General features: G+C 35.5%; 1 long non-coding RNA gene and 1 pseudogene across 1 annotated transcript; both read left to right on the forward strand.

Annotated features, from left to right (window-relative positions):
- The first annotated feature begins 8,422 nt into the window (after nucleotides 1-8,422).
- On the forward strand, nucleotides 8,423-10,052 carry LOC107853137. The gene is made up of 2 exons (XR_001669678.2): nucleotides 8,423-8,580; nucleotides 9,791-10,052. It is a non-coding gene; the product is annotated as an uncharacterized LOC107853137 (long non-coding RNA).
- Nucleotides 10,053-23,580: 13,528 nt separating this feature from the next.
- LOC107853121 lies at nucleotides 23,581-53,853 on the forward strand (annotated as a pseudogene).
- The last annotated feature ends 18,236 nt before the right edge of the window (nucleotides 53,854-72,089 follow it).

Here is a 72,089-nt window from a genome sequence, read left to right on the forward strand (position 1 = left end):
ACATCACAGTACACAACAAAGCCCTATGCTCCCTTAGGTAGAGTCAAAACTAGTGCGGTAGTCGACTAGTCTTTCAATTTCTCCAAACTATTCTCATAAGAGTAGGACCACAAATCTTTACCTTTTTTAGTCAATCTAGTAAGTGGAGCAGCTATGGAGGAAAAAATCTTTACAAATCTTCTATAATACCCTGCCAAACCTAAGAAGCTCCGGATATCGGTTGGAGTCGTGGGTTTGGGCTATTTTCTCACTACCTCAACCTTTTGGTGGTCAACTTTAATTCCCTCTCTAGAAAAAATGTGCCCGAATAAAGCAATAGCAAAGCCAAAATTCACATTTGGAAAACTTTGCATACAACTCATGATCTCTGAGGGTCTGAAGGATGATTCAAAGGTAATTTGCATGATCTTCCTCATTCTTAGAGTAAATCAAGATGTCATCGATAAAACCTATGACAAACAGATCTAAAAACTAATGAAACACCCTATTCATTCGGTCCATAAAAGTTACAGGGGCATTAGTCAGTCCGAAGGACATCACTAAGAACTCGTAGTGACCATATCGGGTTCAAAAAGCTATTTTGGGAACATCAGCCTCTCTAACCTTCAACTAATGGTACCACGAGCGAATGTCTATTTTGGTAAAATATTTGGCACCTTCGATTGGGTTAAAGAGATCATCGATACTGGGAAGAAGGTATTTATTCTTAACTATGACTTTGTTCAGCTAATGGTAATCTATACACATATGGAGGGAGTCATCCTTCTTACGCACGAAGAGTATTGAAGCACCCCAAGGACAGACGCTAGGGTGGATAATGGCAGTTTTAAGGTCTTTTAGCTATTTTTTCAACTTTTTTAATTTTGCAGGAGCCATTCTATATGGAAGTGTAACACCTCGCATTTTCGAGCTAGAATGTAAACCGTCATTCCTATGCGTCAATGTTCCAAAATCCTTCCTATTGATTGAGTTTTGATGAGCATCTAAGATTTGTTTAGATTTTCGTTCCAGAAAACCACCATGAATTCCTTCGCGTCGTGGAAGGTATCGTGATGACCTACTCAATGCATCATGGTAAGCCTTAAAAACAGAATTTCTTTTGCAACTTTTAAGTCTGAGGGTAGTCTCATCTTTTCCTTACAATTCCTAATCGTATAAATTGGTGATTAAAAACCATTGTTAGGGAAGAGTATGCCCATATTTACATAAATTTCTCAAGAATAAAAACCCTAACCTATCTCCCAAAGATCAAGAACTCATCCCTAAGTTCAAGAATTCCATAAAATGGATGAAGATCTTGGCTCCATCTATCAAGATCCGGGTTTCATCTATCAAGATCCGAGTTCCATCTTTCAAATTTTATAATCTAAGGTATGTGGGACTACTCTAAAAACATGGGGCATAATTTTAAATGTTTTATCAAGATTAAAGATCTGCAATTATGATTTATAATGAAGTATTCAATATGATTTTCCAAAAGTATGCATCATGGGACTGTTTTGGTGAAAACAATGGTTGTCTTGAATCACTTTTCATGGAAATTGAATTATAACTATATGTATGTATGATTTCATGTATTTTTTCAAGATTGATTGAGAGCATGAGTACGAATTCCGTCTCTTGTTGTGAACTCAAGTTTACATTTTTCTTTGTGAATGATTTAAAGTGCATGCCTTAAGATTTGAAAGTGATTCTTTGATAATATATGTGTGGAGATAAATTATACTGTGTGGGAATACCTTTGGATATGAATTGAGGTCACAAAAATCCCCTAACTCAAAGACGAGTTGAAAATAATTCCATTGAGTACGTTTTAGTGGATACTTCAACTTGGGTCAACTTTCGTCGAGCATAACTCCTGTTATATAATTAAATTGGTGGCCTTCTATATATCAAATGAAATGTCTTTGAGTCCTCTTTCAAAAGCAATTGATTTTGTTGAAATCTAAAATCGGAGTAAAAAGTAATACTCAATTTACTTCAGCATGTCAGTTGTCAAACCGAGGGACTGCTGCAGCATTTTTGATTCCCTAAGGGGTATTTAGCTATTTTTTGTCATTCCAAACTTCTTCCACACGATTTAAATCACCAAAAACACTCTATAATCCATTTATTTTATCAGTTTTAATCTCTCAATTTCTCTCCTCTCTCAAGAGTAAAATGGTGAAAAGGCTTTCATTCAAGATGAAGAATCAATCTCGTAAGTCCAAGATTTCCAAAGAACAAATCAAGATTCGAGTTCTACTCTTCAAACCTTGTAATGTAAGGTATGTGGGGTTTTTTCTAAATCTACATGGTCATGTTATATTCTTATTAATCATGTTAAAGGTCTAGAAATTATGAATTTACATAAAGGGGGTTTTGGATTTATAATTAGATTCATGCTTTTAAAGTTTTTGATGATATTAATTTGGTCTTGAGGACTTTCCCTCAAATCTGATTTATAACCATGTTTAAGTAGATATATGTATGAGTTTGATAAGTTTGAATAAAGAATTGAGAGCATGAACTATTTGAAATCCCTCTCTTATTTACAAGTCTCTTAACTTTGTAAGATATGATGTGTTCGAAATGTGATATTGAAAATATAATTAAATATAAAAGCCTTGACTTTGTTTATAACTTGATTATGATTTTTGAATTGCAGAGAGAGGGTTTTACATGTTGCCAAGTGCTGAATATGTATATATATATGTGTGTGTGTGTGTGTTTGTCGAAATGATTGAAAAGAATGATCTTTGGGTAATTTGATAAATGTTTTGGAAGAATGAATCTTCCGAAATTGTTTGAAGTATAGTGGTCTAATCTTTGAAATAGAAAATTGTAAAGGATATTTTATGGCTCAGAATTATGACTTACAAGTCTTGGTATAATGATACCAAATCAGATAAAGTCATGATAAAACTCAGAACAGGATACAGATTTCATTTTAGATTTCAGATTTTGAATTCAGAAAGATACATATCTAGTATGGGTTAAAAATTGGGAATTAAGAGAGTTAGGTGGTTACCCGAAGAAGGCACGAGTCATATGATTCATTGCTCAAAACTGTGTTTTGTCAATACGGGTATATTATTATACGCTAGCCTAGTGTCGTGGGGAGTATCAGATTCAGATACTTTAACCCTTACGGCAAACTTGGGTTGGGGGCTTGGCCGTCGAGTTAATGGCGGATCCCATATTGCCCGTGGGAAACTTTCAGATATGTAGGGTGTACCACTTACCTCAGAAGTAAAAAAATAAAGAATGGTTTTACATCTACATATTTGTATTGAATTATTATTTTAAGTTGCCCATGTGTTTTAAATTATTTCTTGATTAACATTTTCATGAAATTCTCTCACCTATGTTGTATATTAAAGTACATTATTTTGGATTGCTCTACATTCCAGTACATCTATATTGAACCCCACTCCATCTTAGGATCTGAGGCACAGTTTCGGGGTCCAGTTCAGTAATAGGTTTGAGTGCGTCAGAAGTTGCAATTGGTGAGCTTTCCTTTCTTTGGAAGGCCTATATTAGAATTTGTTATTGTTATTTCATTTTGATCCATGGCCCGACTGGGGGCTTATCCCAGATTTCAAACAAATATCATTTTCAGTTGTTAGAGATTTCACAGACTGATGTTAGACGTTGTTTAGAGGTTTCTGTTTTCCATTTTAGATTGTTTGATTGAATTATGATATCGACCATGATTCCATTTTGTTTTGTATTTTCATAGTTCCTCTTTGTAAATGAATGATGTATATGATCGCAAGTTAGAAAGGCTCTCGGGCCTTCATGGTTTGAGATCCCCGTCATGGCCAGGGCCCCGATTTGGGTCGTCACAAACTAGGTATCAGAGCACGGTTCATGGTCCCAGGGTGTTTGTGAAATCGCAGCGATTAGAGTCTTGTTTATGGGTGTGTAGCGCGCCACACTGATAAGAAGAAGGCTATAAGGCATTTAGGAATGTCTCTCTTTCTTCATGTTCTAGTTTGTGTTATGGAGTCAGAATGTTCCTTTTTCATACTCTAATTCGTGCTATGGTGTCGCCCATACGAAAGAAAAGTTATCCTAATTCTTTCCTTACTCTGGTATTCCCAGATAATGCTATCTAATTTACTAGCAGAAACTTCAGAACTCACATAAAGGGCTTGAGATGAGCTCCCTAGTATGTCATAAGTCCCTCAATTTTAAAGTTATGTCCTCATTCTTATGAGATGTTCAGTTAAGACAAAGTAAGATGTGTATTCTTAAGTCATTGAATATTGTGTGTTAAGTTTCTATCTCTTGTAATCTTGTTATCATTGTGTTATTGAAGCTAAAAGTCTAGTGAAGCCGTGTGGGGCTCTTTCAATTCACTAGCATAGTTGTTTTGTTATTCATCTCATTTTCCTGTTCAAAATACAAAATCAAAGTCTAGTGAAGCCGTGTGAGGCCTATTTCGATTCACTAGCAATGTGTTGTTCATCTTGTTGTTCTTGTGTTGGTTGGAAACTAAGCGTTTAGAGGTGTAGTGACAAGAAAAGTGGTAAGGGAAATTTATTGAGTATATATAGCTGAATCGTTTTGCATATGATTAAGTTAGTAATGAAGTGATATATCCTTGTGTGTTAAGTTAGTAGAAGGTATAGAAGGAGTTATTGGTTAAGGTAAATTGTTTTTTTTGTTTGAAGTATGAAAGGAGTTGTTGATTGTGTTTGTTGTGATAGAAAAGTATAGGTTATTGGTGAAATTACTTAGTGGATGAATGTTATCAATTTAGGCTTCCTTGAGGTTGCAAGAGGGAGTTTATTTGAAACTTATAGAGCTATGAAAGAAGTTTAGGTGTATAGATAGGTAAATACTAATAATGTGTAGAAGGAGGATGCGTTAATAGATTGTAAATAACATAGGCTAAATGATTATGATCGATTATTGTTGTTATGAGATTCTTGTGGGCTAGTGTTTCTCGATGTCTTATTCTACAGCTTCCTAGTGAGAATTGTATGTAAGGTGGGTTATTATATAAGATTAAGGTTGACCATGTCTATTATATGACTTTACCTCCTTGACCCTCTTTTCTTTAGTGGTTACAAACCAATACTTCATGTGAAAAGGTATGAAGTAGATCTTAAGCTAATATAGTGGTATCATGGAGGGGATTGTGATTGTAGGTAGTAGTTAAATGAAATGATTATTTGGAGTTGATTTCTCAATTTGATGGACTGGTATATTATGTTGCGTGCTTTACTTTATTTGTGGCAGATGTTTGATGCTAGATTATAGGCTTGAATTGTAGATGTAGAATATGATGGTAAGAATAGTATCTTATGATTAATGATGTATGTTTTATGGGAATGAATTAGTAGGCTTGATGTGATTTGTGAAAGAGCCCAGATTAATACTTGATAAAAAGTTTAAGTGGTAATTGTAAGGTATATGTATATATGAGGACTAGTGTTAAAATGATGATTTTTGGGTGAGTCATTAAGTGGCTAAGGGCTTAAGTATATAAGCATAAGTTGCACCCCCCCACGGTAGTATGGCATTACTCATTAGGTAAGTTTTTATCATATGAGTTATACGATTAATAGCCTAATGTTAGAAAGTTAGCAGTGGAGAGTGGATTTTTATGTGATATGGAGTGAGGTTGTATATGCTCTTGGGATTGCGAGTTGTGAGTTGATGATGATAGAGGATGGTGTAAAGCAATTCCCTCAGAGTATACTTAAAAAGGGAAAGTGTAGCATTTATGTGTATAAATATTTTGCGTACCTAGCTTGTATTCTTGAAAATTCTGGTATGGAGAAGTTTGGGGAGTTATGGTATAGCGTTATTTAGAGTTGAATTAAGAAAATATGAGTGGGCAATATGCGCCTTTGGTATAGTTTTACAAAGTTTGTTAATTTGTAAGTTATGTGATTGGAGGTGTAATGCTAGTATTCTAAGGAGTTGAAGAAGAGGTGTTGAGTGATTCGAAGCATAGACACCCATGTCAACAATGATGTTAGTCATGAGTTATAATTTTGGAGTCATAGGAAGTCATGATTAGTATCCCTGAGGGGGACATGCCCGAGAGAGGATTTAGTGTCTTTATACTAAAAAAATGAATGAGAAGAGTTGTATTCATGTATATGTAGATATCCCTTGGTGATAGGACGTGTGAATGTGTACACTCATGGGAGTGGGGGGTTGTAGAGTGATGGATATAGCGAAAGTTAAGAGTAACATTTACCGAAAACCAAGGCTTTCGGGATATAGATCATTAGGGAGAGTTAGAGTTTAAGTACATGGTGATGTCTCTTTTATTTTGAGAGTTGTGACTCTAAGGGGGAGATGGTGAGTTAAGGTAGTTTTCCAAATTTTCTCATTATGGCAAGTTAATGAAGACTCATGATGAACCTACGCCTATTCAAGAATATTCCTCCTACTTCAGTTTAGGAGTTCATTCTACCCAGGTCTTATGAATTCAAGTCCTGCCAATGTCTAAGGTTTGAATTCTTTATGTATGTCATGCCTTAACCCGACGTCCAAACAAGAAGCAATAATGTTCTTCAAGGACCCAATATGTATCCAAGCCATATGTTATGTTCCTCGTGATCCAAACCTATGTCTCACAACGTGCTTGGTCATAAGGAAATATGTTTCAGTATTGCACTGAATCATTTTATGTTGGAATTAGACAAAGCGGTAAAGTTGTGCGAACTTATTACTATTTCAGATCTGAAAATGAGAAGCAATAGCTTCAAGTATTCACCTTTGTCTCAATCATTGACTTTATGAATTCGAACCTTAAGTTATACAAATCATGAGATTTTCGCACCCATGTTTCTCACCATAGTCTATCCTAAGATCATCTTGTGTTGTGATTGTGCTGAACTACTCTATGCTTACGATTCTGACACCTGATATCTGAAGCACCCTATCTCTCTTCTATTGTATCTTTACTTCATGTCCCTCCTTGAGTTGTATTATAAGTATAAGCTATGAATTAATAAGTGTTACTTCCATTCATGACGTTTATGCTCGGGTCCCTCAATGACCCTCCGTATGGTAGTATGATGGTGGTTGTGCAAGTGTGGTGATGTGTTATGTAGAGGAGTAGATGTTCTTCAAAAAAATTGGTGTGAATTTTCGAGGTAAGGTTATAGGTGAAAGGGGAAAAGAAGGAGACAGACTTTTGTTATGTGGAAAAAGTCAGGAAGGAGATATATGGCAAAAATTTTTGTGAATGTGATTGAATTTGCTGATCTTAGTGGGGGAAAATCCATGAAGTGGGTGTAGTAATGATAGGCTTGAATATAGAGATTGATGAAAACTCAACCCATGTACTATGCGGTTAGTATTCCTTAAATTAAAACCCGAGGGTGTTTGACGATAGTGATAAGGTAAGGTAACATTCTTAATGGGATGTAACGTACAAGGTCCTATAGCTTAAGTTAGCACCTTTTAACTCCGAGTTAGGCTTCAATATAGCAGTACTAAGTAGTGGGACTCAAATTCTTGTGGCTAGAAGTGTGGTTGGGGATTTGTAAGTTGAAAAGTGTGAAGTATGTAATTTATTGTTTAGGGAATAGACAAATACTGCCTAAAAGTTTAAGTATTTTCATTGTATCTTGTAAGATGGAGAATGTTCATATTCTTATGCCCCACGAGAATCTTATCTCATGTATGGTACCAATCTTAATCATGGTCTATGATCATCAAATAAACCCCTACCATGTGTGGTGCTGATGATGATTCATAGAACTCATGTGCAAGATCATCCCAATGTAAAGTCTCATTGCCTCATGTTTCGTGCTTTAACGTTTCGCTAGTGGTTATCATGAAGCTTATTTGATTCCTTTGCATATTTTATCGAGGAAAAATGTTCAACGTGAGACTGCGTTCTTTATTCTACACTTTTAGAGCTTCAAAAGGTCCCCACCCATCATTCGGGGACGAATGATCCCAAGGGGGGAGATAATGTAACACCCCGCATTTTTTTCGGGCTAGAAATTGAAGCGTCGTTCCTACGGTTATTGACCCAAACTAGATGATTCTTTGTTAATATATGTGTGGTGATAAATCCTACAGTGTGGGAATACCTTTGGATACGAATTTAGGTCACAAAAATCCCCTAACTCAAAGACGAGTTGAAAACAATTCCATCGAGTACGTTTTAATGGACACTTCAACTTGGATCAACTTTCGTCGATAATAAATTATGTTATATAATGAATTGGGTGGCCTTATATATATCAAATGAAAGGTCTTTGAGTACTCTTTCCAACGCAATTTATTTCGTCGAAATCCAACATGGGAGTAAAAAGTTATAGCCAATTTACTTCAGCATGTCAGTCTGTCAAACTGAGGGACTGCTGCGGCGTTTTTGATTTCCTTAGGGGTATTTTGGTATTTTTCGTCATTCCAAACTTCTTCCACACGATTTAAATCACCCAAAACACTCTATAATACATTTCTTTTATCAGTTTTAATCTCTCAATTCCTCTCCTCTCTCAAGAGTAAAATGGAGACTAGACTTTCTTTCAAGATCAAGAATCAATCTCTTACGTCCAAGATTTCCAAAGAACAAATCTAGATTCGAGTTCTACTCTTCAAACCTTGTAATCTAAGGTACGTGGAATTTTCGTAAATCTACATGGGTATGGTATATTCTTATTAATCATGTTAAAGGTTTAGAAATTATGAATTTACAAAAAGGGGGTTTTGAATTTATAATTAGATTCATGCTTTTAAGGTTTTTGATTATATTAATTTGGTCTTGAGGCCTTTTCCCCAAATCTGATTTATAACTATGTTTAAGTAGATATATGTATGATTTTGATGAGTTTGAAATATGAATTGAGAGCATGAACTATTGGAAATCCCTATCTTATTTACAAGTCTCTTAACTTCGTAAGATATGATGTGTTCAAAATGTGATATTGGAAATAGATTTCAATATAAAAGCCTTGACTTTGTTTATGACTTGATTATCATTTTTGAATTGAAGAGAGAGGGTTTTACATGTTGGTAAGTGCTGAATATATATATATATATATATATATATATACACGTATGAAAACAAATTTCATAGGTTGTTGAAACTCATGACCACCACATGTTTGTTGAAATGATTGAAAAGAATGACCTTTACATAATTTGATAAATGTTTTGGAAGAATGAATCTTTTGGAATTGTTTGAAGTATAATGGTCTAACTTTTGTATTTTGAAAGAGAAAACTGTAAAGGATATTTTATGGCTTAGAATTATGACTTGCAAGTCTTGGCATGACGATACCAAATAGATAAAGTCATGATAAAACTCAGAACAGGATACAAATTTCATTTTAGATTTCAGATTTTGAATTCAAAAAGATGCATGTATAGAATGAGTTAAAAACTGGGCACAAAGAGAGTTAGGTGATTACCCGAAGATGGCACGAGTCATATGATTCATTTCCTGATATCGTATTTTGCCGATACGGGTACATTATTATACACTGGCCTAGTGCCCTGGGGCGTATCAGATTCAGATACTTTAATATTTGTGGCAAACTTGGGTTGGGGGCTTGGCCGCCGAGTTAATGGCGGATCTCCTATTGCTCATGGGAAACTTTCAGATATGTAGGGTATACCACTTACCACAAAAGTAAGAAAATAAAGAATGGTTTTACATCTACATATTTGCATTGAATGATTATTTTAAGTTGCCCATGTGTTTTAAATTATTTCTTGCTTAACATTTTAATGAAATGCTCTCACCTATGTTGTATATAAAAGTACATTATTTTGGATTGATCTGCATACCATTACATCTGTATTGACCCCCCCTCCATTTCAGGATCTGAGGCACAGTCTCGTGGTCTAGTTCATCAATAGGTTTGAGTGCGTCAGAAGTTGCAATTGGTGAGCCTCCCTTACTTCGGAAGGCCTTTATTAGAACTTATTATTGTTATTTCATTTTGATTCATGGCCCGACTAGGGGCTTATCCCAGATTTCAGACAAATGTCATTTTCAGTTGTTAGAGATTTCGCAGACTGATGTTAGACGTTGTTTAGAGGTTTATGTTTTCCATTCCATATTGTTCGATTGAATTATGATATCGACCATGATTCCATTTTGTTTTGTATTTTCGCAGTTCCTTTTTGTAAATGAATGGTGTATATGATTGCAAGTTAGAAGGGCTCTCAGGCCTTCATGGTTTGGGATCCTCGTCACGGCCAGGGCCCTGGTTTGGATCGTGACAGTTCCTTATCTAGAGTTTGGCGAACCTTTTGTAGGATGTGAAATCATTATATGTTTTTATATAATTGAGTATTTTTCTTTACATCTATTTGCTTAACTTAACTACACATTGATTGTAGTTAATTGATGGATGGCCAACGATTGACCGTAGAGTGATTTTGAATTGTTTTTTAGACTTTTGGAAAGTCTTTTTCAAATATAATTTTGTACCCCAATTTTTAAAAACTATCAAAATCACCTATATCATTGGATGAAGCATATAACAAAACCTCATTCTTATCAACATTATTGAGATTTAAAAGTACCAAGCTTGATGCAATCTAAGTGAATAGATTAATAGGTTAGCTAGGGTTAATTCAAGAGAATAACACTAGGAAATTACTACACTTATTGGTAGAGCGATATCACTTAACCTTTTTTGGGCGAGCTATTGACGTGATTAATATACAATAAATACCCCCCACCCCCCACCCCCACCCCAAAAAAAAAAATTAGGTAGCGTTTCACCATGTTTCATCGTGAAAATAGAAAAAATTAGTTTTTATTTTCGAAGTTAACAATGATATTTGAAAACTAAAGTTGTTCTTGGCAATGAAATAAAATTGAGGTTTTTGAATTTTTATGGATAATTTGGAGTGAAAAAGTGACAACTTATGTTGTTTTTGAAATTTTAAAAATTTTCGAAAAAGTAAAAACAATTTTTTTTTAATTTTATGATCAAACATGTTTTCTAGTGTTCAATTCTAGGAAAACGTGAAACTTATGTAGTAGAATACTCCTTATTAATACAATTTGATTGAAATATAGAAAGTCAAATTTTTTTGGGTTAATTATTCTCTACTGAAGTATAATAGCAAAGTTGAACAAAGCAAGAACGAAAAAAACTACTCTTTTTCACTCTAACAAAAACAATGGTATCTCAAAAACTACCGACCAGTTCCCTACCGCCCATCGGAAAGAAGAGACCATCATCATACATCATCATATCGTCCAATGATCGTCCTTCCACAACTTTTCACTTATTTTGTTTTGGTTTTTGTTAAGTGTTTTGTGAGTGAATTGATTTTGATTGATGTGAATTGATCTTTAAAGTATATGGTCTAAAGTATTAAAGGTACACTCAAATTTCCACTTTATTCATTCATTTTTTTCTTTTTTTCTTTGTTTAAGAGTTCAATTAGTAAATTGATTCTTTTTTATTGGTGTGAATTGAATTTTTTGGGTAGATAACTATGCGGCATCGGCAAAAAAAATTGGTGCCGCCATCAGAGAAGCCGAAGAAGTTATGCTCGATTGATCAACCAGAATTTGGCCAGAGACGTCTCAATAAAAGTACTCAAACTTCAATAAAATTCCTAAATATATTCACATAAATATAAAAATAGTAATAGCATAATAATTTCGAGTTATTTTTTTTCTTCTATATTTTTAAAAGATACATAACCTTTAAATTCACATATTAATATGATTTTAATAAAAGTAAGGAGTAGTTCTAGCTAATAAGATATTAGTGTTTTGCTTGGAATACATAAACTTGAATCTTGGTGTTAAAACTTTATTTATTAATATGAAGTGTGAGTTGTTTAATTCAAAGTTCTAAAATATTTATGGCAAAAATTAGAAACCTTTTTCTTTCTTTTTTTAGATAATCTTTTTAAACACATTTCAGAATTTTCATTATTATTTCAATGGAAGTTGAAATCATAAAATTACTATTAAAATTTTTGAAGCCTCAAAATCTTGGGGTCCTAAAGTAAATACTTTATTAGCCTTACCCTTGATCCACCCCTGAATTTGAGGGCAGGGCTGATGATGGAAAATTTGATGATGCAGCTAATGGAAAAGTTGTCACACCTGTCACAGAAGGCAAGCGTCAAAAGTAGCCGTCTAAACTAGTCGGATATGAAACATATATCATGGAATTATAAGAGGAACATCCTCATGTAAACAACATGGAATAAAATTTGAATCTATTTGTGGAGATTTCGTAATTATTCTAAAACTGAAAAGTTTGACACAATTAACTAATTATCTTTTTTTTTTTGAAAACTGAAAGCATGTAGGTGAAAATGGGACAAATAGTTAGTATAGTCTTTCATGGGCTACTAAAATAACCATTTGGAATAGGCTAAGCTGTTACAAATTAGTAGGAAAAATGTTTAACAATCTCTGATACATACATTTGATTAATTAAGAACTGATCATTTCAACATGCATAGACACTATATGAATAGGGGCTTATTAAGTACATTCTAACTTTCAGCACTTTGTGAACCATCTATTACAGGAATCCCGTGAAATTTCGTGAGGTGCACAAAACTTGATCCAGACATCACGATCTTAAAAAAAAGAATATTCTATATTAACATTGCTAAGTTGTTTGTCTTCTATGGAATGTTATTTATAACAGTTTTATGTGTATAGAAAATGCATTAGATGAACACTATCAAACTAAAGTGATTGTGGCTTGATTTGAAGCAAAAGAGGGAAGAAGGATTGCCGGACTAGTCTAAGGACCTCGGACCTCATGAAGTGAGATAGACAGAAGAGCGAGAAAAAAAGAGCAACTTTAGAGCTGATCAGGCTCGTCTGCAATCCCCACAAAGCGTGAGCTTAGACAAGTCAGAAAAAATTGACCTTGTGAATTTTGAATTCCCACACATCTTAGGTCATAAAAACACGCTAGAAAACATGTTGAGGAGGTGGGCAACAAAAAATGCCAAAGATTCTTTGGGAGGCAAGAACACGGGGAGAGGTGGAAGCGAAGAGATATTCGACTTAGTGCTTCACTTTCTCCTTTCATTTACTTGTTGTTATGGAATTCTATGCTATGCATGTTCTTAAACAATATTATGAGTAGCTTGGTTCCTTATCTAGAGATTGACGGGCCTTTTGTAGGATGCCAATTCTTCTTATGTTTTTATATAATTTACTCATTCTGTTTATTTCTATTTGTTCAACTACACAATGATACTTGCTAGTTAATTGGCTAGCCGCCGACTAACAAAGCTATCATATTTTGTTGTTCTCGAGAGCGACTCTGAGATTAGGTGTTAGTTGAACAATGTCACTTCGAAGCATTGAACTATTAGAAATGGTTTATCTATGCGATCCGTTAAAAGTTTGGCTCATTTATGTCATTCCCGTTACTAAACAGGCTCATTTCTGCCATTATTTTTTAACGGTGTATAGTAAAATAACCTTTGCTATGTGGTTCACATCACCAAATTAGACCAAGTAAAAGTATTACTCATTTTAAAAAAAGACTCATTTCAAATAACATAACCATATTCCATATTATTCTATCCTATATCAATAAAATTCAATAACCGATTTTTTTTTTAACAAAAAAGAAAGTTTGAAAATGCAATGAAATTGTTCATAAAAAAATTGCAAATACTGCTTTGTTGTGGGTGGGTGGGTTGGTGGGGTGGGGGTTGATTTCGATGAAACTGAAAACTGTAAGTATTGTGATTGTTTTGCATATTGCTCATATCATTGATGAATTATTGTTCAATATATCAGAAGTGTATATTGTGTAATTGAAGGGATGTGCATGGCCTAATGCCTTCTATAGAGCCTGCATGTTGAGGTTTAGTCAACATGAGTTTGTTTCTATGAACCACTTGGCTTATGCCAAAGATACATTGTTCAAGGGTTGAACTTTGTTTTTGGGGATGATTTACTTTCACTTGTTATGTTTATTTATTTATCTTGCCTTCTTTTTTGTTTTGAATGGCAGAATCTTCAACCCATTAATCGCTTTGTTGTGAAAAAGAAAAAAATAACTTATTCATCAATGATAATGAACAATATGTAAAACAGTAGCAATACTTGCAGTTTTCAATTTCATCCCTCCAGTATCTGCTGTTTTTTTTTTTTATAAACAATTTTCATTGGATTTTCAAATTTTTTTATTTTTTGATTATTGGATTTGATTGATTGATATCGGATAGATTAAAATCAAATATGGTTATGCTATTTAAATTTTTAAATGAGTAATATCTTCAGTGTGTCTAGTTTGGTGATGTGGACCTCTAATAAGAGTCCATATAGAAAAGGTGGTTTTACAAAACCACTGTTACAAAATAATGACATATATGGGCCTGTTTTGTAACGGTAATGGCATAAACGAGACCAAAATTTTAACGGATGACATAGATGAACCATTTCTAATAGTTCAGTGACATATTTGAGCTTTTTCCCTTAGTAGTTTAATGATTGGGATTTAAAAGTGCAGGTTTTTTGTTTTTCATTTCGCATCCGGTGTCCAGTACCCGCATTGGAGTCCAACTAATCTGGATTCGCGCCCGGTAGGGCCCCATTCGGGGGGTAGCGCTCCCAATAGAGTTTTCTCCATGTCCAAGGTCGAACCCTCGACCTCTAGTTAAGGGTGGAGCATCCCCATCCGCTGCACCACAACCCCTGTTGGTAAAAGTGGAGGTTAAGGATAACGAAGCTTTAATTTGATGCAATCTAAGTGAATAGATTAATTGGTTTTGCTAGGGTAATAAGTTCGAATGAATAACACTAGAAAATTACTAAACATATTGGTCCAGAGATTTCTGTGGTAAAAAAAGATTCATGATCGGTAGAGATTATATAACATCGTGAGAATGAATCCGGCAAATAAAGAAATCATAACTTTAGGCTTCTTAATCATGATATCAACCCATTTTCTAGTTAGTTTGATTTACTGGTTATACAGTTTAAAACAAAAATCTTAATCATGAAAATCAAATAATTGTTCCAACTTATTTTCTTTGCGATACTGAAGAACGAATCTTAGTTCACTGTAGAATTTGACTCCGGTCTTAAAAACCAAATTATATTTACAACAATCACTTAACCTTTTTAGGACAAGCTTTCGGCTTGATTAATAAACAATAAATAACCCAACCCCCCCCCCCCCCCCCTCCAAAAAAGAAAAGTTAGCGTTTGACCATGTTTCATTGTGAAAATAGAAAAAAATAATTTTTATTATCAAAGTGGACAATGATATTTGAAAATTAAAGTTGTGCTTGGCAATAAAATAAATTATAGTTATTTTTGAATTTTTGTTGGTAATTTGGAGTAAAAAAAGTGACAGCTTTTTTATTGTTTTTGAAATTTTAAAAATTCTCGAAAAGTAAAAATATAATTTTCCAAATTTTATGACCAAACATTTCTGAAGTTCAATTCCGGAAAAAAGAGAAAATTTTCGTTATCAAACAGGTCCTTTAATGATATTTATGTTTTTTCTTACAATAATAAATTACTTATGCAGTAGAATACTCCATAGTAATGTAATCTCATTGAAATATAAAAAGTCAAATGTTTTTTTTTTGGTTAATTACTCTTTTGCCCAACTGTGCTTACCTGTCTATACTCTATATCTTTCAAAAAACCAACACTATTGAAGTATCAACAGCAAAGTTGAACTAAGCAACAAGCCAAAAAATCAAGAAGTTCCTCTCTTTCACTCAACAAAAATGCTATCACTAAAACAACCGACTGGTTCCATACCGCCCACCGGAAACAAGAGGCCATCATCGTCGTCTGATGATGTACCTCCATTTTCGAAGCATCCAGAGGTTCATATAAATTTTCACTTCATTCATTTATTTTATTTTAGTTTTTTGTTAAGCATTCGAAAAGTATTAATTCACTTTTTTTCTCTTCCTTGATTGTATCAAATTCAATCTTTTTTAGGTGGATGATGCATCTCTTCTGTGAAGCGTCTAAAGGTGCACTCAAATTTCTACTTCATTCATTTTGTTTTTGTATTTTTTAAGTGTTTGGTTAGTAAATTAATATTTTTGGTAGGTGATATACCTGCTTTTCTAAAACGTCCAAGGATTCACTCAAATTTCTACTTATCTTTTGTTTTTCTTGGGATTTTTTCTAAGCGTTTGATGAGTAAATTGATTCATTTTTGGTTCTTTTTGATTGGTGTGAATTGTTTTTTTAGGGAGATGACAATGTGGATACTTTGGAAAAAAAATCGATGCTGCCATCTGAGAATTCAAAGGAGTTACACTCAACTGATCAACCAGAACTTGAAGCTGGCAATGTAGCTGACCAAAAAGTTAACGACACAGCTGACAAAAAGGCTGAGGCCGCGGCTGACAAAAAAATCGAGGCTGCAGCTGACGAAAAAGTTGTTGCTACGGCTGACGGAAAAGGTGACGCTGCAGTGGACGGTGGAGTTTTCACACGTGCCCCAGTAGGCAAGTATTTTTTTGTTTTTTACTTCCTTAGTCCCTCCACTTTAGTCACACCTTACGGAAGGCAAGATATAATACAAATATAACATCAACTTTTTTACATATCCAGTTTAAAAATAATTTTTCTATTTATTCTTATCAGTTTAAAAATAATTTATCTTTTCAATTCCTAATTTACCCTTGTTATTATTTATAATGATTTCACAATATATTTATTAGATTTATTAAACTCAATAAGGTGATAAGCTCTTCATCCAAAGAAATTCTTTACAAGCTTCAATGGCAGCAATAAGCTCAGCTTCTGTTGTAGATAGAGCAACACATTTTGGCAACCTACATTGCCAAGACACAGTTCCCCTGCAAAAGTAGCCAAATACCCTGAAGTAGACTTGCGAGTATCAACATCACCGGCCATATCTGAATCAGTATAACCACAAAGACTAGGCTTCCATGTACCAGAACCCGAACTCAGACTAGAAGTGCCACAAAGATATCTCATAATCCATTTCACATCATTCCAATGTTCCCTTTTCGGATTAGAAAGAAAATGACTAACAACACCAACAACATGAGCAATATCCGGTCTTATGCAAATTATTGCCTACATCAAACTACCAACAGCTTAAGCATAAGAAACTTTCTTCATATCTTCATTCTCATCATCATTGGAAGAACACTGCTTCGTGCTCAACTTGAAATGCATAACTAAAGGTGTACTAACAACCTTAGCCTTGACCATGTTAAACCTTTGAAGTACTTTTTGATTGTACTTCTCTTGTGACAACCACAACTTCTTGGCCTTTTTGTCACGGACAATCTGCCTGCCAAGAATCTGCTTTGCTGGTTCTAAGTCTTTCATAGAAAAAGACTTACTCAACTCTTGCTTCAACTTTTGAATCCTGCAAGCATTATGACCAACAAAAAGCATGTCATCAACATAAAGCAACACAATAATAAAGTCACCATCAGATAATTTTCGCACAAAAACACAATGGTCTGAAGTAGTCTTCTTGAAGCCCTGTTGACTAATAAAGGAACCAAACTTCCTGTACCACTGCCTAGGAGCTTGTTTCAAACCATACAAGCTCTTCTTCAATTTGCAAACATAATTCTATTTTCCCTTGTCTTCAAAACCTTCGGGTTGCTCCATATAAATCTCTTCATCTAAGTCACCATGGAGAAAAGAAGTTTTAACATCCATTTGCTCAACCTCTAAATCTAGACTTGCAGCTAAGCCTAGATCCACACGAATGGATGGCATCTTCACAACCAGAGAAAATATCGCATCAAAATCAACTTCCTTTTTCTGGTTAAATCCCTTTACAACCAATCTAGCTTTGTACCATGGAATTGGATTACCATCTTCATGATTCACCCAAAAAACCCACCTATTTTTCAAAGCTTTTCTGTCTTTAGGCATCTTAACCGAATCAAAGGTATGATTATCTTGCAAAGATTTAATTTCATATTCCATAGCATCAAACCACTTTTCTTTTTCTTCACTTTCCATGGCCTCATCAAGACTCTCAGGTTCTCTCCCATCAAGAATAATGAGATGAAGGTATTCTCTCTTGTAGATCATCTGAGAGAGCTCTCTAGAATGCCAACAATTGGTTGCTGATCAACTATATCAACTTGCACTGGAGCATCAACAACTTCATGCTGGTCATTCTGAACATGATCATCATCTTCATTATCAACTTGATTTTTATCATCATGAAGATTTTTTTTAGGAGCAGTAGTTAAAGGAACTGGATCAACATCAACTAGGCTCTCACTACTCTAAGAATCAACCTTCTCAGCTTTGTCAAAATCTTCAATTGTTTGGTCTTCAAAGAATACAACATCACGGCTTCTAGTACGTTTCTTCTCAACTGGATCATAGAAACGATAGCCAAATTCATCTTGACCCTAACCAATGAAGATACATTATCTACTTTTAACATCCAACTTTGACCTTTCATCCTTAGGAACATGAACAGAAGATTTACACCAAAACACTCTAAGATGATCATAAGAAACATTCTTACCAGACCAAAATCTGTCAGGGACATCACCATTCAAAGAAACAGTAGGAGATAAATTATTAACATAAACAGCCGTATTAAGTGCTTCTGCCCAAAAGAAATCTGGCAGCTTAGCATCTAAAAGCATACATCTAACCCTCTCAACTAGTGCTCTGTTCATCCTCTCTGCTAAGCCATTCAACTGAGGAGTCTTTGGAGGAGTTTTCTGATGTCGAATACCCTGCTCTCTGCAATATCTATCAAAAGGACCAATATACTTACCACCATTATCTGAATGGATGCATTTCAATTTTTTCCCTGTCTGTCTTTCAACCATGGACTTAAAATTTTTAAACACATCAAGTAGTTGATCCTTGGACTTCAAAGGAAAAACCCAGAGTTTGCGAGAATGATCATCAATAAAAGTCATAAAGTAAAGTGTACCACCATGAGACCTTGCTTTAAAAAGACCGCACAAATCAGAATGCACCAACTCCAGCAAATCGAGCTTTCTTGAAGGCGGATGACTCTGAACAGAACTCTTTTCTGTTTACCGGCTAAGCAATGAACACACTTCTTCAACTTTGCTTGTTTTACTCCAGAAAGAAAATTTTTCTTAGCCAAACTATCTATCCCATTCTCACTTATATGACTCAACCTTCTATGCCACAACTCTGATGAAGTATCATTCTCCACCAAGTTTATCAAGCCTCTAGAAGTAGAATCCTGAAATATGTACAAGTTAGACAACTTGTCACGTCGAGCCACAATCATTGAACCTCTAGTAAGCTTCCACTAGCCAGCACCAAGGGTGTTAACATAACCCTTATCATCAAGGTTCCCTACAGAAATCAAATTTAATCGAACATCTGGAGTATGCTTGACATTATTGAGAACTAGTTTTGAACCATTTTTACTTTCCAAATAAATCGTGCCAATGCCAAGTACTTGAACTTCATCATTATTGCCCATTTTCAACATCCTAAAATTACCTGGAGTATAAAAATAAAATAATTCCTTCTTTGGCATAACATAAGAAGTAGCACCAAAATCCATAAACTATCTAGACTAATCGCGAACAAGATTAATGGCATTCTCACCACAAGCAACAAGAAAATCATCATTAGCAACAACAGGAACACGAATTTCATTATTGCCTTCTTTCTTTTGCCGTCTTATATCTCTCTTATGCTTGTAACAATATTTCATGATGTGCCCCTTTTTGTTGCAATAGTCACATGTAACATTCTTGAATTTGGACCTTGACTTGCTTCTACTTTTATCTCTATCATTTGAATCTCTAGACTTGTTTCTCCCTCTCTCTTCAGTAACCAAAACATCAGAGTATGAAGATGAAGAAGATAAGGCTTGAGATCGTCTTCTCATCTCTTCATTCAAGACACCACTCTTACCATATTCCATAGTACAATATCAGCGAGAGCAGAATTAGTCAAAAAAACTAGAAGAGTTTCCCAAGAGTCAGGCAGAGTATTAAGAAGCCAAAGTCCCTGAATTTCTTCATCGAACTTTACATCTATTCCGGACAGCTGGTCAAGGACACCCTGAAAATCATTTATATGATCAGAAATAGGATTGCCCTATTTATACCTAATATTCATCAATTGCTTAAGCAGGAACAACTTTTTATTACCAGTCTTCGAAGTATAAAGTATCTTGAGCTTGTCCCACAAACTTCTAGCATGTGTCTCATCCACAATATGATTACTAACATTATCTTCAACCCATTGTATGATATAGTCATAAACCTATAAGTGCTCAAATTCTCAATCCTCATTTGTCATGGATTCAGGTTTAATAGATGCAAACACAGGTAGATGCATTTTCTTAACAAATAAAAGATCTTTCACCCTGCCTTTCCAAGTATGATAGTTACTACCATTCAAACACACCATATTGCTCATATTTCTCTCCATCATTCAAATCAACAATCAACAATAATCAACGCTCTGACACCACTTGTTAGGAAAGATGGGCACACAATCAAAGAGCCCGACAGGGTAGCAGTGGAAAATACCCATGACTAAACTATACCTTTGAACTTGAACCAAGAGGAGACAAATAAACTCAAGAAAAATAGAATAATATATATCAAACAATTCAACCAAATGAAACAAGACAAGAATAAAGGCAATCACATGAGATATAAGATTTATGTGCAAAACCCTTTAGTGTGAAGAGTAAAAAATCATGGGACCAAAATCTCCACTATAATCACCAAAGATTTAAAATATTGCCCTCCAAAATGGCCACCAAATAAGTTCCAAATAACAAGAAATAATACATAATCCACAGCACCAAACACTAGAGAAATAAAGGAGTGAAAGCACAAAAAATGCAGCTACTGTTCGAGAATGAAGAACAGGATCTACAGGCCACCAAATCAATATCCATCAGTTCCTAATCAAATACTGAGATGAGAGGAACAAGAAATCCAAATCAACTCAATCGGACAAGAAACGAAGCTGGAATCGCAATTTGAAGTTGACAACTCTGGCTGAAATTTAGGTGCGAAATTCAGCTTTTTTTTTCTCTCTTTGGCTCTGAAAACTCTCTTATTGTGATGGTGAATAAGACCTAAAAATATCAATATATATGCCCCATAATAATGGGCCTACGGTCAAAAGTGGGTTGGTCAAAATTGGGCTTCATTTATCCACATAGGAAGGAAAAAAGACCAAATAACCCAACACTAACAATGCTATCATATTTTGTTGTTGTCGAGAGTGACTCTGAGATTAGGTGTTAGTTGAACAATCTCACTTCGAAGCATTGAACTATTAGAAATGGTTTATCTATGTGATCCGTTAAAAGTTTGGCTCGTTTATGCCATTGCCGTTACAAAACAGGCTCATTTAAGCCATTAGTTTTTAACGGTGGTTTTGTAAAAAAACCTTTGCTATGTGAACTCTTGCTAGAGGTTCACACCACCAAATTAGAACCAGTAAAAATATTACTCATTTTAAATAACATAACCAGATTCCATATTATTCTATCCCATATCAATCAAATTCCACAACCGATTTTTTTTAAAAAAATGAAAGTTTGAAAATGCAACTAAATATTTATAAAAAAATTGCAAATACTGCTTTATTGTGTGTGGGTGGGTGAGTGGGGTGGGGGTTGATTTCGATGAAACTGAAAAGTGCAAGTATTGTCATTATTTTGCATATTGTTCATATCATTGATGAATTATTGTTCAATATATCATAAGTGTATATTGTGTAATTAAAGGGATGTGCATGGCCTAATGGCTTCTATAGATCCTACATGTTGGAGTATAGTCAACACGAGTTTGTTTCTATGAACAACTTGGCTTATGCCAAGGATACATTGTTCACGGGTTGAACTTAGTTTTTGGGATGATTTACTTTCACTTGTTTTGTTTACTTATTTATCTTGCCTTTTTTTTTGTTATGAATGGCAGAATCTTCAACCCATTAATCGCTTTGTTGTGAAAAAGAAGAAAACAACTTATTCATCAATAATAATGAACAATATGCAAAACAGTAGCAATATTTGCAGTTTTCAATTTCATCCCTCCAGTATCTACGGGTTACTTTTATAAACGATTTTCATTGGATTTTCAAACCTTTTTTTTTTTTTTTGATTATTGGATTTGATTGATATCGAATAGAGTAAAATCAAATATGGTTATGCTATTTAAAATTTTAAATGAGTAATATTTTCAGTGTGTCTAGTTTGGTGATGTGTACCTCTAATATGAGTCCATATAGCAAAGGTGGTTTTACAAAACCACCGTTACAAAATAATGACATAAATGGGCCTGTTTTGTAACAGCAATGGCATAAACGAGACCAAACTTTTAACGGATGAGATAGATGAACTATTTCTAATAGTTCAATGACATATTTGAGCTTTTTTCCTTAATAGTTTAATGATTGGGATTTAAAAGTGGAGGTTTTTTGTTTTATTTGTTTCCCATCCGGTGTCCGGTACCCGCATTGGAGTCCAACTAATCCGGATTCGCGCCGGGTAGGGCCCCATTCGGGAGGTAGTTCTCCTAACAGAGTTTTCTCCATACCCAGGGTTGAACCCTCGACCTCTGATTAAGGGTGAAGCAGCCCCATCTGCTGCACCACAACCCATGTTGGTAAAAGTGGAGGTTAAGGATAACAAAGCTTTGATGCAATCTAAGTGAATAGATTAATTGGTTTTGCTAGGGTTATAAGTTCAAATGGATAACACTAGAAAATTATTAAACTTATTCGTCCAGAGATATCTGTGGTAAAAAAAGATTCATGATTGGTAGAGATTAATTTGGCTAGATTATATAACATAGTGAGAATGAATTCGGCAAATAAAGAAATCATAACTTTAGGCTTCTTAATCATGACATCAACCCATTTTCTAGTTAGTTTGATTTATTGGTTATATAGTTTAAAACAAAAATCTTAATCATGAAAATCAAATAACTGTTCCAACTTATTTTCTTTACGATACTGAACAACGAATCTTAGTTCACTCTAGAATTTGACTCTGGTCTTAAAAACCAAATTATATTTACAACAGTCACTTAACCTTTTTAGGACAAGCTTTTCTCTTGATTAATAAACAATATATAACCCCCCCCCTCCCTCCCCAAAAAAAAGTTAGCATTTTACCATGTTTCATTGTGAAAATAGAAAAAAATATTTTTTATTTTGAAAGTGAACAATGATATTTGAAAATTAAAGTTGCACTTGGCAATTAAATAAATTTGAATTATTTTTGAATTTTTGAGGGTAATTTGGAGTGAAAAAAGTGACAGCTTTTTTATTGTTTTTGGAATTTTAAAAATTCTCGAAAAGTAAAAATATAATTTTCCAAATTTTATGACCAAACATTTCTGAAGTTCAATTCCGGAAAAAAGAGAAAAAAATTTCGTTATTAAACGGGTCCTTTAATGATATTTATGTTTTTTCTTACAATAATAAATGACTTATGCAGTAGAATACTCCGTAATAATGTAATCTCATTGAAATATAAAAATTCAAATATTTTTTTTTTTGGTTAATTACTTTTCTGCCCAACTATGCTTACCTGTCTAAACTTTATATCTTCAAAAAACCAACACTACTGAAGTATCAACAGCAAAGTTGAACAAAGCAACAAGCCAAAAAGTCAAGAAGTTCCTCTCTTTCACTCAACAAAAATGGTATCGTCAAAACAACCGACTGGTACCTTACCGCCCATCGGAAACAAGAGGCCATCATCGTTGTCTGATGATGTACCTCCATTTTCGAAGCATACAGAGGTTCATATAAATTTTCACTGCATTCATTTATTTTATTTTGGTTTTTTGTTAATCATTCAATGAGTATTGATTCTTTTTTTTCTCTTCCTTGATTGTATCAAATTCAATTTTTATTAGGTGGATGATGCACCTCCTTCTGTGAAGAGTCCAAAGGTGCACTCAAATTTCTATTTCATTCATTTTTTTATTTTTTTTTTGTTAAGTGTTTGGTTAGTAAATTAATATTTTTGGTAGGTGATATACCTCCTTTCTAAAACGTCCAAGGATTCACTCAAAATTCTACTTATCTTTTTTTTTTCTTGGAGGTTTTTGTTAAGCGTTTGATGAGTAAATTGATTCATTTTTTCTTCTTTTTGATTGGTGTGAATTGATTTTTTTGGGCGATGACAATGTGGATACTTTGGAAAAAAAATTGATGCTGCCATCTGAGAATTCAAAGTAGTTACACTCTTCTGATCAACCCGAACTTGAAGCTGGCAATGTTGCTGACCAAAGAGTTAACGACACAGCTGACGAAAAGGCTGAGGCCGCTGCTGACTGAAAAATTGAGGCTGTAGCTGACGAAAAAGTTGATGTTGCGGCTGACGGAAAAGGTGACGCTGCAGTGGACGGTGGAGTTTTCACACATGCCCCAGTAGGCAAGTATTTTTTTGTTTTTTACTTCCTTAGTCCCTCCACTTTAGTCACACCTTACAGAGGGCAAGGTATACTACAAATATAACGTCAACTTTTTTACATATCCAGTTTAAAAATAATTTATCTATTTATTCCTAATTTGTTCTTATTAGTTTAAAATAATTAATCTTTTTAAATCCTAATTTTCCCTTGTTATTATTTATAATCACTTCACAATATATTTATTAAATTTATTATATTCTAAAAGGTGATATAATAAAATTGTCTTTGGTATCAAGTCAATAATGGACAAACAAAAAATGGGCTTAGGAAACACTTTATTTATCTTTTCTGTTTTCTTAGGAGAGTCTTTGATGTCATTCAGGTTTTGTATTGGACAAGTCTTGGTGCCGACTCATATCAGAGTATCCAGAGGTTTTAGATTAGTAGTATTTGTTTTTCTTTAACTATTTTTCTGTTGAATATTGGTTTGTAGATTTGATATCTAATAGAATGTATATTCTGCAGAACCCAACAGTAGAGGTTAGTAAGACTTTTTTGGCGGTTGGTGAGAACAAACACTCATGCCGCTGCGATGACGTGCTTTATAAGGCTTGTAAATGTAGTGCTCTAAATTTGGACTCCCTTGACTTTCCTGTTTGTTCAACAGTTTAAGTCTATTTGCCATAATTCGAAACACGCTGTCTACTAGTGAAAAGTTTAGTATGAAGATGCTTTTCGAAACAAATTAAAAGAAATGATTTTTTCTTTTCAATGCTGATGCACAGATCTTTTCTGGATCAGAATTATCTATAGTATCTTCAAAAATTCTCTTTGGGCGCTGTTATATTTATTCGAATCTCCTCAGGTAGTTGGAGCAAAATATCTTTAGGCACTTTTCTTCTTGAGAGATTACCATATACAGAAATTTAAATATGAACATGTGGCATACTGAGGCGAAGTTAGGATTTCGACGAAAAGGATTCAAAATTTGAAGAAAAACTAACCGAAGAGGTTGACATCTATTATATGTACATAAAATAAAATTTTAATAATATAGAAATAATATAATTTTTTACCACCCGTTCGAATGACTGCCCGGTCTCATATCGAAGGACTACATTAGTTAACATTTGTTTGACTATTTTCTAAGGTTGTGAACTTCATAATGTATATAGATTACTCATTGTTTGTGGGCATGATCAGCATCAAGGAAAGTGGGTGGCTTTCCTTGATAGAAAAGGAAGAGGCCATGTGCAAGTCAATGGAAAGACCATCAGCAAATATTCTTTTTGCTTTCTCAATTCAGGTGATGAAGTTGTCTTAAGTCAAGAAGAAAATAATGCATATGTATCCTCTACATGTTGCTGTAGGAGCTATTATGATTCCATTTCTATTTGCTCAATCCTTACGGTTTTTGTGATTCTTTACTATTTCTCATCTATATGATTGAATATCCTTGACATTGTTCTATATAGATTGTTTAGTTACTATTGGAGTCACCTGCAGATGTTGGGACCAGTGCCGGAAAAGGAAAACCATTGAATATCGAAAACCAGGTAGAAGATGCTTTAGCTATTTGTAACGCCCCGGAAAACGGGTCCCGGAGCGTCACTTCGTGCTTGAGGCTACGAGTAGCCCCAAGCTAACCCTTTGAGCCATTTTCATTTAGTTCAACACAAATCAACGGGGTTTCCATAAATAACCCTCAAATATCAACAGAGTCCGTGAAACCAACATCAGACATCGCGTCCTCGGAACAAGAGAACTCACCACAACAGAGGATGTAGAACAGCGTGCCCGAAGAATCACTGTCGAACCTGAAACTAAGCACCTGAACCTACATTCCGAGAAAATGCAGCCCACATCCGAAGATGCGGGTCAATACCATGGAAAGGAACCGAGTATATTGGGGTGCATGCAGTTGTATAAAATCATCATCATAAATATTTATAAGAAATATGCAGGATGTATGAAAGACTCACATAGCCCGAAGAAAATTATCATAATCATGAGAGGAAGAAATAAGTACAATAACACATGTGAGTCATCATATAATTTGTCAATCACTTTCAGTTCATCAAGAATATCAATTCTCATAATGTAAATATCATTTAAATCTTTCGAAAGAATAACTTTCACAACTCCACTTTCAAATCACTTCACCATTCACCATAGACACAAGGAAACACACACACTAGGAGATCCTATAACCGATATAAATCATGTCAGCTACATGGAGTCCAACGTACAACCCATGTTGGGGAGAGCCGTCCTATCCTTGCCATTGGAGTAGGACTATCGATATCAAATCCAGACAAACTAGTGATCACTATATAAATCAACCTCAGGCTCACTCCTACGGTGGCACGTAGTTCTAGGGAAGTAAGGTCGTTTTATACGTCCCACTCGGTGCTAAAGATTTCTCCCGGACATAACTCAGATCATTTCAAAGACAATCCACAACAAAAATATTTCAGTAATATATAAATATACATCGGAATCCACCATGCTTCCCATCTATCAAAATCAACCGCGTTGTGGATTTCTTTCACACTCGAGTTCAAAACAACTCCATTAAGACCAAAAGGTCAAATCATTCAAAATATCTCAAATATTCAACATCAACGTGCTTATAACATACACTTTCTCAAAAAACACAATTTTCAATGGGGATTCACGACCCAATTTTCAAAATCATGATAAATATCGTTCAAATAAAAATCATGCCTTTGTAAAGAAAATTACTTTTGGGCACAAGAACGAAAGAGAGTTCTTGTTGGAAAACCCCACATACCTTGAATGATGAACTTTAGATTGATAATCATTTTTGAGATGTTAATCGTATCTTTGAATGATGGTTCTTGGAGTTCTTGAACTAGGAACTTGGAATCTTGAATAAATTTGTTGAATTAATGGTGACTTGAAGTTGGATGTAGGAGCTTAGGGTTTTCTTTTTGAGGGAATTTGATTAAATATAACATATAATGCTTCTAATAGGCTTTAATATAGGGTTTGGATGGATTTTTGGGTGAGGGGGAATGACTAAAACGCCCCTAAAAAATAAATAATTATCCAATCTATCCTTTGGTGGACTGTTTTGATAGTCTGAAGTAGATCAACCATAACATTTTACTCCAATATCCAAATTGGATGAAACCAATTTCATTAGAAAGAGGGATCTCATATCTTTCCGTTGATATATAGTATCTCACCCAGATCATTGTGTACGAGGTGTTATGATCATTTGAAGTTGACCCAAAAATTTGCTTTTGATAGGCTGAAGTAGATCGACGATAACATTTTTCTCCGATAGACAAATTGGATGAAAACCATTTCATTGGAAAGAGGACTTGTAGATCTTTCCATTGATATATAGTAGATCACCTAGATCAATATGTACAAGGAGTTATAATCATTTAAAGTTGGAGGAAAAATACGCCAGGCCTCAGTACTTTTTCCGGCATGTTTTACTGTTCACTACTATTCACGGTTCGATCGAAATGTTCATAACTCGTCGCTCGGGTGTCCGTTTTGGATGATCCACATATCGTTGGAAAGATTATTCGATACTCTATGCAATGGTGGGTCATAATCTAAGACATTCCACACGGAAAATTTATTATTCATTCTAGAAGATAGAACCCAACACATTTACGCACAAAACTTCAACGAAAAATTTCCCGGGGTATTAAATCATCCCCCCCTTGGAAACATTCGTCTTCGAATGACTCTATACATGTCAAGATTAGATAGGGAATGGAGCATACAGATGAAACCATTCATTAGACTCATCACCACATTGTTTCTCACTCCGAATGCAACATAGAATGCATAAATTCAAGAAACTACAGCTGAACACATAATAAATCATAGCTGAACTGCTGCAAATTTTATCAAAAGTGCATGATTTAGGAAAGAACGGTACCTTCGGCTTGATTGGAGTTCATGGAAAATAGGTGCGGGTACTTGGATCGGATATCCGCCTCAGCTTCCCAAGTTGCACCCTCAACAGATTGGTTTCGCCACAACACCTTGACCAAGGGAACTTCTTTGTTCCTTACTCTTCGGACACTGAAATCAAGAATATCAACTGGAATCTCATCAAAAGAAGATTTTCTTAAATGTCAGCACTCACAGATGAATCCACCACCACAAAATCGCTAATATGCTTTCTAAGCATGGAGACATGGAATATTGGAAGAACAGAGGACAACTCGGAAGGCAACTCGACCTCATAAGCTACCTTACCAACACGGTTAAGAATTTTGTAAGGACAAACATAACGGGCACTAAGCTTCCCCTTTTTTCCGAATATCTTCACCCCCCTCATGGGTGAAATTTTCAGATACACTAGGTCACCAACTTCAAACTCAAGGTCTCTCCTTCTAACATTCGCATATGACTTCTGACAACTCTACGCAGTTTTTAACCTTTCCCTAATCAACTTAACTTTTTCCATAGCCTTAAATACCCAATCAGGACCACTCACAACTGCTTCACCCACCTCGAACAAACCTATGGGTGATCTACACTTCCTCCCATATAAGGCTTCAAATGGAGCCATGCCAATACTAGAGTGGAAACTATTATTGTCAGAAAACTCTATCAACGGTAAGTGATCATCCCAACTTCCCTTAAAGTCAAGTGCACAAGCTCTCAACATATCTTCTAAGGTCTGGATGGTCCGCTCAGCCTGACCATCGGTCTACGGACGAAAAGCAGAACTCAAAAGCACTTGGGTACCAAGACCCTTCTGAAAAGCTTTCCGAAATTACGAAATGAACTGAGTACCTCTATCCGAAATGATAGACAAGGGAAATCCATGCAGTCTGACTAGCTCCCGGATATACAATCTAGTGTAATCCTCAGCAGTATATGAAGTATGAATAGGCAAGAAATGAGCAGACTTAGTCAACCTATCAACCACAACCCAAATGGAACCATGATGACATCAGGAAGGAGGTAAACCAATCACGAGGTCCAGATTTATCTCTTCCCACTTCCAGGTGGGAATACTAAACTCTTGCATCATACCATTAGGTCTTTGGTGTTCAACCTTAACCTGTTGGCACGTTGCAGACTTAGCTACAAACGCTACTATATCTTTCTTCATGCCACTCCACCAATAGATTTCCCACAAGTCTCGGTATATCTTCGTTGCACCAGGATGAATAGAATATCGTGCCCCGTGCGCTTCAGCCATAATCCTCTGTCTCAGATCATCAATATTCAGGACACACAATCTACCCTGAAATCTCAACACACCATCTCCCCCTTGAGAGAAAACCTCTACTTTTTGGTCCTTGACTAACTCCTTCTGTCTGACCAAACTAGCATCTAAGTATTGCTTTTCCTTAACTTTCGAAACCAAGGAGGATTCGGAACTACTCTGAACCCCTATACTATCTTCAGTAGAGTCAAACAACCTAACCCCCAATCTAGACAAACAATGTAAATCACGAGCCAACTCTTTCTTACCTTCTACCACATGTGAAACACTACCCATGGACACTCTACTTAGGGCATCCGCCATAATATTGTCCTTGCCCGGATGGTATAGCACACTCATATCATAGTCCTTTAACAATTCTATCCATCTTCTCTGCCTAAGATTCAATTCTCTCTGGGTAAACACATACTGCAGACTCTTATAATTAGTGAAAACATCAACATGGACACCATACAAATAGTGTCTCCATTTTTTCAAAGTAAACACAACAGCAGCCAACTCAAGGTCATGGGTGGGGTAATTTTTCTCATTGGGTTTCAACTGACTAAAAGCATAAGCTATCACCTTACCCTTCTGCATCAATACGCAACCCAACCCAACTCTCGAAGGATCACAATACACCACAAAACCATCAACACCATCAGGCAAAGTCAAAATAGGGGCTGAAGTGAGTCGAGTCTTCAACTCCTGAAAACTCTTCTCACAAGATTCGGACCACAAAAACTTCACTTTCTTTTAGGTCAACCGAGCCATAGGAGACGCTATAGAGAAGAAACCCTCAACAAAACGGCGGTAATAGCTAGCTAAACCCAAGAAACTTCAGATATTAGTCGGAGAAATAGTCTAGGCTAATTTCTAACAGCTTCAGTCTTTTAGGGATCAACTCTAATACCCTCAGAAGAAATGATATAACCCAGAAAAGCAACTGACCTTAGCCAAAACTCAGACTTACTTAACTAGTCAAACAACTTGTGATCTCTAAGGGTTTGCAAGACAGTTCGGAGATAATCAGAATGTTCATCCTCACTACCGGAGTACACCAGTATATCATCGATGAACACTATGAAAAACCTATTCGGATATAGTCAGAACACTCGATTCATTAGGTCCATGGAAGTTGTTGGGGCATTAGTTAACCCGAAAGACATAACAAGGAACTCAAAATGTCCATAATGAGTTGGAAAGCAGTTTTTGGGATGTCACACTCCCTAACTTCAAGTTGATGATAGCCGGAACGAAGGTCTATCTTTGAGAAATAACTTCCACCTTGCAATTGGTCAAACAAATCATCTATTCTCGGACGGGGGTACTTATTTTTTGCGGTGACTTCATTCAGTTGACGGTAATCAATGCACATATGAAAAGAGCCATCTTTCTTTCTCACAAACAACACAGGAGCACCCCAAGGAGAAACACTGGGCCTAATGAAACCCTTATCTAGTAGATCTTTGAGTTTCTCTTTCAATTCCTTAAGTTCAGCAGGGGCCACACAGTAAGGAGGAATAGAAATAGGCTGAGTATCGGGAAAAAGATCAATCTCGAACTCTATCTCTCTATCAGGAGGTGTCCCTAGGAGATCATCTGGAAAGGCATAAGAAAACTCATTAACGACGTTAACAGACTAGAGAGTTGGAGCCTCAGACTTAGTGTCTTTGACACTAACCAAATGGTAAATACACCCCTTGGAAATAAGGTTTCTAGCTTTGAGTTAAGAGATTAAATGACTCTTGGGTGACACAGAATTCCCAGACCACTCAAACACGGATGCACCCAAAAACTGAAACTTGACCACTCAGGTCCGACAATCAATAGAGGCATAAGAAGAATACAGCCAGTCCATACCTAGAATCACATCAAAATCTACCATGTCGAACTCAATCAGATCAGCCAACAAGACTCTATAAAGAACGGTAACAGGACACTTTTTATACACTTTCTGGGCAACAATCGAATCACCTACTAGGGTAGAAACTAGGATAGGCTCAGGAATAATCTCAGGACTCATTTCAAAATTCACAGCAATCAAAGGTGTAACATATGAGAAACTGGATCCAGGATCCAACAAAGCATACACATCAAACTGAAATATACGAAGCATACTAGTAACAACATCGGGAAAGTCCTCCTGTTCTTGGTGGGACGGTAAAGCATAGAATCTATTCCGGCGCTGCCCACCAGCATTGCTAAAAGAGACGCCTTGAGTTGGGGCTGGGCGAATCTCTTGAACTGCAGCACTAACAGTCTAAGTCTGGGTCTGCGGGAGATAATCACGAAGCCCTTGTCCATCCTGTGGACAATCTCTAATTCTGTGACCCATGTCACCACACTAGAAACAACCCCTCTTCTTACCCCAACAATCAACCAAATGAGCCCTACCATACTTAGGACACAAGGGATGATTTGGCTTACTGCCAGCACTGTACTAGGACCTGGATGCATATGACCTGCTACCTTGCTCCTGCCTACCTCTAGGCACGGGAGCACTAGCAGATGACGGTGCTGGCATAGACGAATGAACTTGATACTGAGGGAAACTCCCTCCCTGCGATCTAGTCTGACCCTGTCCGTGCTGCTCGGACCTAGCTCTCTTATTCCCTCTCATTCTATCTCTCTCCTTAATCTTTTCTGCCTCAATCTGTTGGGCATGAGTCATCAGCCTAGAAAGATTTATCTCACTATTCAGCATAGCATACCTACACTCCTTAACCACATTACTAGACACTCCAGTCATAAACTTACTCATACTAGCCCGATTATCAGCTACTAAGTCAGGAGCATACTTGGCCAACTGATCAAACTTTAAACAGTACTCCCTAACAGTCATAGAGCCCTATCGCAGGTTCATAAACTCTTCCACCTTCGCCTTCCTCATCTCCAAAGGGAAAAACTTATCCAAAAATGCATCCTGGAACTCTTGCCAAGTTGTAGGGATAACTCCCTTACCTCTACCTTTCCTCCAAGCAACAACCCTGTCATAAGCAAGGTCTTTCAACCTATACGCAGCCAACTCCATACTATGTTGATCAGATACATGCATCACCTGAGTAATCTTCTGCACCTCCTCTAAAAACAACTGTGGATCCTCATCAGACTTGGACCCATAGAATTCTGGTGGATTCATCCTCATAAAGTCACGGATCCTGGAAGCAACTGAATCACCTCCCTACTACTGTGGAGCCGGGGCCAGGTTGGCCTGAACATTTGCAGTAACATCTTGGGCCAGCGCCTGAAAGGCTGCCCTAAATTCAGCATGAGACACGTTTTCATTCAATGGGTCAGCGGGTTAAGGTTGCTGACCATTATTATTTCTTCTCGCTCGATGTGGAGGCATATTTTTGAAAGAAGAGAGAACGAATCAATAGCAGAGAGAGACACTTTAATAATGATAGACTTCTGAAAGAAAGAATCATATTTTTTCTTAAAACGTCTTGTAGCCTCTTGCTCATAGATGTGGTGCGCTATACACCGATGATCAAGACTCTACTTAATGCGGCTTGTCAGACTCCCTAGGATACCTTAAAACCTTAGGCTCTGATACCAAGTTTGTAATGCCCTGGAAAATGGGTCCTGGAGCATCACACGGTGCTTGAGGCTACGAGTAGCCCCAAGCTAAACCTTTGAGCCATTTCCATTCAGTTCAACACAAATCAATAGGGTTTCCATAAATAACCCTCAAATATCAACAGAGTAATCATCATCTAAGAATAAAAGAATTTCAGAAAGATAACAAAATACGACTTATTACTCAACTCCCAACATCTATTCTAGTCTGACAAGCCTCTAAGAAAATCAATAAAACCAGCAAACCATTGAGACATGCCCCAACTAACTCATACATTGTTATCAAATGTAAATAATTTCGTGAAACCAACATCAGACATCACGTCCTCGGAATATGAGGACTCACCACAACAGACGATGTAGAATAGCATGCCCAAAGAATCACTGTTGAACCTGGAACTGAGCACCTGAATCTACATTCTGAGAAAATGCAGCCCACATCCGAAGATATGGGTCAGTACCATGGAAAGGGACCAAGTATATGGGGATGTATGTAATTGTATAAACATCATCATCATAAATATTTATAAGAAATATGCAGGATGTATGAAAGACTCACATAGCCCGAAGAAATTCACCATAATCATGAGAGGATGAAATAAGTACAATAACACATGTGAGTCATCATATAATTTGTCAATCACTTTCAGTTCATCAAGAATATCAATTCTCATAATGTAAATATCATTTAAATCTTTTGAAATAATAACTTTCACAATTCCACTTTCAAATCACTTCACCATTCACCATAGACAAAAGGAAACACACACACACTGGGAGATCCTATAACTGACATAAACCATGTGAGCTACATGGAGTCCAACGTACAACCCACGTTGGGGAGAGACGTCCTATCCTTGACATCGGAGTAGGACTATCAATATCAAATCCACACAAACTAGTGATCACTATATAAATCAGCCTCAGGCTCACTCCTATGGGGGTACGTAGTTCTAGGAAAGTAAGGTCTCTTTATACCTCCCACTCGGTGCTAAAGATTTCTCCCGGACTTAGCTCATATCATTTTAAAGAAAATCCACAACAAAACAATTTCAGTAATATATAAATATACATCAGGACCCATCATGTTTCCCATCTATCAAAATCAACCACGTTGTGGATTTCTTCCACACTCGAGTTCAAAACAACTCCATTAAAATCAAAAGGTTAAATCATTCAAAATATCTCAAATATTCAACATCAACGTGCTTATAACACACACTTTCTCAAAAAAAAAACACAATTTCCAATGGGGATTCACCACCCAAATATCAAAATCATGATAAATATCATTCAAGATTCATGCTTTATATCTCCACACATGTAAATTCATCTTTCAAAATTATAAACATCGAGATTTCATAATAATCATCATTAGATATGGCTTCATGCTTCAAATTCGTAAAAATCAAATAAAAATCATGCCTTTGTAAAGAAAATTACTTTTGGGCACAAGAATGAAAGAGAGTTCTTGTTGAAAAACCCCACATACCTTGAATGATGAACTTTAGATCGATACTCATTTTTGAGATGTTAATCGTGCCTTTGAATAATGGTTCTTGGAGTTCTTGAACTAGGAACTTGGAATCTTGAATAAATTTGCAGAATTAATGGTGAACTTTGGAGGTTCTTGAAGTTGGATGTAGGAGCTTAGGATTTTCTTTTTGAGGGAATTTGATGAAATATAACATATAATGCTTCTAATAGGCTTTAATATAGGGTTAGGATGGATTTTGGGTGAGGGGGAATGACTAAAACACCCCTAAAAATCAAATAATTCTCGAATCTGTCCTTTGGTGGACTGTTTTGATAGTCTGAAGTAGATCAACCATAACGTTTTACTCCAATATCCAAATTGGATGAGACCAGTTTCATTAGAAAGAGGGCTCTCATATCATTCCATTGATATATAGTATATCACCCTTATCATTGTGTACGAGGAGTTATGATCGTTTGAAGTTGAACCAAAAAATCGCTTTTGATAGGCTGAAGTAGATTCACCATAACTTGTAACTTTGATAGGCAAATTGGATGAAGCCAATTTCATTGGAAAGAGGACTCGCAGAGCTTTTCGTTGATATATAGTAGATCACCCAGATCATTATGTACATAGAGTTATGATCATTTAAATTTGGAGAAAAAATACGTCAGGCCTCAGTACTTTTTCCTGCATGTTTTACTGTTCACTACTATTCACGGTTCGATCGGAATGTTCATAACTCGTCGTTCGGGTGTCCGTTTTGGATGATCCACATATCGTTGGAAATATTATTCCATACTCTACGCAATGGTGGGTCATAATCTAAGACATTCCACACGGAAAATTTATAATTCATTCTAGAAGATAGAACCCAACACGTTTACGCACAAAATTTCAACTAAAAATTTCCTGAGGTATTACACTATTGCTCGTGATTTTGATTTGACAGTATTTTCAAACCCATGTCAAGCTCTATTTTCTTTGAAACCGACATCTCAGGCTAGTGGTAAAAAAACACCCAAGAAATAAGCTGCATGCCTCCTTCCCTTGTTATTCATGATATTCTGATTTTGAATTATCCATTGGTACAATCTTGATGGCCTTGAATTAGATTCAGCTGCAAATATCGGCAGCAATAATGCTGCTGATTTTGAATTATCCATTGGTACAGGCAATGCTAAGTCATTCGCTGAACCTTTTCTTTTGGCCTTCTTGCTATGAGCTCGCAAACTGATCCATACATTACCTAAAAAACTTATTTATTAACAGATGTTGGAGGAATGATGGTGGATTACAGGATTTATGCCTACTTCAACTTCAGAGATGTCTTCAAAATCTGTTGCAGTTATGGAAAAACTTTATGCTGCAATCATTGATGGACAAAATATAGCAGTATCATTCGATTACTTTCCATATTACTTAAGGTGGGCAATTAGGCAATAAGATCACAAAGCATAATCCAGTTACCATTGTATATCTGAAGTTCTACTTAGTTTCCTTTATTTTTTTCTCTTGAGTTCTTTGGTCTTTCGGGCATTTCCTGATACTTCTTATATTTTCTTATATTCTAGTTAAGAAATAAAAATATTTTCTTTTCATTATAAAAATATTTTCACTATATATTAGACAGGTTTTAATTTTTGTTCATGTTAACTTATTAGTGAATTAATTAATTTTGCAAAAAGAAAAAGAATTTGGTATGTAATATTTGTGTTAGACAAAAAAAATTGAGACCTTTGAGCTAATGCAGATCAATTTAAATAGTGACTTCATAAAAAGGAAAAGAATATAGTAATTTTCAAGTGAGTTACAATAATTTTTCAAGTGGTTAAATATAAATGTTAAGTTCCACAACTGTGGGATGAAGAAAAAGTGGTCTCCCAGATCCATTTCTATATAAGAAAAATAATCACTTGTGAATGTGGAAAGGTCTCTAATCCTGTTCCAACTGTCTACTTCTATGTTTTTATCTAAGACAATCTTGTTTCTGTATGATATGTGTAATTTTGATTTTAGGGTATTACTTTCTTTCTATACTTAGGTCACATATTTGAACCTCGTGCCATGCAAAGTAAGCCTTGTATTAGTATTTACATAGAGAAGGGTAGAGGCGCGGTCCCATTATTCTCAAATTTCGAAGCTACGGTTTGTTAAGGGTTTGCCTTAGATGAATTTCTCGGTCATAAAAAAATTAATTAATCTATGAATTAAAAGTGTGTCCATTTTAACAATTTAAACTTTTAGATGAGATAGATTACACATTTCAACTTAGTATCGGAGCCATACTCGTTCTCATTCTTGATTAAAACAATGCAAGGCCCCCTTGTTATAATGTCGACGCACTAGATATCCAATTTTAGACGTGCAATAGGGTATTGAATGGATCACATTAGTTCATACAACGGACATTACTCTTTTATTAGATGTTGTCGTTTACCCAGGGTTAGCCATGCCTCATCTTGTTTTGATGGTAATTGAAGAATAATGCAGTAACTCACACTAAGAGTAAATCAGTGTAATCAGAGAGAAATGAAGGAAGAGATAGGAGAAGATCAACTATCTTAGAATCAGGGAAGAAAAGAGAAGAAGAAGAGTAAATCATTGTGTTGTATTGATGTATTAAGAATTCTGTTCTTTCTAGTAGTACATAGTCGACTATACATAGAATAGATGATAGCTTAATAGTGCATTGTCAACTAACTAACTGACTTCAACAATGTAACTAACTTATTGACACTTTAATTTACTTTCCCTTCTTTTTCTTTCTTTACTCTCATTCCTCAACACTCCTCCTCAAACTTGGCACTGCAAAGAGATTGACAAGGTCAAGTTTCGACATTAATTATTTAAGTTGAACCTTGGTTAAACCTTTAGTGAAATCATTTGCGGGTTGGGCATGAGTGAATATGCATTCAGTCTTGATCAGCCCTTGTAGGATCTTTTTCGTCACAAAGTAACAGTCTATTTCTATATGTTTAGTCTCCTCATGGTAGCTACAGGATTTGTATCTATTTGCAAACTTGTTTTGCTGTCACTGAAGATGGTCAGAGGTAGTTGTAGTTAAACACCTAGATCCTTGCCAACTAACTATGTAAGTTCTGCAACTGTTGAAGCAAGGCTTCTATACTCTGATTCAGCTGAACTCCTAGAAACAGTTGATTGATTCTTTGACTTCCAAGAAATTAGAGATTCACCTTGTTTAATAGTAAAGCCTATAATAGACTTCCTAGAGAAAGCATATGAAGCCCAATCTGCATCACAATGACCTATAAAAACATCTTCTTTTGAGCTAAACATAAGAAGACCCTATTTTGATTTTCCTTTTATATATTTGATGATTCTAAGTGCTACATTCATGTGATATTGTTTTGGACACTGCAAGAACTAACTCAAGGTCCGCACACTATATGCTGTGTTTGATCTTGTTACTCTAAGGTATAAAAACTTACCTATTATCCTTTGGTACATCCTTGATCAGCTAATACTTCATCTTTTGATCTTGCATCATCTTAAGTATATTGATCATATTCTGTAGTTGTTAATTTCTCTATAGTATCAAGTGGAGTAGGTGCTGGTTTACCAGCACTGAGACCTGTTTCTGAGATTAATTCCATTACATACTTCCTCTGATGCATCATAATTCCTTATTTAGACCTTGCAAATTCAGCACCTAGGAAGTACTTTAGTTCTTTAAGATCCTTTATCTTAAAAGCTTTGTGAAGAGCCTCTATGGTTTCACTTATTTGATCGAGTTTGCTACCAGTCACTAGTATGTCATCTATATAAACTAGTACAACAACTATTCTTTCACTTGTCTCTTTGATGTAAAGAGTATGATCATACTGACTCTTTTGAAGTTATATTTAATCAAGGTTTGATGCAGTTTTGCAATCCATTGTCTTGGTGCTTGCTTCAATCCATACAAGGGTTTTAAAAGTCTACACATTTGTCTCTCCCCCTGACTTTTAAAACCTTGTGGATGTTTTATATAGTCTCATCTTCCAAATCACCTTGTAAAAAGGCATTGTATATATTCATTTGAAGGATATGTCAATTCCTAGCTGCAAAAAATAGCAAAGACAATCCTCAGAGTAACCATTTTTACCATTGGGCTAAAGGTTTCTTGATAGTCTATCCCTTCCTTTTGACTGAACCCTTTTGATACCAACCTTGCCTTGAATTATTCTTTTCTCTTGAAGCTTTGCACTTGATTTTGTCAATCTATTTGCACCCTATAGGATACTTGCCTTCTGGAAGAGTGACCACCTGCCAAGTATTGTTGTTTTAAGAGCAGCTATCTCAAACTGCGTAGCATCTACCCACCTAGCATCTTTGACTGCCTCTGCATAAGTGGTTGGTTCAATAAGGTTTGAGAAGTTAGATAAGTAGCATTGATACTTGTCAGACAGATTAAAGAAACATAGTTTGAGAGAGGATATAAGATATTGTCATTTATAGTTAATGACACAAAGTCTTTCATCCATCTTGGTGGATGTGTGCCCTTGGTGGACTTTCTTTGACCAGAGTGTGTAGTAGCTTTTAGAGGCAATTCAGCAACATTTTGTCTAGTTATTCTTCTTGTGTAGTATCTTGTTATAGCAGGAATTTATGCAACAGGAACTGTAGTTGACTGGACTAGAGTAGTATTAGTTGTATTTTATAGTTGTTCAGTATGAGATTGTGATTATGAGTCATTCTCAATAGTTGGTTGTGGTTTTGATTTGTTACCAGCAGGTTCTTGTGACTATGAACCGGGCTCAACTCCTATCATATCAATAGCTAACTCATCACTACTTCCTGCTGTGAAGCCACATACAGGAAATAACGATTGCGAAGCTTAAGTCATAGTATCCTTGAATGAAAATATATCTTCCAAGAAAATGACATCCTTGTTAACAAAGAATATCTTGTTAGTATTATCATAAAGGATATAGACTTTCTTTGTTTCTGAATAACCCATGTGAATAGCCTTTCTTGATCTAGGCTTAAGTTTTCCAATTCATGTACTACCTTAGCACAGCCTAAGACCTTTAGATGATCTAGTGCAGGTTTCTTGTTGTATAGTTTTTCATAAGGTGTGATATATCCTAATATAGAAGAAGGAAGCCTGTTTATTAGATATGTAGAAGATTTCACATAGTGTCCCCAAAACTTTAAAGGCATATTAGCATGAAACTTAATAGCTCTTGTTATTTCTAGAAAATGCCTATCTTTCCTCTCAGCTACACCATTTTGATTAGGTGTATATGAGCATGAAGTTTGATGAGTTATGCCTAGATTTGCAAAGAGTTCAGAACATATGTGATTGACAAATTCAGTACCATTATCAGTTCTAGTCACTTTTACACAAGTATTAAACTGGGTTTGAATGTAAGACAGAAAATACTTAAGAACAATAATGACATCATCTTGAGTAAAAACACCATGTCATTCTAGTAAAATCATCCACAACAATTAAGAAGTACTTGTGTCCATCACAAGTAGAAACCTTATAAGGAGCCCAGAGATCCATATATACTAAGTCAAAAGCTTTAACACTAGATATACTACTAGAAGGAAAGGCTAGCCTAGTTTATTTATCAAATAGACAGACTTCACACTTATTTATATTGTTATTTACATGAGTTTTTGAAACAGAAAACATGTGAGATAGTATCCTAAAAGGAACATGTCCAAGCCTACTACGCCATAGCCTTATATTAGATTTATTTGTGTTCTGAGTATTGAACACGCATCCTGCTACTTTGCCATGTCTCGGAAGTTTTTGTCTCAATAAGAAGTATAGCCCATTTTTCTCTATGCAAATTCCTTCACCTTACCACTCTAAATTAAAGATCCTGAAACACACAAAAGTTAGGGAAGAATGTACATGAATAGTTAAGTTGCTTAGTAACATTTGAGACTGATAATAGATTGTATTTAAACTGAGGTAGATGAAAAACATTCTGGATAGTACTATTTTCAAATATATCACTATATCCCATATGTGTCACTAGTGACACATCACCATTGGGTAGTATTACTCTTTTTGGATTTAGATATTGAATCTTTTTTTAGAAGATCAATATTGCAGACATATGGTTTGTAGCACGTGTGTCAATAACCTACTTAAGTGGATTACTGCAAACCATCAAGTCACTGCCAATACCTGACATATTTGTTGCACTAGTAAATGTCAAGGAAGATGTCACTTAATTGTGTTGTTCAAATTGGTTATGTCCTAGTAGTGCAATTCAAACAGCCTTACTCCATACAACATAGTTTTCAGTCCCCTTTAATTGGAAAGACACAAGAGACGTACCTGATACATCTACCGTAGATAAGAACCGAGGATGATTATAATCTAATGGAGGCTGCAGTGGCCGTGGGATTGATCCACTATTGTTGGAAATTGATCCAATTCTTTGTGCATCAAAAGTCATCTTCAATAGAGTAGAGTTCCTTTTAGAGCAAATCACTTAGTCAAGCAGTTACTTTAAGAGTAAGCAAGAAATTATTGGAATTCAGAAATTCTTGAATGTGGAGATGAACACCAAAAATTCAAAACAAAAATTGTTGGATCTACAAGAGCACTGATTCAGTTTAGTAAGCTCTAATACCACGAAGAATAATGCAGTAACTCACACTAAGAGTAAATCACTTTACCAGAGAAATAGAGGAAGAGATTGGAGAAGATCAACCATCTTAGAATCAGAGAAGAAAAGGGAAGAAAGAAGAGTAAATCATTATGTTGTATTGATGTATTTAGAATTTTGTTCTTGTCAGTAGTACATAGTCGACTATATATAGATATGTTATAGTTGTGACCCGAATTTTGTTGATCCGGCCCTGAAAGTTTCGCGGTGCGACTTATGTTTGTGTGTTTTCAAAATACCAAGCCTGTAAGTACACCATTAGAAGCTCATGACTTCAAAATCTCAGTCACTTTATCTCCAAAAACAGATGATGAGCATGACTATATGTCTCGAGTTCTATACTCTAGTTCCATCGGTTTTTTTATGTATGCGATGGTGTGTTTTCGACCAAATTTATCTTATGCCATTAGTGCAGATAGTAGATACATGGCAAATCCTGGCAAAGAACATTGGAAAGCAGTTTAATTGATTTTTAGATACTTGCATGGATCTGCTGATATTTGTTTGCAGTTTGGGCAAAATAGAGATGGAGTAATCAAGTATGTTAATTCTGATTTTGCAGGAGACCATGATAAAAGGAGATCCCTTACCAGCTATGTTTTCACCATTGGTGGTTGTGCTATTTGTTGAAAAGCTACCTTACAGACTACGGTTGCTTTGTCAACTACTGAGGCAGAGTACATAGTTATTATAGAGGCTTTCAAGGAAGTTGTTTGGTTTAAGGGTTTGTTTGGTGAACTTAGAAGAGACTTATAGATTACTACGATTTTTTATGACAGTCAGAGTGCTATCTTCCTTACGAAAGATTAGATGTTTCACGAAAGGACAAAGCACATCGATATTCGGTATCATTTTATGCATGAAATTATTGGTCGTGGTGATATTCTGGTGAGCAAGATTAGTACCCATGATAACCCTACTGATATGATGATCAAGACACTACCAAGTGCCAAGTTTGAGCGTTGCTTGGACTTGGTTGGTGTTAGTTGTTAAGATGTGCCATTAGGGGCTTTTGTGGATGAGGTAGAGAGTTTATCTTGAATTGAATTTGAGTTGTGAATTAGAATTCATGTGAAGGTGGAGATTATTAGAGTTGTGACCAGAATTTTATTGATTCGGCCCTGAAAGTTTCGCGGTGTGACTCATGTTTATGATTTTTAATGGGGTCTGTGGTGGTAGCGTAGGATAGGCCTTATCCCGGAGCTAGTATGCACCTTTATGTTTTTGGGCCTAGGACTTATCTGTATGCACGTATTATATAAGTGCATTTAGTGGGTTGTATTGAGTATTCAGAAAATACGCACATTCTCCACACTGTACTCCTCTCCTTTTATAGTGAAATTTCTCTGCCTCTACCCGTGGTTTCTCCCGCCAGGGTTTCCATGTAAATCTATTGTGTTGTTCTTGTTTTTCTTTTACTTTTGGTTTTCTTTATTCTGTCCGAATCTAACAAGAGTAGATGATAGCTTAAAAGTGTGGTGTCAACTAACTAACTGGCTTCAACAATGTAACTAACTTCTTGACACTTTTACTAACTTTCCCTCCTTTTTCTTTCTCTACTCTCATTCCTCAACAGTTATATAGCTATCTCACATAGTATGCAGCTTTGTGCTTTAAATAAACCTTGGTTTGGTGAAGATGTCTGTATCTGTGAATTTGCAGAGAGAACACAAAACATGCGCTGATTGCCACTTCATATTTACACCTAAAGCACAATGAGCAAGTTAAATATATCAATGAGCTTCTTGCGGTCAACCCAAGAATTTTGCTTTCTGGTCCTGCAGGTTTCTTATTTTCTCAGTAATTATTTAACTTATTTTGTATTGTTATTATTTCATTTTTCTCATTGGAGCGCTTGATCGATATTAATCTACGGGTACTGACCAGTTCTGCTTTTGTTTTCCAGGATCAGAAATCTATCAAGAGATTCTGGTGAAGGCACTTGCACATTTTTATGGAGCCAAATTGCTCATTTTTGATAGTGAAGCTTTTGTAAGATGAAATTACTTATTATGCTTTTGAGGAACATTGCATAATTAACCTTAATTGTTTTTCCATTTTTGTTGTTCTTGACCCCCCTTGAAGTAGTACTAGTGGCCACCTAGCATTTAAGGCGTACTTTGAGTTCCGTCTTATAGACCTATAAAGGGGCTATAGACATATTGAGGGGATGCAAAGAAAGTAGATGAAATTTATGAAATTTCTTCTTTCCTGGGATTGATTTTGCATGTCATCGATCTTATTTCTACGAGTTAGAGTTCTTTTCAGTTAAATCTAGAGTCAGTGGCCTATTAAAATCTTTCATGTCATTTTCTAGACTTTGCTATTCCCTTTGTCACTCTTGCATTTTTATTGATGTGGTCAGACTCAGATGCAAATCATGGATACATTTTTATATCATTCAGAGACTATCTGTGAAGGATGCTGAGCCAATGGAAGGCACTGAAGCATCATCTAGCCCAACTGCTAATAACAGTATATCTTCTTTAGCTGGGCCATCGAAAAACACGGTCTTTATGACAGGTATTGACTGCCCTTTGGTTAGTCCCTTGTTTTTGAATATTCAGGAGTTGCATTTTTTTTTCTTCAGATTTTATTTTTACTAAGAAAAGAAAATATAGAAAAAAAAGTTGGGGTCTATTGGAAATAACCACTCTACTTCACCTACCCTCCTCAGATCCCACTCTGTGGGAAAACACTAGGCATGTTGATGTTGTTGTTTTTCTTTCTACTAATAACCGATGTTGAAGATTTTCAGGTGATAGAGTCAGATTTTATTGGTTCTACTTCTGCACTTGACTCGACTCCCATCAGGTAAATTCTAATTTTCCTACAAACCTCAACACCAACTCTTATGCACTATTAAATGATCTGTATCTTATATCTAAACAAATTTCTGATGTTATTTTGTGATGGACCCTAGCAATTTTGTCCTTCCGGTTTCTCATAAACGAAAATAATCATTATTGATCTATATTTCTTAATGTCATCCATGAAACTGCTTTATCCAGGAAAAATACAAGAATCACTCTTGATACATTTGCTAGTAACTATATGGTTTTACGATTAATATACACTCGATCCTTTTAGTCATCCCAAAAAGATTGATGTATTTCTATATTTAGTTCTCCCACTTGTTTCAATTTGTTTGCTTTACTATCTTTTTTAGCGTGTATTAAAAAAATGCGTCTTTCTTAATTTGGCAACTCTTTAGTTTCACCATCTCACATGACGTGTTAATACCACAACATAAAGGGCATTCTACATACATTATACATGTCTTTAGATTAAGATTACTTTCTTAAACTTCATGTCAAGTCAAACTATGACAAACAAATTGAAATAGAGAGTAATAATTTACCATTAAACTTTTCATTTTACCGTTGATGAGATAGTTTATAGCCAATAATATCTATCATTTGTTTTAGACCACAAGTTTCAAAATCTTCCTTTCATTTTTAAACTCCTGTGCCAGTCAAACACCTTCACATAAATTGGGATAGGAGTATTTGTTACTTCCCATTTTATTTGTTTAGTTTATAAAGTTAAGACATAATCTTTATTTTTCTGCATTTTTAGGCAGTGAATTGTACTTTATCTCCTGTACCACATCTTGTTCTGCAACCGCCCATTCATATGTTTTAGTACAATCCGAGTCTGTTATTTTTAACCTTCTCTGTCTTGTTCCATTGTTCCAGGGGCCCATCATTTGGAACTAGAGGGAAGATTGTATTGTCTTTCAAAGATAGTCCATCGGCAAAGGTTGGCGTCCAATTTGATAAACCCATCCCACAGGCATTAGTTTAGGTGGTCTTTGCGAAGATGCTCATGGATTGTTTTGCAAAGGTATTTTTGGAATGCCAGTTAACTATTTTCCTTTAGTTTATATATTAAGTTAACATCATTCTTAAGTACGCAGTCATAGTTTTACTTCCAATGCATTTTACCATTACTTCCTCTCAGTCGATGAACTGCGCTTAGAAGGCACTGGACAGGATGATCTGGAAAATTTACTCGTTCACACATTGTTTGAGGTGTGATTTCTTTCAACAAATAAGAATAAGTTCATTTGAAAACTAATATGTGGGATTTCTGTTCCTTTATTTTTGTATTTTGTTGTAAACTTTACTCTTTACCTTTCATTCTACTTTTTCAGGTTGTAATCAGAGAAAGCAGAAATTCCCCAGTCATATTGTTCATGAAAGATGCTGAGAAGACTACGGCAGGAAATTCAGTGTCATATTCAATGTACAAAAGTTGGCTTGAGAAGATTCCAGATAATATTGTGATCATTGGGTCTCACATTCATTCAGATGATCATAAGGAGGAGGTACTATTTTCAGACCATAATGCCCAAGAATAGATGCCTGTGATTATATCTTTTCCTGTTATAATGTGTATACAATGTATTAAGTTGCCTGTAATGGAAATTTCTTATGGATTAAATTTCTTGGCTTTAGTAGTTATAGGTGCCAAAACTTTGTGAGACCGATGCTTGATCGAGAGGATGAGAGGGGACTCTTATTATAGCAAAAAGTTCAAAATATCAACTTCGCATCACAAAAGAGACATTAGTTTAGTTATATATATCAATGCATGCATGCACATGCAGCATACACAGACACAGACACAAACACACAAATCATTTTCAGACACTCACATATGAACACTACATAGTGTGGCATACACCCACACTCTCAATGACAACAACAACAGTGACATACCCAATGTAATCCCACAAGTAGAGTATGGAAGGGTAGTATGTGCGCAGACCTTACCCCTACAAGGTAGAGAGACTGCTTCTGATAGATCTTCGGGGCAAGTAAAAGCATTACAAAGCAAAACAATTTGAAAGAATGACCAACGTTCTTAAAAGCGAGAAGCACAAAAAAGCTCTAAGGTACGTAGGGGGTGATACAATCCCACATTAATTGGGTATTGGAGTGGTGGTTTGTTTATATGGACTTGGGTAAATACTTCCCTAATGAGCTAGCTAGCCCTTGGGGACAAGTTATGCCCAATGCCATATTTTTACACATATATCCTTTCAATTGCTTGACAAAATAAGGCCTAAACATGCTTTTTCTATTTTACTCTTTGCAGTCACAGCCTAAAGGATCTCTCTTCACCAAATTGGGCAGCATTTTATATGTGCTCGCCTTCCCGGTATAAGCTCTTCAGTTTTTTTTAAGAACTTTCAGTTAGTGCTGAAAATATCTTGTAAATGAGGATGTCGAATTATAAATAACGGGAAAAGAACCCTGCTTTACATGTAGGCCACCTGTGTTCTTTTTCATCTTTTTTTTTTTGGGTCCTATTGAGCATTTTTGGGGGATCAATTTTGGAAGCACGATATGTCTTTGATATTAAACTAAGGCATTTGGATACAAATTACTACTTGTTTGTTTGGAAACTAGGCTTATTTTGTAAAACAATCTATAAGGATTTTCAGAAATTAAACCATCAAAGCGATCTTATTTTATAAAAACAGCTACTTCTTTGATAAATGTCACAACCAATATTTTATAAAACCAAACCACAAAAATATTCTAATTCTAACTAAGTTCCTCTTGCTTATGGCCGTGAATTAGGCCTTTATTGTCCTCATTTTTTTTTAAAATAATTTTTCTAATTCTTCGTTGTCTTTCGGTTCCTTTCCTCTTCATTTTAGGTGCTTTTTCCGCTTCACCAACTTTAGTGTTGTTTACGCTTTTTAAAAGAAATTTATCTTTTCCAAAAAAGTATCATTTACATTCGAAAACCCTGGATATGAATTGGCCCTTGTGTTGTATTACCGTTGAATAAACACAGCCATATGACAACTTAATTGTCTTTTTAAAGTAGTACTGAATTTTGACGTGTTCAGGATAGTTTTGGGAAGATGCAAGACAAGGGGAAAAAGGTTGCAAGCACAAATAAATTTCTGACGAAACTTTTCCCAAATAAAGTGGTTATCTACATGCCGCAGGTCTATTTTTTAAATTCTATAGAATTTTAAATTCTTTAGCAAATCACTGAGTGGCTTTGAGTATTGCAGGATGAAGCACTTCTGTCTACTTGGAAACAACAACTGGATCAAGATGTTGAAACCCTAACAATGAAAGAAAATTTTAATAGCTTAAAAACAGTAAGGCTTTCTGACCTTTAAAGTTATGAATGACCAATTTTTCACCTCACATTTGTGAATCCCCTCAGAAAGTACGATATGTTTCCAACTTAAAATGGAGACTTGACTTCCCAAATATGTTTCCAAGGCCATTTGGACCCCTGTGTAAAAACAATAAGTTGACCTTACTGTAAAGATCATCTTACTATAGCCTTTCCATGTTAAGTAATCTTCACTGTCTGTTGTCCCTCTGGAACACCTTCAGCATTCTAAGACTAGGTTACTGCTCTCTGATATTCTTTTTTTTTTTTAAATTGTGTGAACAAGTTGAATGATTGATTTATGAATTCAATAGATTAATTACATGACTTCTGTCTTTAACTACTTATTGCTATGTGATTGTCGTTCTTATATAGGTGCTAAGCCGGATTGGGTTATAATGCAACGGACTCGAGACATTGTGCATCACTGTTCTTCCTTTTTCTTCACATAGTTGTGGGAAGGGGGTTGAGGGATGTGTGGGATACTTTAGATTCTCACTATAATATACATCACTATGTCTTTTAGATCATTCAAAATCTCTATCACATCCGTGTCAATCCGACACGATTTGGGTGTGGGTATAGGATCTACACAGTATTTGATCGAGATAACTTATGTGCTTTGACTATACTATAGGCTAAGATCATAGGTTGATTGGATATTATGTGTTATCATCATTGGCGGATCCAGGAATTTTCTTCCGGGTGTTCGAAAAATAAAAATATAAATGTGTGAAAAAGACAATAAAATTTACAATTTCAAGGGATGTAAAATATTTTATTTATTTATTTATATAGCAGTAGCACCTAGCGTTTTTTTTTATAATAAGAGTTGTACAGTACATTTAATTTTTATAATAAGAGTTGGCAGTGAAAATAACACCACTGGGCTATCTAAGTGCCTTGTTTCATGTGGTTCAACATTAATATATGTACATAAATATAGATTTTCTACTTTCTATATACAACGTAATTTTTTGCCGAGGGGTTCGGGTGAACCCCCTGTGAACCACCTAGGTCTGCCCCTGGTTATCATAAGTTGTTGTTCTTGTCTTTCTTTTACTTGTGGTTTACTTATTCTATCCAAATCATAACATCCTTCATTACCAAAAAAAAAAAAAGGAAGAAATTACAATTATGTCAACCAGGTGTTTTTTTTTTTTTTTTGCAAAAAGAGCTGAATTATTGGGTGCTTGAAGGTGCAGAGAAGGTTGTTGGATGGGCGTTGAGCCATCATTTGATGCGGAACACGCAAGCAGATGTTGACATGAGGCTTGTCTTATCTCCCGTTAGGTAATAGAAATAGCAGCATCTGATATTCTCCTATCCATGATTTTCTTTGACTGTAATGATTGTTGAATTGAACAATTGCGGGAATCTTTTGCGATTTAACAGTATTCAGTATGGCTTGGAACTCTTAGAAGCAAAGCAAAATGATACCAAGAGCTTGAAGAAGTCACTCAAGGTGATTATAATATTCCTTATCTGATGCTTTGCGAAATTTGTACAAAAATCTCCTTGATTTGATATGGAAGATACTGACTTAGGAACTGATGAACTAGTTTTTCTCCAACGCAGGATGTTGAGACAGACAAGGAGTTTGAGAAGGCACTTCTGGCTGATGTCATTCCCCCAGTGATATTGGGGTGACATTTGATGATATCGGTGCACTTGAAAGTATCAAGGATACATTAAAAGAGCTGATCATGCTTCCATTACAAAGACCTGAACTTTTCTCCAAGAGTCCACTAACCAAGGTTTACATCTGCAATTTATCCATATTTTGCTAGTCTAAGTAGATTAGCTAGTATAAAAGTTTGGAAGTATTTGACCTTTTTGTTCAAGGATCAATTACTCCATCTTTGTTTTTATCCATTTGCTTTTCCCAATAAAATAAGAGTATTAGTATTACCTAATAATGTTGGTTTAAGTTTGACCACATTACTTCCACAGTTAAACTTGAAGATAAAGATAGTTACTTATATTTCTTACTCTTGGGTTTGTTTCATCTGAGCAGTTTGATAGGATGTTTGGGCTGGATGAAAAATGTTACTCCAACTGTTGTTTCTCCTTTTGCGACTTGAATTTTCAAGCATTATCTAGAGATTTGTGATTATTTAAAAAAACATTTATCTTCAATTTCATTCGCAGCCCTGCAAAGGAATACTTTTGTTTGGTCCTCCTGAAACTCGGAAAACCATGCTGGCAAAAGCCGTTGCCACTGAAGCGGGAGCAAATTTTATTAATATTTCAATGTCAAGTATCAGTTCAAAGGTTTGTTTTGTTGGAGCTTATTTGTGGTCTATTGAGTATAGGTGATGTTGTTCATAGTAGTTTCTTAGCATTAGAACAACCTTAATCTTTTTCTTTTCCAATGCCGCAGTGGTCTGGCGAGGGTGAGAAATGCATAAAAGCTGTCTTCTCGCTGGCTAGTAAAATTGCTCCCAGCATTATTTTTGTAGATGAAGTATGCTTCCTTAGACATTAGCATGTTTCTTTCATCCTTCATGCTTTAAAATTCGATCCTTTTTCTGATCCCTTTTGTCTCCTGTTTGTTTATGCGGCTTTCTCAAGGTTGACAGTATGCTGGGGAGAAGGGAAAATCCAGAAGAACATCTGGCAATGCGCAAATTGAAAAATGAATTCATGCTGAATTGGGATGGGTTACACACAAAGGATACTGAACGAGTTCTGGTACTTGCAGCAACAAACAGGCCATTTGACCTTTATGAAGCTGTTATAAGGCGACTTCCACGCTGGTAAAAGAGGAATGACTAATTTGCAGATATAATTGAAGAAATTCTTTTAATACTTGCTTAATGCCCTTTTCATGCCTTTTCTGTACAGGTTGATGGTCAATTTACCGGATGCTCCAAACAGAGCAAAAATCCTGAAAGTGATACTCGCAAAAGAAGACTTAGCTCAGGATGTTGATCTGGAACCAGTTGCAAGTATGACTGATGGATATTCCGGAAGTGACTAAGGTGTCTGATATTCTTGTTTGCTTGGATAAATGACTAGTCCTTGTTTCATCTTTCTGATGTTTGAATTTGCTGTGTTTTTCTAATTTATCTCCTCTATCATGTAGAATCTCTGTGCAACCGCTGCATATCGACCCATTAGAGATATCCTAGAAAAGGAAAAAAAGGTACTACATTTCTTTTGTTGATGTGTATTCATAGACTGCTTAGCTGAGGTAGAAAATAACTTGTTTTCTGTTCCAATGGATTTTCTTGGTAGTTTGTTATCGATGCCTATTTCACTTTCTTTAGATAATTTTTCATGGGCTTTAGAGGATCCTTTTGAAGTATCTTAATTCAAATGTATGTTGTTTTTGGTCCTGGATTTGGTGGAGAGGAACTTACTTCTAAAAAGCCGTGGAGTTAAAATTTGACAACTTGGGTTTGTGAAAAGAAAAGGTAGTCTGGTGCATGAACCATCCACATTATCACAGGGTCCGGAGAAGGTCGCACTCCAATGGGGCGTGATGTAGGAAGCCTACATTGCCACAAGCATCAGTGAGATTTCACAACTCGGGAGAAACATAAGTTTGAGGGCCAGCGCAGTTAATATAAACTAAAAATGTATAAAACATATCAAACAATATAGATGTCATGACCCGAGCCGCGGCCTAGCCGTAACGAGCATCCCAAATCATGAAGGCCTGGGCGCTCTTCTAAATCAGGTACTCATGCACAATATTCATCTAGTCTAAGAAAATTTGCGGGAAACAATACATGATGGAACCATGGTCAATCTCATAAACTTGAACAATTTTAAAAGGAAAATTCTGAATAATCTAAACATGTGACAACCGTTTGAGAAATCTCTGACATTACATTAGCCATCATAAATCTGAGACAAATTTGGGACAAGGCCCCCAGTAGACCAAAAAAAAGAAATAGAAACAATGATATCTGGAAATCTGGCCTTCCGAAAAAGAGAAGGCTCACCAACTGCAACTTCTGACACACACGGATCTACTACTTGGGACCGTGGAACTGTGTCTCGGATCCTGGAATATAGGGAGTCAATACAGATGTACTGGTATGCAGAGTAATCCAAAAACAAAATACAATTATACAACATAGGTGAGAGCTATTATAAAATACGTTAACACAATGTCATTTGAAAACATATGGGCATAGTATAGTGATTTTCAACAATAATGTAGCACTATGGAGCCAGAGGGTACACCCTACAATTTTACATTTTCATCGACTGCCAAATCTCGGTTGCCACCAAGGTTGGAGTACTAGTCAGGGAAGGACACACAAGATCACACAGCAGGGCGCCATAACCCCAATCAAGTCAATATGTCGTGGTTGGGCTCAAGATCATAAAGCAGGGATGCTAACCATAGATCCCGAGTTGGGATGACATAGGACTAGGTACGCAACATCACATAGCAGGGTTCCAAGTTCCCGTGTCAGCAAATCACGGTTTCCAGCATAGATTCATCTGACTCATGCTTTCTTTGGGTAACCTGCATCTAACTCACATCAATCAAGCTTTAAGTTTGCTATAAGGAAAACATGCATCATGCTCACAACATTCTTTTCCTCTTTTCATTCGAGGCAATTCCTCCGCGGGGTATCGTCATACCCTAATTTGCAAGTCATCAGTACCACATCAATTCTCAAAACTTCTTATGCAAATCATTGTATAAATACCAACAAGATTCCCATACACCAACACATGCATAGTGATAACACGTAATAGTTAAGAAACTTCATCATTTATAAAGTAGTACAATATTGGATATAAAACTCATGCTCTCGGTAGTTTAACAATAGTATTATGTGGAGTACATAAAACATCATCATGGGGATTAAAAGCTTTACAACTCATGTTCATAACACCTTTCAAAATTAAAATCACATGTCCACCATTTCAACAATTCAGATATATAAGAAAATAGCCCTATGATCTTTCAATATTCTTCTCAAAATCATATCACAATGCATGCTTTTTCTGTTAAAAACTAAACCCCACTTATAATTGCATACTTACTTAAGTAATTATTAAAATCTTGTTTAAATTCGTATAAAAATCATGCCCAAGAGATTAGGACAATCCCACTTACCTTAGATTACAAGGTTTGAAAGAAAGAACCTAGATCTTGATCCTTCTCTTGAAATTCTTGATCTTAGGGTTGAGTTCTTGATGGGGAAGGAGTTTGGGTTTTGATTTGAGAGGAAAATTGAATTATAGAGTGTATTATGATTTTTGGGGCGCAAATCTTATGTTATGGATGGATTTTGGGTGAGGGAAAGTGACCAAAATGCCCCTAGATCCATTAGAAACTTATTTAACGAGTGAAACAGTTCTGTAATGTGCTAGCCCGTTGCATCGCGTCGGCTTACTGCCTTCCCTTTGTGGATAAGTTGACAAAAAATGTCATAACTTTTCGCTCGGTTATCGGATTTTGGCGAAATTGCTATCGTTGGTAAGCTAATTCAATTATATACAATTTGGTGGATTTGAGCTTAAAAATTTTATGTGTATCGAAAGTTATACACATTAAAAATAGACTTTTGTAGAATCGAATATCAAACTTTGAATGAATGAAATGATTCTTTGCTCAACTTTGCTCTAAGCCATTTCTATGAGCATTTTTCACCTCATAATCACTTCATATACTAGGCGAAAGATCATGAAACATGAATTTAAACATAAACCATGGAATTTGAGCTTATACACGTAGGAACGACGGTTTGATTTCTAGCTCGAAAATGCGGGGTGTTACAATAGAAGGAAGAGGCAATATAGATTCTGTGCTGATTAACTTTGCTATTCTGTTCATCTAATTTTGAGCTATACTTGCAAGAAAGACGTACAAGGCAATTTAGGAGGCCCTTGTGTGTATACATATGTTTGTGTGCACGTGCCTCTTTAGTATACTTGCTAAAACAGGCATCTAACGCTTACATTTGATTATAGGAACAGGCTGCAGCTAGTGCTGGTGGTAGACCACCTCCAGCACTAATCAGCAGGGCAGACTTACGGCCACTGAATATGGATGACTTCAGATATTCTCATCGGCAGGTGAGTTGAAAAAATCTGGCGGCATCTTTAAACTTTCTAAATTTAGCTGCATAACGATGTTGACGATTGGAGAACTGTGATCGTCTGTTCTTGTAGGTTTGGGCAAGTGTTTCTTCAGAATCCCCAAATATGACCGAGCTTCTTCAGTGGAATGATCTGTATGGAGAAGGGGGCTCTAGAAAGAAACAGTCCTTCAGTTACATCATGTAAAGGCTATCTCAATTTTTGTACAATGAGTTTATAGATCTCTTAGAAAATGAGTTTTGACATGTTACAACAGTTACTTTATATGCTTTGACCTTTTTCTGAGTACTTGCAGAGGGTTTTCAGTCCTATCAAAAAATTGACTATGCTTCAAAGATTTCCCAGAATATTTTTTTAGCTTAGATGTCTACCTTACCCAAATATTTTAACTAGAGTAGATGTCTAGGTTTATTATTTGATACCTTGTAAACCTGAAAAGTCCACTTTGTTGCAAGTGAATGATGTGTTGGAGTTACATGCAGAGTATTGCATTTAGGGGTTGTTTGAACAACCTTATGTAATGTTGGGATTAAGTAATGTCGAGATTATTTTTTCATCCATCATTTGGTTCAGTTTGGTGTATTAAGAATAGTTCTAATTTGAGAAATGGTTATTCTCATCAGTTATACACCTTGTGTATTATCTGATGACAAATTTTGGGAAATTACTGGAGCGCTATTATGCTACTAAGATGATTCACTGTAAATTTCTATTGTTACTAGAAGCGTAAGCAATTTTTTCTTGAGGACACATCACACTTCATCTAATTGATGTTCATAAAGACTTTGAAACCATGACACATTCTTTGTCTTATTTCTGAGCTAGATGGTACACCCTACAATTTGTAATACCATGGCCTATATAGAATCCGTCTTTGACTCGGTAGCCAAGCCCCCAATCCAAGTTTGTCGCAAGGATTGGAGTTTCTATAAGGAGGACATGCAAGATCACGCATCAGGATGCCAAAATCCTCAATCAAATCAACATGTCATGGTAGTGCACAAGATCAAAAAGCAGGGCTCCTAACCATAGTACCAATTTGGGACGACATGAATCAAGGTACACAAGATCACAAAGCATGGTACCATAATCCCGTGTCGGCAAATCACGGTTTCTAGCATAGAGTCCTTCAATTCGTACCTTCTTTGGATAACCATCTAACTCTCTTTAAGCCCATTTTTAAACCTTTTTTTAAACATGCATCTTTAAGAATTCATAATCTGAAAATGTGATTTCAAACACGTGTTCTATTCTGTTCTGAATTACTATGGCTTTAACGGAGTTGGTGTCGTCACACCAAGACTTGCAAGTTCTACTTCTGAGACATATTGTACCATGCATGATTCTTTCATTAAAACATAATTCAGACCACCCAAGCATGCAAATAGTATAAGAGATTTCATGTTCCAAAAACTATGCAAAAATTCTCATTCTTTCAATAAATATGTGATGGTCATGTAATCTTTGACAAACCATGCAACTCCTCTCATTATATATTTATATTCAACATTGATCGACATAAACATCCCTCTCCTTTGAAATTCAAACGATAATTCAATCATAGCATTAATCAAGACATTTCATATCATGCTTTTTAAGATGCATTCAAAACAATCCATACAATATGAAAAGTAAAGAAAAATCATAACAATAGAGGGATTCATTAGGATTCATGCTCTCAATTGTATATTCATCCTTAAACACATGCATACATATATATAGAGAGTTTCAAATCAATTTGGGGAAAGACCTGAAGACCAAAACAATACTGATCAAGGCTTCTAAAATATGCTAGTAGTTGTAAATTCAAAACCCCTTTATTAAAAATCATGATTTTGAGACCGTTAGCATGAATTAAAGATGGTTTCTTTGCCCATGAAATTTTAGAAAAACCCCACTTACCTTAATTTATGACTCTTGAATGAACTAGTGCTTTAGGGATGCTATTCGAACAATTGATGGGTGCTTCTTGTAGCCCTCGCAATGGGAATTCCGAATCTCGTAGAATTATTGAAAACCCACGGTGAAATCTTAAGATATTTTGATCTTCGGGTTGAAACCCTAAGAAGTGTTCTTGGGGATTTTGAGAGAGAATGACCTTATTTTGGTATTTGGTGGATTTAATCCCGTATTATGTCTGAATAGGGGGGTGAAAATTACCACTTTTACCCTTAAAAAGGTGAAAATAGAACCTGGAAATTGGGTGCGTGCGACAAAGCGTACGTCGCATGCTAATCGCGCGATGCTACTGTCTCAGTCACGAAAATGGCCAAAACTTTTTGTTAGGGTATTGGATTTTGGCAAAATTGATATCATTGGAATGATAATTCGAAGAGCTTTCATTTGATATATAGTATGCCCTCTAATTCTTTATATACAAAGAGCTATGGTCGATTCAAGTTGGCCTAAGTTTCGACGCTTACTCAAACTCGAACGATAGGAAAGCTTTCAACTCGTCCTTGAGTTAGGGGACCTCTATGATCTCAATTCATGCTCAAATAGGTTCCACACTACATAATTAATTAACATGCCAAATTTGCATAGGATTTATGGCTTTTGGATCATCTACGCATAGAAATGACTATTTTTCGTTCTAGCACGAAATGTGGGGTGTTACAACTTGGAGGAGATGGGCAATTTATGCCCTAATTGACGATTTTAATTGGGATTGGATGAATTGTGTTGTGGGAAAAAGATTCAATTGCCCCTCAAACACTTAAATTCGCAACAGAATTGTGTTTTAGAGAGCCACCACGACGTGGTGAGGGCTCCATCGCTATAGGCACCGCGATGCGGTCTTATAGCGATGAGCTGCTGGAATCAAAATCTAAACAAGACCAATTTCTCGTCCGAAAAATCTGAAAGACATGCTCGTTACACCTCTAAACATGAATTGACTCAAACATCTACATCTCGGGGTCAGGAAGAGAAATTTGCAAATCTTAGAAGTTAAGAGGCTTAAAATATGACTAAGACCTCATTTGTTTTCACTTAATGGAGGTATGAATTTAAATGGTTCAGACTTCAAACCATTAAGTGCATTTGTTTTTTATTAAGGTTTTAACTCTTAATAGGTCTGAATAGGTCTTAATCATTTAGATCTAGAACCAAGTCTTAATAGGTCTAAAGGGATATTCTGGTGTTGGATAATATTCACCACCCAATTCATAATCAACAGTCACCACCACTAACCACCTCTGCCATAGTCACTATTGTCAACCACCACCCACCATCACCAACCACCTCTACCATCACAACCACCATCGATAACAAATACTGCTACGAACCACAATTGTCAACTGTTACCACATCTACTACCTCTTTTATTCTAATTACATTCATCGTCACCACAGCCGTCAACAGTACCACAATCAGCAACCACTACCGTTCAATTTGTAGTACTAACCAACTTATCTATCAAAACTCGCACTACTATTAACTACCTATCACGACCCAAACTAGGGCCTGGCTGTGACGGACATCCCAAACCATGAAGGCCCAGACGTCCTACTCTATCTGATCTGGTAATCAAGCACAACATTCATATCATAAAAGAAAACTCAAAAATATAATCTAATACGGAAACATGATCATTAACTCTGGGTTTCAAGATATAAGAAAGGAAACTGTAATTCAAAACATCTGAATAAGATCTAACTCAGTCAGTTCTGAAAAATAGGATAAGGCCCCCAGTAGACCAAAATAACGGAATAACATAATTTGAAATAATAGGCCTTATGGAACAAAGAAGGCTCTCCACTGCACTGAGCACTTCTTTCTGGAATACTCTACTGATTAGATAGACTATTAGACTGAGCCTCCAAACCTGGGAGGTAGGGTGTCAATACAGATATAGTGGTATGCAGAGCAAATCCAAAATAATAATTTATATTCAACATATATGAGAGCAATTTGAAATTGTTCATAAACATATCTAATATAGTAAGAAATCTCATGGGCATTTCTAAAAGATTCTGAAAGAAAATCATTTGAACTCTAAGACATTCTTTGTTTTACTTCTGCGCTAGGTGGTATACCCTACAACTCTGAAATTCTATGGGCTATATGAAATCTGTCATTGACTCAGCGGGGAAAGCTCCAACCTAAGTGTGTCGCAAGGGTTGGAGTCTCTGACTCTGCTATGCTACGCAGTCGTCGCCAACGTAAAAATAATATTCCCGGATCGTCAAATCACAATTTTAGGCTAAGAGTTACTTGAACTCAAACCTTCTTCGGGTAGCAACCTAACCCCCTTTAAGCTCAGTTTTAACTCTTTAAAACATGCATTCTCTAAAATTGAACTCTGAAAACATACTCTATTACGGCATACATACTTATGGTATCGTTATACCATTGACTTGCAAGTCACATCTCTAAGCCATTATTAGCATATTACAATCTCTGTTTTCAAAACATAAATTTGGGACCACCATATCAATAAATCATTTCAAAGAACTCTTTCTCTAAAACTCATGTAAACACATGTATGCAACTCTCTTTGTCAAACTTTCGATGATGCAAGGTTGTCATGTCAAATCTCTTAATCTCATGCAAATCTTTCTCTTTTAACAAAATATATTTACATGAACAAACTCCTTGTCTTAAATCTCTAAATCATGCTCAAAATACTATGGTATTTGAGTAAACAAATTTCAAGACATAAATCATGTATTTCAAATTCTTCACATTAAGATCATAAACTTAAAGTCATCACAAGAGAGGGATTTCATAAGTTGTGCTCTTAAACAATCTTAAATCTAAATTTTCAGCTCTTAAACAATCTTAAATCTAAATTTTCATACATATACATATGCATATAAATCAATTTAAGAGGGAAAGGCCTAAAGGCCAAATCAACAATACAATTAAACATTCATAATGCATAATAAATCATGTATCTCAAAAGCCCCTTTCTAAATTCATGCTTGATAATCTTTAAATCATGTTCTACTGTTTACAAGCCCATGTAGTTTTTAGGATAAACCCCACGCAACTCAATTTAGAAATTTTATGGATGATTCTTGAAGCCTACGATTTGGGGATTCCAAATCATCAATCAATCTTAAAAACCCACGGTTATATCTTGAGTTATTTGAGTTTTCTTGTTTGAAACCCTGAGCAGTGTTCTTGATGGGTTTTGATGAAAATATCAATAATGAGGTCATTTGGATTAAATCCTGTGTTTAGGCTGATAACGTGGTGGAAAATACCCAATATACCCTTAATGAGACGAACTAAAAATATAACTAGGAGCCCGATTTCATGGGCCACAGCGATCCGCCACAATCGCGGTGGCTCACTGAAAATTGACGAGTGATATTCTTAAGGTCACCGCGATGCGGAGCCATCGCGTTGTCCCATTGGTTGGGACCTAAAACTTCAGCGTGTGGTGCCACAATCACGCTATTCTACTGGAATTTGACAATTTCTAAATAGGCCCCCTCCTCGACGCACCAAGCACCAAAATGACGGCGTCTTACGACTAGAACTTAAATTAGCCATAACTTCTTGCCCGGGTATCGGATTTGGGAGAATCTTATATCGACAGAAAGCACATTCAATTTCCCATATGATAACAAGTCAAAATTAGGAAAATTAAATATGGTTTAAACTTTACTCACTTTAAAAGTAAAAAAAAAAAAGACTAAGCTTCTTTGACACAATTCTACTCATTTAACTCTAAGAGCATATTACCACGAGCTACCGCATGGACGATTTTTACGGGGTGTTACACTACCACTAATACATCACAACCTCTTCATATTCTTTAACCGTCACCACCATTATTACTGATAATGCTACCTCTACCACCACTTCAACTAGTAACATCGCTATTATTTATCTATACTAAAAACCATCTCCACCATCACAACAAATAACATCACCAACTAGCACCAACACATCATTAATAATCATGTATTTATGTTTCAGCCAACACAATCAACACCTTAAACTACTAAGATCAAGCAACATCACATCACAATAACCACCACCACCATCAATCGCCACCATCATAACAGTCACTACAATACCAACCATCACAATTATCACCACCAGTATTATTAATCACTAACATCAATCATTATCACTGCAACCACCATTATAAGCCATCTCCACTATCACTAATAAACATAAATTTTTTTTCTCAATCAAATACTAATAATTTAGTTGTATTAAATTACACACTTTTTAATATATAATTTTTTTATTTGAATTTTATTTTTAATTTTATTATATATACAAATAATTTTTTTTACACATTCAGATGTTGAAAAATAAAGTCTTAATCATTCAGCTTTTAGATCTAGAGACAACATCTTAATCATTCAGATATGATTTTAGATTCAGACGTCCGAATCTTAAAAAAATAAATGGAGCCTAAGTCTTTCTACACTTAGAAAACTTTTCAAGCCCTAAACTTCCCATGCATGTAACTAAGAGTTAAGTCAAGTCAAGAGTTATACAGGGTGTTACATTATTCCCCCCTTGGGATCATTCATCTCTGAATGATTACTTGGGACACAACAAGCAAAATTCAAGCACTATATGGAAAGAAAAGAGTATTATAAGATTTGTACCTTTGATATCATCATCCATGGTTTCAAAGTGAGTTGGGTACCTCTTACGCACGTCATCCTCCTATTCACAAGTTGTTTCCTCAGTTTTTTGATTCTTCCACAACACCTTAACCAAAACTATCTTCTTACTTCTCAATTTTCTCACTTGGCGGTCTAAAATAGCAATGGTTTCTTCTTCACAAAGAGTCTTTTATGTTAATTTCATCCATAGGAAACACAAGAGAGTGATTCCCAATATATTTCTTCAGCATTGATACATGAAATACAGAATAGATAGAAGCTAACCCCGCTAACAAATCTAACTCATAAGTAACCCTACCAATCCTCCTTGTAATCTGATAAGGACCTAGACGACTAAGTTTTTCTTTATTTCCAAATTGCATGACTCCCTTCATAGAGGAGACCTTTAGAAATACCCAATCATCAACCTCAAATTGCAAATCCCTTCTTCTAACATCGGTGTAAGACTTTTGGCAACTCTGAGCTATCTTATGTCTCTCCCTAATGACCTTTACTTTCTCTATCACTTGATGAACAAGATCAGGCAAAAACAATCAGGTTTCATCCACTTCATACCACACAATCGGGGATCTACATCTCCTCCCATAAAGAGCTTCGAAGAGAGCCATCTGAATGCTTGAATGGCAGCTATTATTGCAGGCGAATTCTATCAATGATAAGTGATCCACCCAACTACCCTTAAAGTCAATCATGAAAACCCTTAACATATCATTTAAGGTCTGAATGGTGCATTCTGCTTGACCATTTGTTTAAGGATGAAAGGAGGTGCTAAGGTTTGTTGGGTACCTAAACCTCTCTGAAAAGACCGCAAAAACTAAGAAGAGAAACGTGCTAAAACTAAGAAGAGAATTGTGTACCTTGATCATATATGATAGACACTGGAGCCCCATGCAACCAAACTATCTCTTAGATGTACAATTTAGCATAATCATCCCCCGAATAATTAGTCCGTATAGGGAGAAAATGGTCAGACTTAGTCATCCTATCTATAATCACCCAAATAGAATCATATACGTTTCGGGATCTCGAAGGTCCTGTAATAAAATCAATATTGATCATCTCCCACTTCCACATAGGCAAAGCTATCTCTTGGGAAGTGCCACCTGGTCTCAAATGTTCTACCTTAACGTGTTGACAATGCAAACACTTAGACACAAAGTTAGCAGTATCTCTCTTCATGTTATTCCACCAGTAAATCTCCTTAAGATCATAATACATTTTAGTAGTGTCAGGGTGAACAACATACCTAAAAGTGTGAGCTTCATCAAGAATTCTTTCTCGCAGCCCATCCATATTCAATATACATAACCTACCTTGATACCTAAAAATCCCATCACCTCCAATTTCATAAGCCTTTACCTTTTGCTGACCAACATCTTTTTTTAATCTGCATCAAGATGGGTTCCTCGACCTGCTTCTTCTTAAATTCTGCACATAGGGTGAATTTAGCTACCTTGTGAACGAATACCCCTCCATCTTTAGAATCTAGGAATCAAACTCCCAAATTTGCAAGTCGATGAATATCCTTCACCAGATTTCTCTTCCCTTCCTCCACATGAGAAAGATAGCCCATAGAAAACTTGCTAAGGGCGTCAGCCACCACGTTGGCCTTGCCCGAATAATAATGCAGGCTCATGTCATAATCCTTCAACAATTCCAGCCACCGCCTCTGCTTGATATTCATTTCTTTCTGCATGAAAACATACTATAAACTTTTGTGATCAGTAAATATATCAACATGCACCCCATAAAGATAATGACGCCAAATCTTTAATGCAAACACTACATTCACAAACTCCAAATCATGAGTGGGATAGTTCCTTTCATGCACCTTTAAATGTCTAGATACATAAGCCACTACCTTTCCATGCTACATTAGTACACACCCAAGTCCCACCCAGGACACATTACAGCATACAACAAAGCCCTCTGTTCCCTTAGGTAGAGTCAAAACTGGTGCGGTAGTCAACTAGTCTTTCAATTTCTCAAAACTTTTCTCACAAGAGTAGGACTATAAAAATTTTACCTTTTTTTAGTCAATCTAGTAAGTGGAGCAGCTATGGAGGAAAAACTCTTTACAAATCTTCTATAATACCCTGCCAAACCTAAGAAGCTCTGGATATCGATTAGAGTCGTGGGTTTGGGCCATTTTCTCACTACCTCAACCTTTTGGGGGTCAACTTTAATTCCATCACTAGAAAAACTGTGCCCCAGGAAAGCAATAGCAAATCTAGAATTCACAATTGGAAAACTTTGCATACAACTCATGATCTCTGAGGGTCTGAAGAATGATTCAAAGGTGATTTGCATGATCTTCCTCATTCTTAGAGTAAATCAAGATGTCATTGATAAAACCTATGGCGAACAGATCTAGAAACTAATGAAACACCCTATTCACTAGGTCCATAAAAGTTGTGGGGGCATTAGTCAGTCCGAAGGACATCACTAAGGACTCATAGTGACCGTATCGGGTTCAAAAAGCTGTTTTCGGAACATCAGCCTCTCTAACATTCAACTGATGGTACCCCGAGTAAAGGTCTATTTTGAAAAAATATTTGGCACCTTCGATTGGGTCAAAGAGATCATCGATGCTGGGAAGAGGGTATTTATTCTTAACTGTGACTTTGTTCAGCTGATGGTAATCTATATACATATGGAGGGAGACGTCCTTCTTACGCACGAAGAGTATCAAAGCACCCAAAGGACAGACACTGGGATGGATAATGCCTTTTTTAAGAAGATTTTTTAGCTATTTTTTCAACTTTTTCAATTCTGCAGGAGCCATTCTATATGGAAGTATAACACCTCTCATTTTTGAGCTAGAATGTAGACAGTCATTCGTACACGTCAATGTTCCAAAAGCCTTTCTATTGATTGAGACTTGATGAGCATCTAAAATTTGTTTAGATTTTCGTTCCAGTAAGCCACTATGAATTCCACCGCGTCGTGGTAGGTATCGCGATGACCTACTCAGCGCATCGTGGTAAGCCTTAAAAATAGAATTTCTTTTGCAGCTTTTAAGTCTGAGGGTAGCCTCGTCTTTTCCCTACAATTCCTAATCGTATTAATTGATGATTAAAAAGAATTTTTAGGGGAGAGTATGCCCATTTTACTTAAATTTCTCAAGAATAAAAAGCCTAACCTCTCTCCCAAAGATCAAGAACTCATCCCTAAGATCAAGAATTCCATGAAACGGATCAAAATCCAGGCTCCATCTATCAAGATCCGGGTTTCATCTATCAAAATCCGGGTTTCATCTTTCAAATTTTATAATCTAAGGCATGTGGGACTACACTAAAAACCTTGGGAATAAGTTCAAATGTTTTATCAAGATTAAAGATCCCCAATTATGATTTATAATGAAGTATTCAATATGATTTTAAAAAAGTATGCATCATGGGACTGTTTTGGTGAAAACAATGGTTGTCTTGAATCACTTTTCATGGAAATTGAATTATAACTATATGTATGTATGATTTCATGTATTTTTCCAAGATTGATTGAGAGCATGAGCATGAATTCCCTCTCTTGTTGTGAACTCAAGTTTACATTTTTCTTGGTGAATGATTTGAAGTGCATGCATTAAGATTTGAAAGTGATTCTTTATTAATATATATGTGTGGTGATAAATTATACAGTGTGGGAATACCTTTGGATATGAATTGAGGTCACAAAAATCCCCTAACTCCAAGACAAGTTGAAAATAATTCCATCGAGTACGTTTTAGTAGACACTTCAACTTGGGTCAACTTTTGTTGATCATAAATCCTGTTATATAATGAAATGGGTGACCTTCTATATATCAAATGAAAGTTCTTTGAGTCCTCTTTCCAACGCAATTGATTTCGTTGAAATCTAACATCGGAGTAAAAAGTTATACCCGATTTACTTCCGCATGTCAGTCTGTCAAACCGAGGGACTGCTGCGGCGTTTTTTATTTCCTTAGGGGTATTTTGGTATTTTTAGTCATCCCAAACTTCTTCCACATGATTTAAATCAACCACTCTATAATTCATTTCTTTTATCAGTTTTAATCTCTCAATTCCTCTCCTCTCTCAAGAGTAAAATGGAGACTAGGCTTTCATTCAAGATCAAGAATCAATCTCCTAAGTCCAAGATTTCCAAAGAACAAATCAAGATTCGAGTTCTACTCTTCAAACCTTATAATATAAGGTACGTGGGGTTTTTCTAAATCTACATGGGCATGGTATATTCTTATTAATCATGTTAAAGGTTTAGAAATTTTGAATTTACAAAAAGGGGGTTTTGAATTTATAATTAGATTCATGCTTTTAAAGTTTTTTATGATATTAATTTGGTCTTGAGGCCTTTCCCCCAAATCTGATTTATAACCATGTGTAAGTAGATATATGTGTGATTTTGATGAGTTTGAATTATGAATTGAGAGCATGAACTATTTGAAATCCCTCTCTTATTTACAAGTCTCTTAACTTCGTAAGATATGATGTATTCGAAATGTGATATTGGAAATATAATTCAATATAAAATCCTTGACTTTGTTTATAACTTGATTATGATTTTTGAATTGAAGAGAGAGGGTTTTACATGTTGGTAAATGCTGAATATATATATATATGTGTGTGTGTGTGTGTGTGTGTGTTTGTCTAAATGATTGAAAATAATGACCTTTGCATAATTTGATAAATGTTTTGGAAGAATGAATCTTTCGGAATTGTTTGAAGTATGGTGGTCTAATCTTTGTATTTTGAAAGATAAAACTGTAAAGGATATTTTATGGCTTAGAATTATAACTATGACGATACCAAATCAGATAAAGTCATGATAAAACTCAGAACAGGATACAGATTTCATATTAGATTTCAGATTTTGAATTCAAAAAGATGCATGTTTAGAATGGGTTAAAAACTGGGCACTAAGAGAATTAGGTGGTTACTCGAAGAAGGCGTAAGTCATATGATTCATCGCTCAAAACTGGGTTTTGCCGATACGGGTATATTATTATATGCTGGCCTAGTGCCCTGGGGCTTATCAGATTCAGATACTTTAACCCTTGCGGCAAACTTGGGTTGGGGGCTTGGCCGTCGAGTTAATGGCGGATCCCATATTGTCCGTGGGAAACTTTCAGATATGTAGGGTGTACCACTTACCTTAGAAGTAAAAAAATAAAGAATGGTTTCACATCTACAGATATGCATTGAATGATTATTTTAAGTTTCCGATGTATTTTAAATTATTTCTTGCTTAACATTTTAATGAAATGCTCTCACCTACATTGTATATAAAAGTACATTATTTTGTATTGCTCTGCATAACAGTACATCTGTATTGACCCTCCCTCCATCTCAAGATTTGAGGCACAGTCTCGGGGTCCAGTTCAGCAATAGGTTTGAGTGCGTCGGAAGTTGCAATTGGTGAGCCTCCATTACTTTGGAAGGCCTATATTAGAATTTGTTAGCGTTATTTTATTTTGATCCATGGCCTGACTGGGGGCTTATGCCAGATTTTAGACAAATGTCATTTTCAGTTGTTAGAAATTCTGCAGACTGATGTTAGATGTTCTTTAGAGGTTTATGTTTTTCATTTCAGATTGTTCGATTGAATTATGATATCGACCATGATTCCATTTTGTTTTGTATTTTCACAGTTCCTCGTTATAAAGGAATGGTGTATATGATTGCAAGTTAGAAGGGCCCTCAGGCCTTCATGGTTCGAGATCCCGTCATGGCCAGGGCCCTAATTCGAGTTGTGACAAACTTGGTATCAGAGCACAGTTCATGATTCTAAGGTGTCTGCGAAATCAGGTAAAGTCTTGTTTATGGGTGTGTAGCGCGCCACACTGATAAGCAGAAGGCTATAAGTCGTTTAGGAATGTCTCTTTCTTCATGTTCTGGTTCATGTTATGGAGTCAAAATATTCCTCTTTCATACTCTAATTCGTGCCATGGTGTCGCCCATACGAAAGAAAAGTTATCCTAATTATTTTCTTACTCTATAGTTCCCAGATAATGCTCTCTGATTTACTAGCAGAACTTCAGAAGTCACATAAAGGGCTTGAGAAGAGCTCCCTAGTGTGTCATAAGTCCCTCAAGTTTAAAGTTATGTCCTCATTCTTATGAGGCGTTCAGTTAAGACAGAGTAAGATGTGTATTATTATGTCATTGAATATTATGTGTTAAGTTTCTATCTCTTGTAATCTTGTTATCATTGGGTTATTGAAACTAAAAATCTAGTGAAGCCGTGTGGGGCTCTTTCGATTCACTAGCATAGTTGTTTTGTTATTCATCTCATTTTCCTTTTCAAAACACAAAATCAAAGTCTAGTGAAGCCGTGCGAGGCCTATTTCGATTCACTAGCAATGTTTTGTTCATCTTGTTGTTCTTGTGTTGGTTTGAAACTAAGGGTTTAGAGGTGTAGTGACAAAAAAAATGGTAAGAGCGATTTATTGAATATATATAGCTGAATCGTTTTGCATATGATTGAGTTAGTAATAAAGTGATATATCCTTGTGTGTTAGGTTAGTAGAAGGTAGAGAAGGAGTTATTGGTTAAGGTAAATTATTTTTTTTGTTTGAAGTATGAAAACAGTTGTTGATAGTGTTTGTTGTGCTAGAAAAGTATAGGTTATTGGTGAAAGTACTTTGTGGATGAATGTTATCAATTTAGTCTTCCTTGAGGTTGCAAGAGGGAGTTTAGTTGAAACTAATAGAGCTATGAAAGAATTTTAGGTATATAGATAGGTAAATAATAATAATGTGTAGAAGGAGGATGCGTTAATAGATTGTAAATAAGATAGGCCATATGATTATGATCAATTATTATTGTTATGAGATTCTAGTGGGCTAGTGTTTCTCGATGTCCTATTCTATAGCTTCCTAGTGAGAATTGTATGTAAGGTGGGTTATTATATAAGATTAAGGTTGACCATGTCTATTATATGACTTTACCCTCTTGACCCTCTTTTCTTTAGTGGTTACAAACCAGTACTTCATGTGAAAAGGTATGAAGTAGATCTTAAGCTAATGTAGTGGTGTCATGGAGGGGATTGTGATTGTATGTAGTAGTTAAATGAAATGAGTATTTGGAGTTGATTTCTCAATTTGATGGACTGGTATATTATGTTGCATGCCTTACTTTATTTGGGTAGATGTTTGATGCTAGATTATACGCTTGAATTGTAGATGTAGGATATGATGGTAAGAATAGTATCTTATGATTAATGATGTATGTTTTATGGGAATGAATTAGTAAGCTTGATATGATTTGTGAAAGAGCCCAGATTAATACTTGATAAAACGTTTAAGTGCTAATTGTGAGGTATATGTATACATCAGAACTAGTATTAAAATTATGATTTTTGGGTGAGTCATTAAGTGGATAAGGGCATAAGTATATAAGCATAAGTTGCCCCCCCCCCCCCCCATGGTAGTATGGCATTACTCGTTAGGTAAGATTTTATGATATGAGTTATACGATTAACAGTCTAATGTTAGAAAGTTAGTAGTGGAGAGTGGATTTTTATGTGATAAGGAGTGACGTTGTATATGCTCTTGGGACTACGAGTTGTGAGTTGATGATGATAGAGGATGGTGTAAAGCAATGCCCTCAGAGTATACTTAAAAAGGGAAAGTGTAGCATTTATGTGTATAGTTTTACAAAGTTTGTTAATTTGTAAGTTATGTGATTTGAGGTGTAATGCTAGTATTCTAAGGAGTTGAAGAAGAGGTGTTGAGCGATTCAAAGCATAGACGTTCATGCCCATATTGATGTTAGTCATGAGTTATGATTTTGGAGTTATAGGAAGTCATGATTAGTATCCCTGAGGGGGAAATGTCCCATAGAGGATTTAGTGTCTTTATATTAAAAAAATGAATAAGAAGAGTTGTATTCATGTATATGTCGATATCTCTTGGTTATAGGGTGTGTGAATGCGTACACTAATGGGCGTGGGGGTTGTTGAGTGATGGATATAGCGAAAGTTAAGAGTAACATTTACCCAAAACCAAAGCTTTCGGGGTATAGATCATTAGGGAGAGTTAGAGTTTAAGTATATGGTGATGTCTGATTTATGTTGAGAGTTGTGACTTTGATCTAAGGGGGAGATGGTGAGCTACGGTAGTTTTCCAAATTTTCTCATTATGGCAAGTTAATGAAGAGTCATGATGAACCTACTCCTATTCAAGAATATTCCTCCTACTTCAGTTTAGGAGTTCATTCTACCAAGGTCTTATTAGTTCAACTCCTGCCGATGTTTAAGGTTTGAGTTCTCTATGTATGTCATGCCTTAACCCGACGTCAAAACAAGAAGCAATAATGTTCCTCAATGACCCAATACGTATCCAAGCTATATTTTATGTTGCTCGTGATCCAAACCTATGTCTCACAACGTGCTTGGTCATAAGGAAATATGTTCCTGTATGTCACTGAATCATTTTATGTTGGAATTAGACAAAGCGGTAAAGTTTTGCGAACTTATTACTATTTCAGATCTGAAAATGAGAAGCAATAGCTTCAAGTATTCACCTTTGTATCAATCATTGACTTTATGAATTCGAACCTTATGTTATACAAATCATGAGATTTGTGCACCCGTGTTTCTCACCATAGTTTGTCCTAAGAAATCATGTTGTGTTGTGGTTGTGCCGAATGACTCTATGCTTACGATTCAGACACCTGATATCTGAAGCACCCTGTCTCTTTTCTATTGTATCTTTACTTCATGTCCCTCCTTGAGTAGTATTATAAGTATAATTTATGAATTAATAAGTGTTAATTCCATTCATGACGTTTAAGCTCAGGTCCCTCAATGACCCTCCGTATGGTAGTATGATGGTGGTTGTGAAAGCGTGGTGATGTGTTATGTAGACGAGTAGATGTTCTTGGAAAAAAATTGGTGTGAATTCTCGAGGTAAGGTTATAGGTGAAAGGGGAAAAGAAGGAGATGAGCTTTTGTTATGTGGAAAAAGTCAGGAAGGAGATATATGCCGAAAATTTTTGTGAATGTGATTGAATTTCCTGATCTTAGTGGGGGAAAATCCATGAAGTGGGTGTAGTAATGATAGGCTTGAATGTTGAGATTGATGAAAACTCAACCCATGTACTATGCGGTTAGTATTCCTTAAATTAAAACCCAAGGGTGTTTGACGATAGTGATAAGGTAAGGTAACATTCTTAAGGGGATGTAAAGTACAAGGTCCTATAGCTTAAGTTAGCACCTTTTAACTCTGAGTTAGGCTTCAATATAGCAGTACTAAGTAGTGGGACTCAAATTCTTGTGGCTAGAAGTGTGGTTGGGGATTTGTAAGTTGAAAAGTGTGAAGTATGTAATTTATTGTTTGGGCCGTAGACAAATACTGTCTACAAGTTTAAGTATTTTCATTGTACCTTGTAAGATGGAGAATGTTCATATTCTTATGCCCCACGAGAATCTTATCTCATGTATCGTACCAATCTTAATCATGGTCTATGATCATCAAATAAACCCCTTCCATGTGTGGTGCTGATGATGATTCATAGAAATCATGTGCAAGATCATCCCTATGTAAAGTCTCATTGCCTCATGTTTTGTGCTTTCATGTTTCGCTAGGGGTTATCATGAAGCTTGTTTGATTCCTTTGCATATTTTATCGAGGAAAAATGTTCAATGTGAGACTGCATTCTTTATTCGGGGATCCCAAGGGGGAGATAATGTAACACCCCGCATTTTTTTAGGGCTAGAAATCGAAGCATCGTTCCTACGCTTATTGAACCGAACTAGATGATTCTTTGTTAATATATGTGTGGTGATAAATTCTACAGTGTTGGAATACCTTTGGATATGAATTGAGGTCACAAAAATCCCCTAACTCAAAGACGAGTTGAAAACAATTCCATCGAGTACGTTTTAGTGGACACTTCAACTTGGGTCAACTTTCGTTGAGGATAACTTCTGTTATATAATGAACTGGGTGGCCTTATGTATATCAAATGAAAGGTCTTTGAGTCCTCTTTCCAACGCAATTTATTTCGTCGAAATCTAACATCGGAGTAAAAAGTTATACCCAATTTACTTCAGCATGTCAGTCTGTCAAACCCAGGGACTGCTGCGGCGTTTTTTATTTCCTTAGGGCTATTTTTGTATTTTTGTCAACCCAAACTTCTTCCACACGATTTAAATCACCCAAAACACTCTATAATCTATTTCTTTTATCAGTTTTAATCTCTCAATTCCTCTCCTCTCTCAAGAGTAAAATGGAGAATAGACTTTCTTTCAAGATCAAGAATCAATCTCGTAAGTCCAAGATTTCCAAAGAACAAATCAAGATTCGAGTTTTACTCTTCAAACCTTGTATTCTAAGGTACGTGGGATTTTTCTAAATCTACATGGGTATGGTATATTCTTATTAATCATGTTAAAGGTTTAGAAATTATGAATTTACAAAAAGGAGGTTTTGAATTTATAATTAGATTCATGCTTTTAAAGTTTTTGATGATATTAATTTGGTCTTGAGGCCTTTCCCCCAAACCAGATTTATAACCATGTTTAACTAGATATATGTATGAGTTTGATGAGTTTGAATTATGAATTGAGAGCATGAACTATTTAAAATATCTCTCTTATTTACAAGTCTCTTAACTTCGTAAGATATGATGTGTTCGAAATGTGATATTGAAAATATAATTCAATATAAAAGTCTTGACTTTGTTTATTACTTGATTATAATTTTTGAATTGAAGAGAGAGAGTTTTACATGTTGGTAAGTGCTGAAAATATATATATATATATATATATATATGTATGTATGAAAAGAAATTTCATGGGTTGTTGAAACTCATGACCACCACATGTTTGTTGGAATGATTGAAAAGAATGACCTTTGCATAATCTGATAAATATTATTGAAGAATGAATCTTTCGGAATTGTTTGAAGTATGGTGGTCTATCCTTTTTATTTTGAAATAGAAAACTGTAAAGGATATTTTATGGCTCAGAATTATGACTTGCAAGTCTTGGTATGATGATACCAAATCAGATAAAGTCATGATAAAACTCAGAACAGGATACAGATTTCATTTTAGATTTCAAATTTTGAATTCAAAAAGATGCATGTTTAGAATGGGTTAAAAAATGGTCACTAAGGGGTCGTTTGGTATAGCGTATAAGATAATACTGAATAGGTTGTATTAGTAATGCTGGGATTAGTAGTGCAGGGATTAGTACTACTAGGAATAGTAGTACTAGGATTATTTTTTATGCAGTGTTTGGTTTAATGTATTGAAAACAATATGTATTGTTATATTTTAAAAAGAATATTTGTTTGTTTACAAAAATACCCTCAACATATTATAACTTTGTGTATTTTCTTTGCAAAACTTTATCATTCTTTTTGTTTAAATAAAAAAATGAACAATATAACTAATTATTTACTTTGAAATAATTTTAAGATTTAATCATTCACTTGCAATTTTTTTTTGGGGTTTATCTTTTCTTTATTTGTTTATCATTTGCTTGTTGTTCCCATTTTGTGGTGTTTTTAAGTTGGAGGGGGTACGTGTAACTTTTGAATGAGACAATAGAATTATTATTAACATAAAGTTGTGTTCGTTAGAGTGTTAAAGCTATGTAGAAAAATTATTTTTATTTATGAATATCCTATTTACAAAATTAAAGCTAGTATGCAATCATGCAATTTATTTTCGGATTTTCATCAATAAGTATTTTTTAAAGTTAATGGAGAAGTTTTTGTATGAATAAAATTATTTGGAGGGATATTATTATCTTGATAAATTGAAAAGAAGTAACTCACATTGAATAAATTGAAAAAGATTTAGAAAAAAATTAATGAAATTTGAGGCATTAATAATAATAAAATTTGTAAACTAATTTATTTAAATAAATTCATCAGTACAAATATAAAAAATAAAACTAAGAAAATAAAAAAAATATTTAAAAGAATTTGAGCGATATTTTTGTCTTTACACATATTAGTCCATGGTATTAAAACTCATGTATTGCTAATACCGCCATATGGGATGTATTAGTAATACACCCTATAACCATATAGGGTGTATAACTAATACATGGTATTAGTAATACATAGGTCCATAA

This window comes from Capsicum annuum, chromosome 6, assembly GCF_002878395.1.
Source record: "Capsicum annuum cultivar UCD-10X-F1 chromosome 6, UCD10Xv1.1, whole genome shotgun sequence".
Classification (NCBI taxonomy): Eukaryota; Viridiplantae; Streptophyta; class Magnoliopsida; order Solanales; family Solanaceae; genus Capsicum; species Capsicum annuum.